This window comes from Cenococcum geophilum, assembly GCF_001692895.1.
Source record: "Cenococcum geophilum 1.58 unplaced genomic scaffold K441scaffold_4, whole genome shotgun sequence".
Lineage (NCBI taxonomy): Eukaryota > Fungi > Ascomycota > Dothideomycetes > Gloniales > Gloniaceae > Cenococcum > Cenococcum geophilum.
Genome location: NW_027137562.1, coordinates 2438890 through 2510978, shown reverse-complemented (window position 1 = coordinate 2510978; position 72089 = coordinate 2438890). Strand labels below are relative to the sequence as shown.

The 72089-nt window shown below is 36.3% G+C and overlaps 5 protein-coding genes across 5 annotated transcripts; 3 read left to right on the top strand and 2 right to left on the bottom strand.

The window, feature by feature from the left end:
• Positions 1–51548: 51548 nt before the first annotated feature.
• Positions 51549–53128, top strand: K441DRAFT_627555 (uncharacterized protein). Its single transcript, XM_067646171.1, has 2 exons — positions 51549–51867; positions 51940–53128. Exons 1-2 carry the CDS (start codon positions 51800–51802, stop codon positions 52784–52786), a joined length of 915 nt encoding a protein of 304 aa, XP_067508826.1. The 5' UTR covers positions 51549–51799; the 3' UTR covers positions 52787–53128.
• A 68-nt stretch (positions 53129–53196) lies between these two features.
• Positions 53197–55593, bottom strand: K441DRAFT_538500 (uncharacterized protein; the record flags this gene model as incomplete). Its single annotated transcript, XM_067642527.1, has 2 exons — positions 53197–55193; positions 55296–55593. Coding segments are annotated over 2 exons (2295 nt in total), but the record flags the coding sequence as incomplete, so codon positions are not given.
• A 1132-nt stretch (positions 55594–56725) lies between these two features.
• On the top strand, positions 56726–59628 carry K441DRAFT_673645 (uncharacterized protein; the record flags this gene model as incomplete). Its single annotated transcript, XM_067650667.1, has 2 exons — positions 56726–56928; positions 57030–59628. 2 exons carry the CDS (start codon positions 56726–56728, stop codon positions 59626–59628), a joined length of 2802 nt encoding a protein of 933 aa, XP_067508824.1.
• A 793-nt stretch (positions 59629–60421) lies between these two features.
• Positions 60422–64172, top strand: K441DRAFT_729724 (uncharacterized protein; the record flags this gene model as incomplete). Its single annotated transcript, XM_067654201.1, has 8 exons — positions 60422–60508; positions 60557–60896; positions 60949–62510; positions 62563–62584; positions 62623–63184; positions 63232–63353; positions 63409–63693; positions 63739–64172. The coding sequence occupies 8 exons, from the start codon at positions 60422–60424 to the stop codon at positions 63762–63764; spliced, it is 3006 nt and encodes a 1001-aa protein (XP_067508823.1). The 3' UTR covers positions 63765–64172.
• Positions 64042–65071, bottom strand: K441DRAFT_212232 (uncharacterized protein). Its single transcript, XM_067640544.1, has one exon. It carries the CDS (start codon positions 64603–64605, stop codon positions 64354–64356), a length of 252 nt encoding a protein of 83 aa, XP_067508822.1. The 5' UTR covers positions 64606–65071; the 3' UTR covers positions 64042–64353.
• Between the last annotated feature and the right edge of the window lie 7018 nt (positions 65072–72089).

Genomic DNA, 72089 nt, shown 5'->3' with positions numbered 1-72089 from the left:
CTTATTGCGTGTTATATTTTCGTGTTAGGTAGCGGTATAGGGTTTTGCTAATTCTATTATTAAATGGACTAATTAGGATTTTCTATCCCTAGAATAGAAAATCGCTATTAGCTTAGTTAAGGCAGTAAGCAAAACTAATATCTTTACAGTAGGTCTTAGTAAGGCGGATCTAACCAATTAGGCAACTTTAACTAGTGGTTAAAGTTTTTTAATATCTTGTGTATTATATAATCGTATCATAAACGTTATAATATATTTTAAGTTTTTTTTAATTTTAAGCTTCCTATTATTGTGTTTCGTGTATTTATATTAGGTAGCAGTTATTTACCTTTATATTATGTTTATTTAGCTAGAGTAGGCCGCAAAGGATGGTCTTTATGGAATTCTTTTACTAGGGAGGGCGTATCGGTCTTAATCTAGTTATAGGTTTCCTAAGTTTATATTTTATATCCTTCCCACTTAATAAGATGTTTAAATTGTTTAAATTGTATTTTTTATTATATATTATTAATCGAGTTAATAAAGTAAGAACTATTACCGTTATTAACAATTATAGGAGGTAGTGGTGGTACTTCCCAAGTTATAGGTTTACCTTTTAAGGGTTATAGTAAGTTTACATAAAACGTCGGATGTATTTTTATTTTAGTTAGTAGTTTAAGCTTATAAGCGTATAGGCTTAATTTCTTTTTAATTTAATATAGGCCCGTAAACTTCTAGTCTAGTTTCTTTAAGGGTTATTAAGTCTTTAGGTTTTATATATTTAAGTAAACTATATTACCTTCCTTAAAGTCCTACGCCGGAGCTCGTCCTTTATTTATATGCTATTCCTATACCGTTTAAGCGTACGCTAATTTACTTTATAATAGTTCCGTTAACTACTTTATTTAATTAGCGAAGTTATACGTGTTAATTAGTTAAATCCTCTTAATTATAGGTCCTATTATATTAATTTTGGGTTATAATTCGAATCTAAGTTAAGGGTCTTATTTGTAGGTTGTATAGAACGGTATTATGCCTATTAATTCGTTTCTTGTATTATTTATAGTAAACTTAGCTAAAGGTAGCCACTTTTCCCAGTTGTCTTATAAGTAGGAGTAGTATATTTATAGGTATTGTTTTATAATCGCGTTTATAATTTTAGTCTAACCGTCTATTTCTAGATAAAATGTAGTTAAGAGTTATATTTATATACTTAATCGTTTATATAAGGCTTGCTAGAAGTCTAAAATAAACTAGCTTTTATAGTTAGATATTATTAAATTAGGAAGTCCGTATAGCTTAAAGACGTGCTTAATAAAATATTCGGCTACTAATATTATATTAATTAAGTCTATAGGAATTATATGTCGTATTTTTATAAGACGGTTAACTACTACTATAATATTTATAAACCTATTACTGTTAGGTAGATTAACTACAAAGTTAATTAAAATATCTTGCTATCTTTGCATTAAAATTAGTAACGGTTAAAGTACTCCTTACTTCTTTATATAAAAGGTCTTCCTATATATATATATTCTGTATACTTAAACGTATCTTCGTATATAGTTATATATTATAGGCTAGTAATATACTTATTAGATAATCTTATAGGTCTTTATATGGCTAGAATGCCCTACTATAGGGGAATTGTATATAAATTTGAGTATCTTAAATCGTAAGGGTTTGGAATTTGGGACTACTATCTTCTATTAATAGTATAACCAATTACTACGGATTTCGCATTTAGCGAGTGTAATATCCTTATATTACCGTTTCCCTATTTAAATCGCTTTTATTATATTTACTATCTAGAAGTCATTCTTATATTTATGCTCTATTAATTTATTAATTTCTATATTTGTTAGGTGACGAAGTCACCTCGCCTATATATATTGTTCCGTACAGCAGTGCCTAGCATTAAGCCAGTCACTCACTTACCTTTTAGGGTTTATACCGTGGCTAAGTAGTGCGGAGCTTATTACCTTATATAGTGACTGGCTTAATACCCGGGGCCTTGTAGGTACGAACCTCATTTAAACCCTAGGCTGACTCGGGGACAGCCTTACCGGTCGTCAGCTAAGTAGTAACCAGTTGCATCCTACGATTAAAGCGCAAGGCTTACCTCTTTAGGCGCCGCGCTGTAGCTGCTAGAGGTCCAGTATATTAAGCGCGATAACCCCTAGGCATGATAACGTATTAGTGACCGTAGCCTGGCCTAATCCTGCGCCCCTAAGCCTACGGGACGGGACGTTACGCCTAAGGATAGTCGCCATTGGAAGGGATCATTGTCAGGTAACGAAGTCACCTCGCCTATATATATTGTTCCGCACAGCAGTGCCTGGCATCAAGCCAGTCACTCGCTTACCTTTTGGGGTTTATGCCGTGGCTAAGTGGTGCGGAGCTTATCACCTCACATTTCTATATTCTACTTATTAATTTCTAATTTATTCCTATTAAGCTCCGCATTTAAAAACATAGGGCGTAGTTTCTTAAAGCGTTTAGGAGGTAGTAGAATTTATAATTAATTTATAATCCGTTCGTTAGAGGTGTTTATAGGTAAATTCTATAATTATTATATTAATAAGTTAGGCTTCTAATTAAGTTTACCAGGTTAGTACATAATCTTAAAGTTAAATTATAAAAGGTATTCGGCCTAATAAATTTGGCGCTATATTAATTGCTTTATAGTTATAAAGTACTATAGGTTTTTATAGTCCGTTAATACGCGTATTAGGAACAACAATCCTTTAAGTTTTAAACGCCATTGTTTAAAGCATCTAATAATTATAAATAGTTCCTTATTATATATCTTATAGTTTAATTTAGTAGGGGTAAGTTTCCGGGAGAGAAAGGCTACTAGGCGTAGCTCGCTGTTTTTATTATATTGCGATAACACTCCTCCTAGCGCATAATTAGACGAGTCTATTTTAATAATATATTTAAGGTTTAGATTAAAGTAGGTAAGAATTAGAGTAGTTATAAAATAATATTTTAGGTCATTAAAAGCTTATTTGCATTTAATAGTCTGTTTAAATCTTATATTTTTTCTTATTAAGTTTACTAATAGCTAAATAATTTTTAAGAAGTGATTAATAAATTAATAGTAGAAATTTACGAATCCTAAAAATCCTTAGATATTTTATATACTACTAGGACTTTCCTAGTTTACAATTGCAGCGATTTTCTTAAGGTCTATTTTAATTCCATTATGGAATATAATTAGGCCTAAGTATATAACTTTAGACGTATAGAACTTGTATTTCTTAATATTATATTATAAGCCTATATCTTATAGGTATTTAAGAACTATTTAGATATACTTCTAATGCTTAAAAAGTAAAAATAAATAGATTAAGATATTATTAATATACGCGGTAATAAATATATTAAGGAATTTGCGAAGCGTATTATTAATATATTACTAAAATGTACTAGGACCGTTCTTTATACTAAACGGCATTACTAAATATTTAAAAAGTCCCTATTATATACAGAAAGCCGTATACTTTTTATCTCCTTCATAAACACGGATTTAATTAAAGGCAGCGACTATATTAAGCTTTGTAAAGTATTATACTTTTACTAAATAGTTAAGCGTTTCTTAAAGTAGAGGAATTAGATATTAGTTTTAAATTATAATTGCATTTAGGGCTTAATAATTAATATAGAACCCTAAGCCTCCTTTAGGTTTCTTAACGAATAATATAGGTAAGGTAAATAGTAATTAACTAGGGCAAATAAATCCTTTCTCTAGGTGCTCTTTAAGGTATTATTATATTATAAGCAGCTCTTCTTATAATATACTGTATAGTATGCCGAATTTTAGCGTTATACTAGGTTTAAGTTCTATCTTAAAATTATACTTATTTTAATGTGGGGGTAGTTAATCTGCGAATTATTTCTTAAACGTATTAATTAGATTATAATATTTTTTAAGTATAAGAGGTCGGGGGTTAATATATTGCTTTAGTTCTAACGCCTTCTTAATATCTTCTAGTATTATAGTAAAGATCTTATAGTTTCGTTTTCTTACTAATAAATAAAAGGGTGCGGCTTGTACTATATAAATTTTAAGGGGTTTTAATATATTATCTTCGCATTCTTTACCGCAATTGGTAGTTATAACTTTATTATATTGGTTTAAGGTTTATAGTAAGGGTAATTTATATTATATTAAATTTAAATAGTTATATGCATGTTTATAGGGCAAGTAGTATTTTAAGTAATAACTTTAGTAGTAGGTTATATGGAATTTTAGTGTTTCTTTAACCTAGCTAATTAAAGGGTTATATTATTTTAGCTATCTATATCTAAGTATTACCTTATAATACTTTAAGGGTATTATAAATAGGGAAACGTATTTAAGGTATTTACCTATCTATATCTTTATAAGAGCGTAGTGCGTTAATTTGCTATATATTAAAGGCTTACTATTAAAGCCTTATAGGCCTTAGGGCTTATTAAGTTTTTTTAAAATTTAAGCATTAAGTTTTCGCGTAGTTTATATTAATAAAGCCTATGCTAGTAGCTCCGCTGTCTATAAAGATTTATATTTCCTTCTATTTTTTAAGTATTTAAATTTCGCTAAGTATATTAAGGGAGTTATATTATATATTAGCGCTAAAAGAGCCTAAATACTTATGCTCTTCTACTTTTTATCCTAAGGCGCGACTTAGCCCTAGAATAATTTATTTTCTAAGTTAACTAAAGGTAAGATACGTTATAGCAACTAAGTATAATTTATAGAATAAGTACAACTTAAGGACTAAAAAGAGCTACGGTGGACCTTTTTAAAAGGGTAAGTTTAATAATCCCTTTAAATATATCCCTTTTTTCTATATCTAAAACATTCTCTATTTACAGCTTATATTCTTTATTTGTTAGTTTTTAAGGGTGTATAGGATTAGGTGGTATTAAGATCTATAGGGTTATATATAGGGCTTTTGGGTCTTAGAGACGGATTACGCTTTAGGGTATATACTAGTTTTATAGAGTTTTAAATATAAGGTGTAGTTGGCTTTAGGGAACGAGTCTATTTGTTATATTAAAGGTCTTTATTAATTTGTTAATATATTATAGTAAATTTAGGTAAGTCCTTTAGTAGTTCTCTGCTTACTAACTATACTCTAATTTTATCCAAAATAGCTTAGCGGAGAGTAGTAACTCTAGCGGCTTTATTCTAATCTAGTTTACTAATAAGGCCTAAAAATTCCAAAAAGAAGCTAGTAAAGTCTCGGTTCCGTTATTATAGGTTTTTAAGTTTAGTAATAGCTATATGTTCGCGGCTAGCGTTATTATACATTTATTCTAGTAGAGAGATAAATTTTTTAAAATTAATAAAGGTGCCGTTATAAAAGAATGGATCTATAGTTTATATAGCGTCTTTACTTAAACGAGATATTTTATAGCTAATCTTACTAGTTTTGGTGGAGTATTAGTTATAGTTTATTAAAAGTTTAAAATGGAGCTTAGTTATAAAGGGATATAGGTTATTTTAATTTCTATTAAATATTAGAGGGTTAGGGAGCTTTTTAGGTTTTATAATAGGTACTAGGTTTATTACAGGTATGGGTTAAGCTACCGTTACTAGTTTAGGGTTTATATTTAATAGGTTGGGTTTATATATAGTTGTTTTAATTTTATTTATAGGTGTTACTATTAGGGTCTCTAACGCGAGTACTTTGGCGTTATAGAGTTCTTTATATATTACTTTAATTAATTACTAATGCTAAGCTTTTAGTATAGTTTATTACTAGGCCAAGGCATCTATAAAGGACTATTATATTATAGTTATTTATTCCCTAACTAGGGCTATAATAGTTAACGTGGCGGATTTAAGTTTATTTGCCATTTTAAGGGTATTAGTATTAACGTAACGTAATATAAGGGCGCGGAGAGACTTTAGGGAAGATTTAAAGGAATAATATAAATTCTATCTAAATCTAAGGGTATATAGCTCTCGCTAAGAACAAGATGTTATATAAAGAAGAGAAAGGAATAATAAGAGAATTATATAATTAAATAGTTAGGGGCTTAGTGGTCGATGCGTATATATATACGCATGCGGTCTTTAACGGACTTTGGTAATTTAATTAATTTGGCAGATTTTAGTCAAAGCGTCGGAATTCATCTATCGAGTATTTTACTAAGATATTCCTACTGTAACTGGGCTAGTCCCGTTACAATACTTTATAATTAATAAGGCTATTAGCCTATCCTTATAGTTATAACAGGTAGTTAATCTAGATATTTTAGTTATAATAATCTAGATATATAGGGGTCTAGTATAAATTATTAATGTATATAACCTTAGGGTTAAAGGTGTCCCATAAATAGAGAATATTATATTAATAATAAGCTTGCTTAAAACTAAAGGCATAGAGTTTATCCTATTAGGAGATATAAACCTCTATTACCCGCGGTAGGGGGGTATCTATATCGCTACTAAATAATAGGTAAAGTGCCTACTAAAAGCTATAGACACCTAGGGCCTTAAGCTAGCTACCCTCCCTAAAGTAATTATATAGTAATAAGGATCCGCTAAAAGTATAATTAACCTTATATTTATGGATAAAGGCCTATACTAAAGACTTAAAAGGTATAACCCTAAAGAAGAATAGGCACTTACTTTAGACTATATCCCTATCCAGATATAGCTAAATTTAGATATTAAGGCGTAACTAAATAGCAAAAGATATATAATAAGGATGCTTAAGGCAAATAGTTTCCTTAATATAGTTAAATAATAACTCTAAGACCTAAAGGAAATCTACCTAATACTAAACAAGCGGGGCTTATTAGCTACCCCTAAGGAAATTAACTAAAGACTAAAAAGGATTTAAGCAGCGATTAAAAATGGGCTAGAAGAGCACTGCCCAGTCTTAAGACTAGGCCCCTATATATAATACGCATAGTCCGTATAATACGCGGTTCTTATAGCTAGCTAATAATAAGTAAGAAGGAAATATATAAGTAGCTATAACCTTAAAAATAAGAGATAATATAAAGATATAAGAAACTAGTTAAAGAATACCCTAAAAAAAGAAGCAAGAAATAACTAGAGACGGTTTATAAATAAGTATACTTTTAACCTAAGCCTCCCCTATAATAAGGGCCTATAGGCTATAACAAAATAGGTAAAGAAAAAGGTAGGGTAATTAGTAGAAGACTTATACCTACCACCCCTATAAAGAGTAGGGGAATTATAGGCCACTAATAATAATAATAATAAGGTAAAGATCCTTATAGAAAGGTTTTCCCCCTAACTAGCTCTAGTAGACCTTAGTAATATTACGGGGGAAATACCAGTAACTTGCCTGCGGGTTAATAGCGATATAATAATAGAGGAAATAGCTAAAACTATTAGCTACCTTTTAAATAATATAATATTAGGACTAGATAGGATTCTAAATAAGGCCTTAAAGACCTATAAACTACTTATAGCACCCTAGCTTACAGATATAGCTAGAGTATACTTTACTATAGGCTACTACCTATAACTTGGAAGATCTATAATAACGGTTATCCTATAAAAAGAAGGTAAAGTAAATTACTTAATCCTAGGAAGCTACCGCCCTATTGCCCTAAAAAACACCATTAGTAAGATCTTAGAAAAGGTAATAGTGGACTATATAGTAGACACGGCTAAAGAACACGCCTTACTACTACAGAGCTAAATAGGGGTAAGAAAAAACCGCTTAACACTATTAGCACTTACGCTACTCGCTACTACTATTAAATCTGCATAGGTAATGCGAAGGGACTTTATAGTATTAATACTTAGCCTAGATATTAGTGGCGCCTATAATAATATACCCTATAAGCGTCTCCTATATATCTTTAAGGCAAAAGGCTTCCTAAAATGGATTATATAATTTATTTAACGGTTTATAAGTTAAAAAGAAATATTATTAGTCTTTAGCGGATACTAGAGCCCCCCTATTACAGTTATAACAGGAATACTATAAGGATTACCCCTCTCGCCTATACTCTTCCTTTTCTTTATAAGTAATCTACTTAACTCCTTTAAGAAAGGGGTAACCTAGGGAATAGGCTTTGTTAATAATATAAACCTAATTATATACGGGCTAACAGCCGTAAAAAATTGCAGAATACTAGAGAAAGTTTATAACACCTATATAGAATAGGCAAGATAATATAGGGTCTAATTTTTACTAGAGAAATACTAACTAATTTATTTTATAAGAAAACGTAACTAATTTATAGATCTTTAGTATATAATTTATATCTAAGGCTTTAGGGGTTAACTAGTTTAGGGCCTAAGGGTATTAGGATTATAGGTAAATAGCAAGCTTTAGTAAAGCGTATATACGGCGTAAGTAGCCTATAAGGGCTAAGTATAGTATATTATATTATCTAGGATTGTTAATTCTATATAGGGTCTATACTTTTAAAGGTTACGTATAACGGAACCTTATAGTAGGTATTATAATAGGCTCGTTAATAGGCTAGATATATAGGTAATGTAAATTAAAGTTAATAACGTAATAATAACTGGTGGAGTGGTTGCCTAATAGATTAACTCCAATTATATTTTAAGAATTACTATAAGGAAGGAACTATCTAGATAGGGATTAAGGGTCCTTAAATACACAACTATACTCCTATAAAATTCTTCTTGTATATAATATACGTGTATTTTATCTACTCTATTACGGATTATATAGATCCTATAGATCCTATAGATTACGTTACGTGACCTTAGTTATTATTCCTCGTTATATAGCTCTATTGGCTCTATCCTAAACTATACTTATATTAACCAACTAGCTTTTTTTTTAACTCTTCTCTAAGTAGTTATAATATAGTACTTAAAGCGTCCGTAACACTATCTCCCTCCTCTTTATCTTCGTCCTTAAAGATTCCTAATATCTCTAAGTTATTTACTAGAGGTATAATATCCGTCTAATTAATTTAGTTAATATTGTTACTTATTATACCTAAAGCAATTTCTTCTTCTTTAACTACCCGTCGTATTCGCACTGTTACTACAATATTATCTCTTAGTAAGATTATACCATCTCTATATTCTCGTTATTTAAAAGAGGGGTTAGTTTGTATTACGTTAGCAAACCTATCTTTATAATAACCGCCCTCTTACTTAAAGTATACTAAAGTAAATATTTATTTATCCTATAACATTTGCTTTACCTTTAATGCTAAATATACGTAATCTATTAATCTTAATAGTTGTCTAGTTCCCTAATTAATTTGTCTTAGAGTCTCGTATTTAATCTACTACTACGCGGCTAGATAATGAACTGTTTTAAGCCCTTACTAAGTTAAAACGTTCTTAGGATGCGGAATAGAAGGCCTTAAATGCTCGCATCGCGGCGTCTACTCGTTTGCTCTGTCTTAAAAATGTTTATAAGAAGGTCCGTTTTAAGGAGTAGAAACTTATAGAATAGGGTTTATAGGAACTTAGTAATAAAAGAACGGATTCTCTTCTAATAGAGAAGGAAATAGATCTAAGTAGCTTAGCAACTGCTCTTCTTAGGTCCCCCTTAGGTGACTTATTTTTTTTAGCAATCCTTCTTTATTAATACTACCTAACTTAATTTCTTCCGATACTCCTATACCTTTCCTATAGCATTTTTTAGATTCTTTAATAGCTCCTAGGTAGTCTTATTATAGCCTATCTACTTTACCTTGTACTATATTTTATTGTTAATGTCCTTATAACTAATAACCTTTAAAACTTACTATTTATCTTCTTTTTATCCTTTATACGTGTCTGTCTTGTAAACTAGTGGCTTAATATTCCTATATACTAGCTCTAGTATTGTAATATACTATATAGGGTAGATCTTTATCTTAGCTAGTAAGTTTAACTTAAACGTAACTAGTAAAATTCTTTATATAATTTCAAAAGGTCCTAGTCTAATATAGTTTAACTTCTTACTTAGTTATTAACTCTTAAAATTTTTATATAGTAGCCACACTTTATCTCCCCCCTTAAGATCTGGTCCCTTAGATCTCTTAGTATTATAGTACTTTTTTATTCTCTCTTATACCTTCTTTACTAATTCTATAAGGTCTATATAAAGATTTATTAATATTTTTATTCTTTCTTTAGCTGTGCTACTTGTTTTTTTTTGCTTACTATAGTAACAATAATATTCTTAGCTTATATCTATAATTTGCCTTAAATAGTAATATGCCTATCCCTTTTTATAGTATTGTATTATATATAAACTATATAACTAGTAATAATAATACCTAATTATTCTATATGTAATTAATATAGTGCCTTAAATACTGCTCTAATATTTAATTTAATCTTTCTGTTTAACCGTCTGTCTGCGGATAATATACGGTAAAAGTTACTACTCTAACTCCTTATTCCGCCAAGAATACCTTCTAAAATGCTACTATAAATCTTAGATCCCTATCTAATATAATCTTACTTAATGCTCTATATCTTATAAATACTTCCTTAATATAGATTCTAGCGATGTCTTTTGCTAATATTTCTTCTATATATGCTATAAAGTATCCCTACTTTATAAGCTTATCTACTATCACTAAGATCGCGTTATAATCTTATCCGGTAATAGGATCTCTTAATTTTAATAACTTAATAATAAAGTCCTATAATATAACCTCCTATAGTTTCTCTAGTATTTTAATAGGTTATAGCCCTCTATATAGCTTATGCCTCGTTAGTTTATTTCTCTAGCAATCTAAATATTCTTTTATAACTTTTCGCGCTAAGCCCTAAATTTTATTAATAATATACTCCTCCTAGAGTCTTAATACTAAGCCTATAGCTCTATTATATCCCTAAGTCATTCCTTTATAGAAATCTTCTACAAATTATTCTACTATGCTTCTTAGGATATACTTTACTTCTTAATTTTCGTACATATCCGTCTATAAATCTTTTAGCTATACTTTTAGAATTCTTTACGTCTAAAAGCTTTTTAATGACTTATAAATCCTTTCTAGTTTATTATCTTCCTAAGTTACTACACTCTTTAGGTAATTATACCTAATTAATCCGTTTATGTCTTTTCGCAGTAAAGTCCCTAATAGCTTTTTATTGTTTTATAGTTTAGCCTTTCTACTTAAAGCGTCTGCTTGCGTATTATCTATACCTTTAGTATATTAAATCTTAAAATAGTATTTCGCAAGTATCTCTGCCCATCTAACCTATCTTTAGTTAAGTTCCTTTTTATTATTAAAAATCCTATTAGGTTCTTATAATCCGTCTTAACTACAAATAGTTTTTCTATACCTTATAAGAATGCTCTCTATTTCTTTAATACTATAACTATATCTAATAACTCCTTATTATAGATGTCATAGTTTAACTCCGGTAGTATTGTCTTCTAACTATAGTATACTACTAGGTGCTATCTATCTTAATATTTTTATATAAAGCACGCCCCTAGTATATAGTCTAATACGTCTATCTCTATAACCATTTCTAATCCTAGTTAATAGATCTTAAGAACTAGCTCCTAGGTAAATAATTCTTTAACTTTCTTAAATAATTCTTACTGTTCCTCTCCCCATACCTATAGTTCTTCTTTCTTTATTAATCGCATAAATAGTTTAATGTCCTTTAACCATTATACTATAAACCTTTTATAGTAATTATAAAACCCTAGGAACAATCTTAACTATATAACATTCTTTAATTCTTACTAATTTACTATAGCCTCAATCTTCTTTAGATCTATACTAAGTTAGCCTAGTTTAATAATAAATTTAATAAAATTAGTCTTCCTAGTAAAGAACTCGTATTTCTTAATTACTACTAGCATCTATTCTTCTTATAGTCTCTTTAAGACCTATTTAACGTGTTCTCTATGCTCTTCCTTAGTTATTAAGTAGATAATAATATCGTTAAGATATACTATAATAAATTCATCTAAGTGTTCTCCTAATATATTGTTAATACGCTTCTAGAATATTACTAGTGCGTTTATAAGCCCGAATTGCATAACTAATAGTTTATATAGTCCTTCCTTTAACCTACAGGCTGCCTTCTATTCGTCGCCTTCCTTAATCCTAATCTAATAGTACGCCTATCTTAGATCTATCTTTATAAAGATTTATACATTACCTATCCTATCTTAGATTTTGCTAATTAAGGGTAAAGGATACCTATCCTTTCTAATAATGCTATTTAACTGTCTATAGTTAATGCATAGTCTTAATTTACCGTTTTTCTTTAGTATAAATAGTACTGGATAACCCGCTAATAACTACGATAGTCTAATATATCCCTTTTATAAGTTTTCCTAGATAAACTCTTTAAGTGCTCTACCTTCTTCTTCGGTAAGCTTATAGATTAAAAAGAATCTTAAACTTATTTCTAGTTCTAATTCTATCTTATAGTCCTATACTATATACTCTAACAGCTTTTTACTTTCCGGTAATTATAGTTTCTTACTATATTTATGGTATCTCTTTAGTATATAGCTTAGTCCTTTTTCTGTTTCTTTATAGGTTGCTCCTACTTAGTACCATACTAACTTAGCTTATTATTATATCTTACAGTGTTAAGTACCTCTAATATCGACTTAACCTATAATTTAATTAATCCTTAAATTATATTCCTATAACCAAGACATTTCTAGTACTGCCTTATTATTCCCTAATAGTAATATATTAAAAGACATCTTAATTTATCTCCCTTTAATAGTTAACTAAATAGGTCCTATTTTAAGATTAATAATGCCTCCTCTGTAGGCTATTAAATCTCCTAAAATTGTAACTAATAGGTAAGGGTGCTCCTTTTTCCTATATAGTAATCCCATTCTTTTAACTGCTGCTAGCGAGATATAGTTCCTTATTACTCTACTATCTATTAATACCTCAAACTATTAATCTTACCACTTAATTTATAAATTTAGGTATTGTCTTTAAATTCCTTTAAGGGTCTAAGGCTCTACTACTAGCTCCCTCTAGTCTTATAGGCCTCTACTTTTCCCGACTATTAGTTACTTAATCCTATCACACTTAGCTCGCTCTTTAGCTAATACTTAATTCGCTTTTTATCTTTAATATACTATAGATATATATTCTCTAGGCATTCCCACTACTATTATCTATCTAGGTATTCTTCCATAAGGAATCTTCCTAGTTAAAGTATTAAGTCCCCTTAGGCTTATACTTCTACTAAGTGCTAACTATATATATACTTAACGTTTCTATATTTCGCCTCGTCTAATAACTAATATATCCTCTTTAGGTACTTTCGGTTCTTATCTTTTAGTACTCTATATATATTATACGCATTATCTATATATGCGATCTATACCAACGTATAATATACTAGGTGTCTTAGGTTAACTCTTAGCTCGTCTTTATCCTTAAGTTTAAACCTTTCTCGTATTAATCTAAGCGTTGCGACTTCATTTACAGGTATTATAATTTGCCTCTCACTTCTCTAGTCCTCTAATTACTTCTCTAGATCCTTTAACGTTATAATTAAGGCTCCTTTAATATAACTTATAGCCTTTTCTATAATCAGGTGGTTTTAGACAACTTTTTTATCCAATTATATATAGAAATCTTCCTACTCGTCATTATGTCTTTGTCTATACCACTTTTAGTATAACCCCTTAAGTGTATACGGCTTATCTGTAAGGAAGTATCTTCTTATTACTACGTTATAATAGCCCTTTATGTGTCATTCTTTAAACCTAGTTAGAATCCCTAGATCCTCTTCTTATTCTAGTTTAATAAGCTACTTAGCTCTTAGTGTGCCTATCCTAGGCCTATTAGTAATTCTTTATACTAGTGCTCTGTCCCTTATACGTCCTAATATACTAAATCTCTTATCTAGTTTCTAATCTTGCTATAAGGTAATTCTTACTCTAAATTCCTCTATAGTTTCTTTTCTTTTGCGTTTTATAAGTAGATCCTTAAAGTCTTCCTACTTCTTAATCTTGGTATTAACTCTTTAATCCTTAGGTTAAACACTATATTTCCCTAATAAGTCCCCTAGGTCTATATATCTATCTCCTAGTCTAACTACTATTTATACTATAAATTCTCTAATCTATAAAGAAGCTCCTTGCCTCTTACTTATAGGTATCCTTATTCGTTCTTTAAATTCTTAGTCCCTTAGATTCTTTAATCCCAAACTCGCTTCTATTTTAAGCTTTGCTCCTACCTTAATCTAACTAGGCTTAGGTGTTCTCATCTTATCTTAAAAGTCTTAAATCTCACTCATCTTATCTTAAGAGTCTTATGCCTATAGGAAACTCTATCCCAAGCTTATTTATATATTTTTAAACTAAGCTACTACTCTACTCTATCGGTTTCTATCCGTTATAGGTCCTTAAGCTTACCTTATCTTATCTTAAGAATCTTAAGCCTTTAGCCTTTTACCTTTATTAAGTGCCAAAGTAGTTTACTATCCTACTTCTCTTACGTCTTATAAAGCGATAGATATCGTGTCTAGTAGGGTCTTAATCCCTACTAATATTCCCTGTTTTGTAGTAGAATTATCCTCTACCTCTTATATAACATCTCTAAGGTCTATATACTCCTAGTAACCCGCCCTTATCGCCTTATCGTTATAAAATATTTCGCCTACGTTAAAGTTATCGTCCTTAATATCCAATCTACGAACTAGTTTATTAGTTCCTTTGCATTCTACTAAATATAGCTCCTACGGCTAATAGCTTGCGCCGTACTTAGCGTCCTTATAAATTTAGTATATGTTATTATAACAAAACGCAAAACTTCTAATTAAACACTCTTTTATTTCTCGTAGTATACTATTATCCCTCTATATATATATGTCTTCTACTATTAGTCTGGTTCCCTTTATTATATAGTATCTTTAACTATTTTTATAATCCCTTATAAAGTAACCTTATTTCCTATAATTTATATAAGCTCTATCTTTAAACCATTAACTTTGTTATAGAGTTTGCCTAAACATCTTCTACTCCTTAGTCCTATAATTACTAGATCCTTAACCTCTAGATTTTTATAGTTTCTTACTCTATCTCTTATAGGCTTCTTTAGTACCACTTAGGTCCATTAGCTCTACGCTATACTATAGTTTCTAACTTAGCTTTAGTTATTGCGTATTCTACGCCTTATATAACTATAGAACTCTATCCTAGCCTCTCTTAGCCTATTCCCTTTAGTAGATCCAATTATTAATCTTAATCACTTAATCTATTAGTTCTTATAGGGTGTCCATATCTTCTATTAAGATAATTATATCCTAGACTTTAGCCTTAAGTCCTTACTTATACTATACTATAAGCGCCTTATTATTCTACTCTACTTATATTGCTAATATCTGGAACTATATTATATACTTAATTGCTAAGGTTTATTGCGTAATATCTTAAAGTTTTTTTTGCTATAGTTACTACCTCTAGGTCTCCAAATATTTATATAAGTTACTCCGTAAACCCTTCCTAACTTATAAATATAAACCGTACTTCTTAATTAGTGGTTGTTATTCTATTTACTTATATTTCTATAAGGTAAAGCTTAAACTACTTAAGTGCTCTTCCCGATAGGAATAGTCCTGCATATACTATTCAATCTATAGGTATTAACAGCTTAGCTCCTTCTTATATAACCTTAAAGTGCATTTATATAAAGAATCCTTTAAGTTTTAATCTCTCTCCTAAGTACCTTTTAATTAATAGTAACTTAATCTTTACTACTCCTATCCTGTTAATTCTATTTTCTAATATTGCATTATTTTCTATTAGCTAGTTAACTATCTCTTATAGTTATCTAACCATTATAGGTTGCTATAAGTTAGTGTCTACTATACTAGTATCGTTACCTAACCTTAAAGTAGTTGCCGCCATTAATAGCGTCGTAGCTAGTGCTTTTAGTGGCATATTATTTAACTTTCTATATTTAATACCGTAACTAGGTAGTAATTATATAACAGAACCTTATAGCAGGTATTATAATAGGCTTATTAATAGGCTAGGTATATAGGTAATACAAATTAAAGTTAATAACGTAATAATAATTAGTAGAGTAGTTGCCTAATAGATTAACTCTAATTATATTCTAAGAATTACTACAAGAAAGGAACTATCTAGGTAGGGACTAAGGGTCCTTAAATATATAACCGTACTCCTATAAAATCCTTCTTATATATAATATACGTATGCTCTATTTACTCTATTATAGATTATATAGATCCTACAGATTATATAGATTATATTACGTAACCTTAGTTACTATTCCTCATTACATAGCTCTATCGGCTCCATTTTAGACCGTGCTTATATTAACCAACTAGCTTCTTCCAACTCTTCTCTAAGTAGTCGTAATGTCGTACTTAAAGCGTCCGTAACATTACGCCTACTATATATAGCAGTTATCCGGCCAACTATAATATATAAGTCTAGTATTTAGGCCATTAGAGAATCTAAGAAAGGCCCCCTAAGTTACTCCTTAAACTACTCTAAAAGGTCTAAATAGCCTACCTTTAAAGTATAATAGGCGGATATAAGCAAACGGCTACAGCACTGCTTAAGAAGGAAGCTAATACTCCCCCCCTTAACTATATATTAAAGCCGCTGTAATATAAAGGCCGTAAAATAAACGCAACTCTAATATTATAAAGTATATTAAAAATACGCCTAAATAAACTATAGAGGGGCCTTTAGGCGCCCTATAGGAGAACAAACTAATAACCCTAAAGTAGGGAAGATATATTAGAGAAACAGGTAAAGAAAGTAGAAGAAGAATAGTGCTGCTTTAGGGCCCAGGCCTATATAGAGGAGGAAGGGAGACATATAAGAGGCTAGTAAAGATAATAGTAAGAGAAAAAAAGAAGCTAAAGTAAAGTATAAAAGAACGCTAGGAAACTATCTACTGTAATATAATATTAGTTAGACTAACGCTAAAGAGGTATATAGGAGTTAAAGGTATAGAGGCTAACTAAGGTAAGAGGAACCTAAGCTGTAGTATAGTTAACGCTATAGGGGGTAAATACTTTAGGGCTCCGAGAAGGCCTAATAAAGGCAGAAAATATAATAGGAATAATAGGACTAAAAGACTAGCTTTACTAGGTGGGTGTCCTAGTAGGTAGCCTAAGATGCGAATATAGCTGGCTAAAATAGACACCAAAATATATAATACTATTATGCCCCTTATACACTAACTAAGAAGTAATGCTCTTAGTAGCTAGTATAGAGAACTATAATATACTACTCTTAATATAAAAAGGCCTTAAGGTAGTTACCTAGTGGCTTATTAGCTAAAATGTACTAAACCAGTTCCGGGTTATAAAGGAAATAGTAATAAAGGGCGGGGGGCGAGTAACGGGCGCCCCTTAATAACTCTATAGTAATAGAGTAAAGTTTATAATACTAGCGCGTCCGTAGGCTTATTACGGCAGCAGTAGTTCCTAAAAAGGTTAAAAAGGTAGTAAAAGCACTATAGGTGACTTATAGGCGCCTTGTAGGCGCTTTATAGGCGAGTCCTAAAAGGCGGGGAGATAGATTACGGGGTTTTCTTAAATAGAGTTTTCTCCCTATATGTATATAAGGAGTAGTCCGCGTAGGCCCAATAGGGATCCAAATCGGACGTTAAGTAATGAATTATTAAGATATATAATATATATATTCTAGTTTAATTTAAAGTTTACCTAAACCCCTAGGACCTTAATAGTAGCTTCTAGTTTTACTTTATAGCCTTAGATATTTACTATTAAGGCTAAGTTACTATTTATTCTTCTTTTTCTTATAAAATTAATAAGTTAATATTTATCTAGTATAAATTTAGCGCTATATTTTTTTTAAATATAATATATCTATTATATACTTAGTTTAGCCTAGTATAATTTCTACTATTATATTTCCCTATATAATTAGGTTTATATTATTTATAAATTCTAAGGCTAATATATTTTAGTTATAGTTAAATATAAAGAATAGCTTAAATATAAAGAATAGGATTAAAATTAGTAATAGAGGTATTCCCTATAGGATATCTATAGGTATTAATATTAATTCGCTTTTATAGCCCTTAATTACTATTTTAAAAGTACGCCCTATTAGAAAGGCTTAGATAAATTTAATTATTTAGTTTAATAGGCCCTTATTTCTTAAATTTTATAAAAGCCTCTTATATAATATATTATTAAAGGCTTTACTTAGGTCTAGGTTTAGTATAAATATAATATATTTTAGGTAAGTTTACTATAAACTTAAATACTAAAGGTAATTAGAAAAAGGGCTAAAAGGGTTAATAATTTCTTTCTTATACCTATTTACGTTTACTATAATAGCTTATATACCTCTACTACCTCTTATATATATTTTATAACTATTTTTTTAAAAAGCTTTTTTTAAGGTATTTTTTAAAGTAATTAGTTAATAGCTTTCTAAAAGGGAGTAGCCTTTTCCTTTACTTTTAGTAAGACAACTATAGTTATTACTCTAAAGTAGTTAGGCAGTTTATCTACTTAAAGGTAGATAGTTATAATATTAATAAGTAATATTACTATTACTTCTAATATAGCTTTAATTACCTTATTTAGAATCCTATTTAGCCTTAACGCTTTATTAATAGGGAGCTTTTATATAATATTCTTTATTTCTTTTACTAACTTATTTCTAGAAATAGGGGGTAGGTTTAGCTATTAATACCCTATAAGTCTACTTAGCCTTTACTTAAGGAAAACTTCATTAGGATTTTTTTTGGGGCTCGTTATTGCGGTTTACGGCAAATTGCCGCAAACTGTATGGTTGCGGCAGATGGATATAGTTAATAGCAATTTGCGTAAAACGCACGTTTTATAATAAAATCGCAGCACCTAATAGTAAATTGCGGTAAAATGCTACCCCTATAAATAAATTGCAGTAAAACGCTACCCTATAAATAAATAGCGCGCAAACTATACAAATTGTAAAAACTATACAAATTATAAAAACTATACAAATTGTAACTATATAAATTATAATTATATTATATAATAACCAAATTATTATATATTCCCATAGATTTCTATAATATACAATTTATATTATAACTATATAAAATATAGAGCTATCTACTTTAGGTGTTAAGGGGGAAGCCTCTTATAGAGGCTCTAAATTATCTACCTATTTACCTGCCTGCCTGCCTGCCTACTTACCTGCCTACCTACCTGTCTACCTGCCTGCCTACTTACCTACCTACCTGTTTGTCTGTCTGTCCGTCTATCTATACCTACCCGTCTATGCCTACCTATCTGTGCCTACCTGTCTGTGCCTACCTGTTTATGTTACCTTGATTTAATTAATCGATCGAATCGTTTATCGTGTTCGCTGGCTGGTTGTTTAAATGGTTGTCGTGTAGCTCTGGCGACGGTCGTGTGGCGATAACGACGGTCGTCTGGCACTGACGGTCGTCTAGCTTTGGCGACGGTTATCTGGCTCCGGCGACGGTTGTCTAGCTCTAACGACGGTTGTCTAGCTCTGACGACGGTCGTCTAGCTCNGGCGACGGTCATCTAGCTCCGGCGACGGCCGTCTAGCTCTAACGACGGTCGTCTAGCTCTGGCGACGGTTATCTAGCTCCGGCGACGGTCGTCTACAGTGATGTGCACGACCAGCTTCCACCCCCCCCCGTTTAGCGAGTTGCAGATTCGGTACGGGTATCCAATTTCGCCTGATTGCCACCGACTGTACATAGTAATTGTAGCGAACGGCTGTGGCTACGCGCAAGGACCTTTTTGGTTGCCCTGGAGAATCGCTTTGGTTGACCTGGAGATTCGCGGTTGGCCAGGAATTGAAGACGTACGCTTCCTCTTCTCCCCCTTAACTATGCCTCCGTTATGGCTGCCAAAACGCGAATACAACGCTGTCTCTTCAATTGCCGATGAAATTTAGCAATACCGTACGGGTGGAAACCTTACGATATTTGACAAAGATCACGACACTGCGGAGGAAGGCCGGTCGCAAGTCTGCCAGAAGTAAAGTTCTTGCAGCCAAGCATACGGCAATCAGGCGAAATTGGATACCCGAACCGAATCTGCAACTCGCTAAACGGGGGGGGTGAAGCTGGTCGTGCACATCACTGTAGCTCTAACGACGGTTGTCTGGCTCTGACGGTCATCTGGCTCCGGCGACGGTCGTAGCTCTAACGACGGTCGTCTGGCTCTAACAACGGTCGTCTAGCTCTGGCGACGGTTATCTGGCTCCGGCGACAGTCGTCTGGCTCTAACGACGGTCGTCTAGCTCTAACAGTCGTCTAGCTCTGGCGACGGTCGTCTAGCTCCGGCAACGGTCGTCTGCTAGCTGTCATTCTAGTATCTTCCTAGGTAGGGAGGATATTGTCAGATAATCTATATTCTATGTGGCGTAGGACGTGCACAAGTCACGTGCACGGGGCACGTGCATTGTAAATATCTTCATCTAAGCCCAAGGGCCCTAGGTTAAGACACCATCAAGATCATCAATCAATCAACCCATTTCATCAATGAATAGCTCTATATGAACTATCTGACAGTTATGAGCCCGGTCCGCCGACACAAGAAGCTATTCAGCTATTACTTAATCATTTGAAGAAATTCTACCTCATCGTTAGACTCTGACACCTCATCGTCACAAGACGACCCTGATCGAAATCTTACCTCAATTGTCACAGGACGAGATTCCACGAGATTCCATGAGACTCCACCTCAATCGTCAAAGGACGATCCTGACGACAAGGACGATCCTGACGACGAATTCCATCTCAATTCCCATCTGCCTATCAGTCAAATGACTCCACCGACGTCAAGTTCGTCTACCACAATCATCCTCAATAAGCCAGAAGACTGGGAGCAATGGATCTAGCAACTATAAGCCCTCATGGACAAACGAATTTGGGCCCATGTTGACCCAGATAAGGAAGCACCTTAACGAGGTCTACTATAAGAACCACACTATCCAGAAGTCACAGATTTCAATGAGAATGCAACCTTATATGCACAGCTCTTGACGAATCAACAAAGGGCGTACAAGAACAGTAGACGATACTATAACCAGGACATAAAGTATTTCCTAAAACAAGAAGAGCACCTTTAAAAGATTCGCACCTAAATTACAACCACAGTATCAATTCAGAAGAAGCTACTGCTTAATCCTTCTCTCACAGTCAAGGAATAGATATCTCGGTTAAAGGAGAATACAGAACCTACCTCGTCGTTTATCAGGAAAAAGGTACAACACCAGTACACGGAAGCTCTTAAGGGGTTTAAACACTTATCAAAATTAAATTAGTGGTTAGATTAATGGGAATATGTAATAGTACTAGGAGAGAAGTACAAGATCCCTTAAATGTCTAATGGAATCTAGATACAAAAATTAGCAGAAGTCGTTTTAACCCTTTAGCGACGCCTACTATATAAAGTATACTACCGAGTTAAATAACCCTTAGAAGTTAAGATCTTCCAAATACCGCAGAGTAGTAAAGGAGCTGTAAGAAGGACTTAGAATACCCTTAAAGAAAGCTAATGCTACTATAAGAGGGAGTACTTTTAATATAGACTTCGTAGAGTAAGCTATAATAGATTACTCTGATACTACTAAAGGTCTAGGGAAAGGAACCTTAGTATGTACTAGACGCTTAAAGAGAGCCAGGTCACTAGTAGACGAGGAGACGTCCCGTAAGAAGCTACTACCTATATACTTAGCGTGTGAGAAACAAGGACATTTCCTATAGGACTATTAGTATTTATTTAAAGATAAGAGACCTAAAGGAGTCACAATTGGAGATGCTCGCATTAAAAGGGTGCTAAAGAAGGTAGAAAAGAATAAGGATCTCGCTAACTAAGTTATAAAGATTAGACTTAAAGAATAGGAAGATAAGGCTTAATAACAATAGGACGAGAGTTAGGAAGTTAAGATTAAGGGAGAAGCTAATGCGGTATTCCTAGAATTGTATTATATAGGTTAAATCTATCTACTAAAGCTATTGACTATTCTTAACTTAGGAACCACTCTCTATATCTTTAATAACCTCTCTCGTTTTTATAACTTTAGAAAAGCTTTAAGACTTAAATACGTTATCGCCGGCAGCTTAGAAGTGCCTATACTAGGCTATAGTAACGTCACTATCTAAGTTACAAAACTAGACAAGAGTAAGGGAATCCTATGTCTTAAGGATGTTGCCTTTTATATAGACTTTAATATAAATCTAATGTCGTTCCGTCTACTTTAAAAATAAGGGTACTACTAGGATAATAAAGGAGAAAACAATCTTCTAGTTTACAAGGATAACTTAGTCCTATATTAAATGGAAGAACATTATAGATAATAGACTATTAAATACGTCCGATAAGGAAGTCTATTAGCGTTTAATATAAGCCGACTGCTACGCTAAAGAAAGTGTAGAGTATTGTCAAGAGACGCTTGTCTAGATTTAAAAGGAGATATATATCTATAGTATCTGCGTCTAGGTTATCTAGAACCTATAAGCCTTTATTATTTAGGTCTTAACGCCTTAGGAGTTAAGCTTTAAGGCCTAAAGACGACGGAATATTAATATTGCAGTCTTGCTAAAATTAAGCGTTAGGTCTTACAAAGGTTCCTAAAATAGAAAATTAATAAACCCTATTTTAACCTCTATATTAACTAGACTAACCTTAAGAAAGCGCATACTAGATTTATACAAGTTATGCTTATCCACAACACTTTCTTAGAAAGATCCTTCCCGTATTTTATGATAACATATAGCGAGGAGAAGGAGACACTATAAGTACTTAAAGATTTTATCTAGTAGATTCGTCTAAGGTATAACCTTAAGGTTAATACTATTAGATTAGATAACGAGCTAGGGAGAAAAAGAACCCTTAAATAGCTATAAACTTAAGGGATTATATTTAAGCCTTCGGCGCTATATACCTAAGCTTAGAATAATACCGCTAAACGCTTAGGGGGTGCAATTATTAAGAGAGTATAAGTAATAAGAATTACTGTTAATCTACTACACGATCTCTAGAACGAGATAGTTAACTATATAGTCTACCTTTAAGATTAAACGCTACGGGAAAGCAACGGTTGGATATCGCTATATAAGAGGTTCTATACCTTTCTAGCTAATAAAAGATTAAAAAAGCCGCAACTAGCGCACCTAAAAGCCTATGGCTGTAGGGTATACGCGATAATATTAGACGCCTAGCTAAAGAAGAAAAGACTAAGTAAGCTAGATCCGCGAGCCCATATCAGCTATTTTATTGGCTATAACTCTACTAATATCTATAGGATCTGGATCCTATATAAGGGTATCGTTATCTCTACTAGGGACGTTATCTTTAATAAAAAGATATTCTTTGACGGCAAGCGAACGGATATCTTAAAGGACCTATACGCTGAATTAGATACGCTAATTAAGGAGATTTAACTCCCTAATAACCAGACTAAGAATAAGGTCCTTCTAGAAGATAATAAAAAAGTATTTAAACCGTTAATTTAAGAGGAAGACGACAACGTTAATAAGCTAGTTTAAACCTTTAATAAGTTAGTAGACCTTAAGCTTGTAAGAGCTCTTAAAGATATATATTAAACGCCACCTCTAATAGAAGAAGACGAAGAATCTCCATATACCTTTCACGTTAAGTATCCTACGAAGTTAGATATATAAGGTACTAATTAAGACGTCGCTCATTAAGTAGGAGATACGTTTAATACTTAGGGGGTATCTAACGACTTAGTTAAAGACTTGTTTAAGAAAGCCAGCAATAATAGGTTTAAAGACTTTATTACCAAAAGGATTACGTTAGCCTATTACGGCGCCTTTTTAGCAGGAAGGAAGTTTAACCTTAATAGTTAACTTAATAATAGTAGGCTAAAATCAGGTAGAATACGCGATATTAGATTATATAGGAAGAACCTACCTTTGTTACCCTAGTTAATCTAGGACCTTAATGCGTATCCTCTTTAAGATTAGTTCTAAGAGGCTTAACGAGCCTATCTCTAATCTTATTATTAAATGAGGTTGTTTTAAGAAATAGATAAGAAGTACGTAAAGGGATAGCAGGTCCTTAGCTTAATATAGGTATTCGTCTATAAGACGGACAAGCACAGATTTCTCCAGAAATGTAAGGCACGCTTAGTAGTTTATGGAAATTAATAGGCCCTAGGAGACCTACCTATAAGAGCCACTATATTAGCTAGTACGACCTTCTAAACCCTTATGGCAATTACTATAAAATTTAACTTAGAGACAATATAGATAGATATAATTAATGCGTTTATCTATTGCGATCTTAATAAGGTTGTCTATATAAAGCTACCGCCAGGGTTTAATAAAGGAAAGATAGATAAAGTATTGCGCTTAAGAAAAGCCCTATACAGACTATAACGATTACTACTATTATAGCAGAAGAATTTTATAAGCTTATTAAACGAATTAGGTTTTAAAGAAGTACCCTAAGAGTCGTGTGTTATACTAAAAGGTGAAATAGTTATCTTCTTCTATATTGATGATATTGTCTTCTACTACTAAAAGATAGATAAGAAGAAAGCTTAAGAAGCAATTAAGGAGCTAAGCAAGGAATACTAGATAAGTACCCTTAGCGAGCTAAAACGGTTCCTAGGAATCTATATACTATATAATTATAGCTAGAGGCTCCTATAGCTATCCTAGGAAGCCTATATTAAGAAGATAGCTAACTAGTATAAGATAGATCTTAAAGGGTGTCTTTTAAATACTCCTATTGTAACGGAACCTTATAGCAAGAACTACGGTAGGCTCATTATTAGGCTAGGTGTGTAGGAAATGCAAGTACAAAAGTCAACAACGTAATAACAACTGGTGGAGTGGTTGCCTAATAGATTAACTCTAATTGTATTCTAAGAATTACTATAAGGAAGGAACTATCTAGGTAGGGACTAAGGGTCCTTAAATACACAACCGTACTCCTATAAAATCCTTCTTATATGTAATATACGTCTTATATATAAGGTACGTAAGTTCCTTTTATTCCTCTTATTTAATATATAGCACATTATATAACCTTAGTTACTATTCCTCATCACATAGTTCTATCGGCTCTATCCTAGACCGTACCTAAATTAACCAACTAACTTCTTCCGTCTCTTCTCTAAGTAGTTATAACATCGTACTTAAAGCGTCCGTAACACCATCTCCCTCCTCTTTATCTTCGTCCTTAAAGATTTAAAATATCTCTAAGTTGTTTATTAGAGGTATAATATCCATCTAATTAATTTAGTTAATATTATTGCTTATTATACCTAAAGTAATTTCTTCTTTATACGCCCAACGTCGTGCTCGCACTATTGCTGCAATATTATTTTTTAGTAAGATCATGCCGTTTCCGTATTCTTGTTGTTTAAAAGAGGGGTTAGTTTATATTGCGTTAGCAAACCTATCTTCGCAACAACCGTTCTCTTACTTAGAGTGTACTAAAGTAAATGTTTATTCGTCCTATAACGTTCGCTCTACTTCTAATGCTAAATATACGTGACCTATTACTCTTAATAGTTGTCTAGTTCCCTAATTAATTTGTCTTAGGGTTTTATATTTAATCTACTACTATACGGCTAGATAGTAAACTATTATAAGCCCTTACTAAGTTAGAACGTTCCCGTAACGCGGAACAAAAGGCCCTAAATACTCAAATTACAGCGTCTACTTATTTACTTTATCTTAAGAAGGTTTATAAGAAGGTTTATTTTAAAGAGTAGAAACTTATAGAATAAGGTTTATAGGAACTAGGTAATAAAAAAACGGATTCTTTTCTAATAGAGAAGGAAACAGATCCAAGTAGTTCGGCAACTACTCTTCTTAGGTCCCCCTTAGGTAACTCATTCTTTAGTGATCCTTCTTTATTAATACTACCTAACCTAATCTCTTTTGATACTCCTGTACCTTTCTTATAGCGTTCTTTAAATTCTCTAGTAGCTCCTAGGTAGTCTTAGTATAGCCTATTCACTTAACCTTGTACTATGTTTCGTCGTTAATATCCTTATAATTAACAATCTTCGAAACTTACCATTCGTCTTCTTCTTATTCTCTATACATGTCTGCTTTATAGACCGGTGGCTTAACATTCCTATATACTAGCTCTAGCATTGCGATGTGCTATATAGGGTAAATCTTTATTTTGGCTAGTAGATTTAACTTAAATATAACTAGTGAAATCCTCTACGTAATTTTAAAAGGTCCTAGTTTAACATAGTCCAACTTCTTACTTAGTCGTCAACTCTTAAAATTTTTGTGTAGTAACTATACTTTATCTCCCTCCTTAAGATCTAGTCCCTTAGATCTCTTAGCATTATAGTACTTTTTTATTCTCTTTTACACTTTCTTTACTAATTCTATAAGGTCTATATAAAGATTCATTAACATCTTTATTCTTTCTTTGGCTATACTACTCATTTTCTTTACTTACCGTAGTAATAACAATGTTCTTAGCTTATATCCGTAATTTGCCTTAAATAGTAATATGCCTATTCCTTCTTAAGGTATTATATTATATACGAACTATATAACTGGTAATAGTAATACCTAATTATTCTGTGCATAATTAATATAATGCCTTAGATACTGCTCTAGCGTCTAATTTAATCTTTCCGTTTAACTATCTGTCTATAAATAATATGCGGTAGAAGTTACTACTTAAACTCCTTGTTCCGCTAAAAATACTTCCTAAAATACTGCTACAAATCTTAGATCTCTATCCGATATAATCTTACTTAGTACTCCATATCTTACAAATACTTCTTTAACGTAGATTCTAGCGACATCTTCTGCTGAGATTTCTTCTATATATACTATAAAGTATCCCCACTTTATAAGCTTATCTACTATTACTAAGATCACATCATGATCTTATCCGGTGATAGGGTCTTTTAATTTTGGTAACTTAATAATAAAGTCCTATAATATAACCTCCCATGGTCTCTTTAGTATTTTAACAGGTTGTAGCCCTTTATATGGCTTATACCTCGTCGGTTTATTTCTTTAGCAATCTAGATATTCCTTTATAACCCTTTTAGCTATCCTCCAGATTCTATTAATGATATACTCCTCCTAAAGTCTTAATACTAAGCCCGTAGCTCTATTGTGTCCTTAGGTTAGTCCCTTATAGAAGTCCTTTATAAACTACTCTGCTATACTTCTTGGGATATACTTTACTTCTCGATTTTCGTATATATCCGTCTATAGATCTTCTAGCTATGCTTCTAGAATTCTTTATACCCAAAAGCTTTCTAGTATCTTGTAGACTTTCTCTAGTTTATTATCTTCTTGAGTTGCTGTGATTTTTAGATAATTATACCTAATTAATTCGTCTATATCTTTTTGTAATAAAGCCCCTAATGGCTTTTCCTTATTTTATAGTTTAGCTTTACGACTTAGAGCATCTACCCTCGTATTGTCTATACCCTTAGTATGCTGAATTTTGAAATGGTATTCTGTAAGCATCTCTGCCCATCTAACCTATCTTTAGTTAAGTTCCTTTATTGTTAGGAATCCTGTTAGGTTCTTATAATCCGTTTTAACTATAAATAGTTTCTCTATACCTTATAAGAATGCTCTCTATTCCTTTAATACTGTAACTATACCTAATAACTCCTTATTGTAGATGTTATAGTTTAACTCCGGTAGTGTTATCTTCCAACTATAGTATGCCACTAGGTGCCATCTATCTTAATACCTTTATATAAAGTATGCCCCTAGTATATAGTCTAATATATCTATTTCTACAACCGTCTCTAGTCCTGGTTAATAGATCTTAAGAACTGGCTCCTAGGTAAACAACTCTTTAACTTTCTTAAAGAGTTCTCTTTACTCTTCTCCCTATACCTATAGTTCTTCTTTCTTTATTAACCGCGTAAATGGCTTAATATCCTTTAACCACTGCGCTATAAACCTTCTACAGTAATTATAAAACCCTAGGAACAATCTTAACTATATAACGTTCTCTAGTTCCTACCAATTCACTATAGCCTCAATCTTCTTTAGATCTATGCTAAGTTGGCCTAGTTTAATAATAAATTTAACGAAATTAGTCTTCCTAGTAAAAAACTCGCATTTCTTAATTACTACTAGCATCTGTTCTTCTTATAGTCTCTTTAAGACCCATTTAACATATTCCCCATATTCTTCCTTAGTTATTAAGTAGATAATAATATTATTAAAATATGCTATAACAAATTTATCTAAGTATTTTCCTAACATATTATTAATACGCTTTTAAAACGTTACTAGTACGTTTATAAGCCCGAATTGCATAACCAATAGTTTATATAGTCCTTCCTTTAACCTAAAGGCTGCCTTCCATTCGTCGCCTTCCTTAATCCTAATCTAATGGTACGCCTATCTTAAATCTATCTTTATAAAGATTTGCGCATTGCCTATCCTATCTTAGATTTCGCTAATTAAGGGTAAAGGATACCTATCCTTTCTGGTAATACTGTTTAACTATCTATAGTTAATACACAGCCTTAGTTTGCTATTTTTCTTTAGTACGAATAGTACTGGATAACCTGCTAATAACTACAATAGTCTAATATATCCCTTTTATAGATTTTCCTAGACAAACTCTTTTAACGCTCTACCCTCTTCTTTAGTAAGCTTATAAATTGGAAAGAACTTTAGACTTATTCCTAGTTCTAACTCTATCTTATAGTCCCACGCTATATACTCTAACAGCTTTTTACTTTCTAGTAACCATAGTTTCTTGCCGTACTTATAGTATCTCTTTAGTATATAACCTAGTCCTTTTTCTATTTCTTTATAGGTCGCTCCTACTTAGTACTATACTAACTTGGCTTGTTGTTATATCTTATAGTATTAAGTATCTCTAATATCGACCTAACCTATAATCCAATCAATCCTCGGATTATATTCCTATAACTAAGGCATACCTAATACTGCCTCATCCCGTCCCAATGGTAGGATATCAAAAAACATCTTAATTTATCTTTCTTTAATAGTTATCTAAATAGGTCCTGTTTTAAGATTAATGATCCCTCCTCTATAGGTTATTAGATCTCCTAAAATTATAACTAATAGGTAAGGTTGCTCCTTTTGTCTATAAGGTAGTCCTATTCTCTTAACTACTATTAGTAAGATGTAGTTTCGCGTTACTTTACTATCTATTAGCGCTTTAAACTACTGATCTTACCAATTAACTTATAAATTTAGGTATCGTCCTTAAATTCCTTTAAGGGTCTAAGGCTCTACTACTAGCTCCCTTTAGTCCCGTGGGCCTCTACTTTTCCTAACTATTAGCCGCTTAATCCTAGTGCACTTGGCTCACTCTTTAGCTAATACCTAGTTTACTTTTTATCTTTAATATGCCATAGACACGTATTTTCTAGGTATTCCCACCACTATTATTTATCTAAGCATTCTTCCGTAAGGAATTTTCCTAGTTAAAGTACTAAACTTCCTTCCTCTTAGACCTCTACTAGATGCCATCTATATATATATTTAGCATTCCTGTACTATTACTTATCCGTTATTTAGTATATCCTTATAGGGTATTTCCAATTCTTTTCCTTTGAATTCTTATACATTTCGCATATGTTATCTATACACGCAATCCATAATAACGTATAGTGTGCTAGGTGCTTTAGGTTAACTCTTAGCTCGTCTTCGTCCTTAAGTTTAAACCTTTATTATACTAATCTAAACGTTACAACTTTATTCATAGGTACTAAGATGCGTCTCTTACTTCTCTAGTCCTCTAAACGTTCCTCTAAATCCTTTAATATTATAATTAAGGCTCCTTTAATATGCGCTATGGCCTTCTCTATAATCAGGTAGTCCTAGATAACTTTTTTATCAAACTATATATAGAAATCTTCCCACTTATTATTGCGTCGTTGCCTATACTACTTTTAGTACAGCTGCTAGAGTGTATACGGTCTGTCCGTAAGGAAGTATCTTCTTATTACTACATCGTAACAGCCCTTTATGTGTCGTTCCTTAAACCTAGTTAAAATCCCTAAATCCTCTTCATCTTCTAGTTCGGTAAGCCACTTAGCTCTTAATATACCTACTTTCAGCCTATTAGTAATTCTTCGTACTAGTGCTCTGTCCTTTATATATCCTAATATGCTAGATCTTTTGTCTAGTTTCTATTCTTACTATATGATAATTCTTTACCTAAACTCTTCTATGGTTTCTTTTGGTTTGCGCCTTGCGCTCTAATCCTTAAAGTTGTCTTACTTCTTAATTCTGGTATTAACTTTTTAATCTTCAGTCTAAACACTTCGTTTAACTAGTAAATCTTCTAGGTTTATATATTCGTCTCCTAGTCTAATTACTGTTTATACTGTAGATTCTCTAATCTGTAAAGAAGCTCCTTGCCTCTTATCTGTGGGTGTCCTAATTTGTACTCCAAATTCTTAACCCCTTAGGTTCTTTAATCCCAAGCTCGCTTCTAACTTAAGCTTAGCTTCAGCCTTAGTCCAACTAGGCTTACTTAGTGTCCTCGTCTCGTCTTAAGAGTCTTAGATCTCACTTATCTCATCTTAAGAATCTTATACCTGTGGGAACTTCTGTCCCAAGCTTATTTATATATTTCTAAACTAAGCTACTACTCTGCTCCATCGGTTTCTATCCATTATAGGTTCTTAAGCTTGCCTTATCTCGTCTTAAGAATCTTAGTCATCTCTTATCTCGCTATAAGAATCTTAAGCCTTTGGCCTTTTGCCTTTATTAAGTGCCAAAATAGTTCACTATCCTACTTCTCTTGCGTCTTATAAAGCAATAGATATTATATCTAGTGGGGTTTCAATCCCTACTAATGTTCCCTATTCTGTAGTAGAATTATCCTTTGCCTCTAGTATAACATCTCTAAGGTCTACTTGCTCCTAGTAAGCGGCCCTTATTACCTTATTATCACGGAATGTTTTGCCTAGGTTAAATTTATCGTCCTTAATATCCGATCTGCGAACTAGTTTATTAGTTCCTTTATATCCTATAGGTGCTAGCTCTTATAGCTAATAGCTTGCGCTATACTTAGCGTCCTTATAAATTTGGTATACGTTATTATAACAAAACGCAAAACTTTTAATTAAACACTCTTTTGTTCTTTACAGCATATTATTATCCCTTTATATATATATATCATCTGCTAGTCTTATGCCTTTTACTATATAGTAACTCTACCTACTTCTATAGTCTCTAACGTAATAACCCTATTTTTTGTAATTTATGTAAGCTCCTTTTTTAAACCATTTCTCTTGCTATAGAGTCCGCCTAAATATCTTCTACTATTAAGATCCCTAATTCGGCCTCTGCTCCTTAGACCTTTAATTACTTAATCCTTGTCCTCTGGGTTTCTATAGTTTGCTCCATTTCTTATAGGCTTCTTTAATACTACTTAGGTCTATTAGCTCTGCGCCGTACTATAGTTTCTAACTTAGCTTTTATTATTGCGTACTCTGCGCCTTATATAACTATAGAACTCTATCCTAGCCTCTCTTAGCCTATTCCCTTTAGTAGATCTAATTATTAATCTTAATTACCTAATCTATTAGTTCCCTTAGGGTATCCGCATCTTCTATTAGGATAATTACGTCCTAGACTTTAGCCTTAAGTCCCTATTTATACTATGCCATAAGCGCCCTATTATTCCACTTTACTTATATTACTAGTGTCTAGAACTATATTATATACTTAATTACTAAAGTTTGTTACATGAGGTTCTGGAGTTTTCTTTCCGCTATAGTTATTTCTTCTAGGTCTCTAAATATCTGCGTTAGTTATTCTATAAATTCTTCCTAACTTAAGAACATAAATCGCACGTCTTAGTTAGTGGTCGTTATTCCGTTTGCCTGTATCTCCGTAAGGTAAGGTTTAAACCACTTAAGTACTTTTCCTAATAAGAATAGTCCTGTATAGGCTATCCGATCCACAGGTGTAGGTAACTTTACTCCCTCCTATAAGACCTTAAAGTACATCTGCGTAAGAAATCCTTTAAGCTTTAACCTCTCTCCTATAAATCTCTTAATTAATAGTAGCTTAATCTTTACTGCTCCTATCCCATTAAGTTTTTCTTCTAATACTATATTGTTAGCTATTAGCTAGTTAACTATTTTCTGTAGCTGTCTAACCGTTATAGGTTGCTATAAGTTAGTATCTGCCATACTAGTATTACCTCCTGTCCTTAAAGTAGTTGCTGCCGTTAATGGCGTTATAGTGGCTGCTTTTAGTGGTATATTGTTTAACTTCTTATATTAATACTATAACTAGGTAGTAATTGTATAACGGAACCTTATAGCAAGAACTATGGTGGGCTCGTTATTGGGCTAGGTGTGTAGGAAATGTAAGTATAAAAGTTAATAACGTAATAATAACTGGTGGAGTGGTTGCCTAACAGATTAACTCTAATTATATTCTGAGAATTACTATAAGGAAGGAACTATCTAGGTAGGGACTAAGGGTCCTTAAATACATAACCGTACTCCTATAAAATCCTTCTTATACGTAATGTACATCTTATACATAAGGTACGTAAGTTCCTCTCGTTTCTCTTGTTTAATACGTAGCACATTATATAACCTTAGTTACCATTCCTCGTCATATAGTTCTATCGGCTCCATCCTAAACCGTACCTAAATCAACCAACTAGCTTCTTCCGTCTCTTCTCTAAGTAGTTGTAACATTATACTTAAAGCGTCCGTAACACCTATGGTAGAATCGGAACTCCTTCCTACTAATTACTATATAATCTGTCTAACGCGTCCATCCCCTAATACAGACTTATTAGTCCGTCCTATATCCCTACTAGCTTCTATAATGCTATAATAGAGAAAACTAGGTTTAGTACTCTATATAGCTACTATAACGCGTCCGGATATTGCCTTTACAGTATTACGGTTAGTAAGGTTTAATTAGGACCTAAGCTAAGAGCACTATTAAGCGGTAGACAGAGTTATTTAGTACCTATATAGCACGAGGAGCAGAGTAATCTACTATAGAGGAGATAAGGAAGGAATGAACGGTAAAGGGAGAGATAAAGGAATATGTGACAAAGGACGAGACGATAGAAAAGACAGTAGAAGTGAAGCGCAATCATTTATCTGTGCCAGCGATGCATTATTCACAGACGACTCCGTCGATAAAAAGAGCTTGTAAGGATATATTATAAAGCTATTCGGGGGACTAATTGCCTAGAGAGTAAATAAGCAGGACATAGTGACGACGTTAAGCACAGAAGCTAAGTTGTTAGCCCTATTACAGATAGCAAAGGAAGCTATCTTTATTAGTAGGCTGTTTAAAGTAATGACGCTACACCTAAATAAGCCCTTAATTATTAACTGCGATAATACCTAGATACTCTAACTAATTAAAGAAGATACGGTAAAGCTAATTACGAAGCTCTAATACGTCGATATTTATTAACACTGGCTACGTCAGGAATACGCAAGGAGACGAGTACTATTTTAATAGATAGCAATAAAGGAGATGATCGCCGATGGACTTATAAAGGCCCTGCCCAAGTAAAGGTTTTAAAGCTTCGTTAATATAATCGGAATGGTAGATATTAAGGAGTAGCTAAATGAGGAGAAGCAACTGGAGGACCTAAGGGAGAAGATTAGGGCGAGACGGAAGGATTTAGATGAGATTATAGTTTAATTAACTTATTAACGGACATGAGAAGGTGGTTAGCTTTGACCTTAAAGAGCTTAAAGCTAAGGGGGTGTATTAGATAATCTATATTCTATATAGTATAGGATATGTATAAGTTACGTGCACGGGGCACGTGTATTGTAAATATCTTTATCTAAGCCCAAGGGCCCTAGGTTAAGACACTATCAAGATTATTAATTAATTAACCCATTTTATTAATAAATAGCTCTATATAAACTATTTAATAGATATAAGGAAAGGTAAAAAATAAGGTAGCTACCTAGGTGTATATAGGGGGTATACTTAGCAGAGGTATATATAGAGGCTATTGGGAATATAGTGGGGACTTAATAGTAGTGTTGCACGTATATATAAAGGCTTTATGTAGAGCTTTATATAGAGCCTCTATATATAGAGCTTCGTGCAGAGCCTTATATAAAGCTTTGTATAAAGCTTTATATAAAGCCTTATACAGAGCCTTTATATATAGAGCTTTATATAGAGCCTTGTATAGAGCCTTATATAGAGCCTTTATATATAGAGCTTTATATAGAGCCTTGTATAGAGCCTTATATAAAGCTTTATATAGAGCTTTATATAGAGCCTTATGTAAGCCTTTATATAGAGCCTTATATAGAGCCTTATATAAAGCTTCGTATAAAGCTTTATATAGAGCTTTATATAGAGCTTTATATAGAGCTTTATATAAAGCTTTATATAAAGCCTTTATATATAGAGCTTTACGTAAAGCCTTATATAGAGCCTTTATACGTAGAGCTTTATATAAAGCTTTATATAGAGCTTTATATAGAGCTTTATATAAAGCTTTGTATATAAATTTGTGTAGAACTTTATATAGAGCCTTATGCAAAGCCTCGTATAGAGCTTCGCGTAGAGCTTCGTATAGAGCTTTATATAGAGCCTTGTGCAGAGCCTCTATATTAGGAAATTTTTTTAAGTATATTATTATAAGCGAAAATCGGGGTCTGCAAAACCTGCGGAAGTCATAATTTTAGTAATTTGCAGTAATTTGCAGCAATTTGCTATAAATATATAGATAGGGTAGGCGCGTGTATAGGTAGCCTATATATTTGTAGTAAATTGCTATAAATTGCCGCAAATTGCTAAAATTGTAACTTACGCAGGTTTTGTAGACCCTGATTTTCGTTTATAATAACGCGCCTAAAAAAATCCTAACGTTCTTTATTAATATTTCTATTTTTTTCTTATTATTATTTATATACTTATTTAATTTTATTTAGTAAAGTATAAATAAATAAAAGTCCTCTAGCATCTCCTTAATAGCTTATTTACTCTACTTAATATATATTAAAGTCTCTAGTTATATAGTTTAGTAAGGTTTAAGGTAACTTTTTTTAAAAACTAGTATTAGCTATTTTTACCCTCTTTCTATATTATCTTTTTAAGCCTATTATACTATACTATTGCCTTACCCTCTTTATATCTATAAGTAGCTAAGCTACCTTTAATAGCTATTTTTAATAAGTGTATTTTCTAGGCTAGGCCTTTAGGTAGTATTTTTTTAAGTAGTTACCTATAATCCTTTAAATATTTTTTAGTGTTACCTAAAATATAACTATAAGCCTATTAGTAACTTCTTAAAAGTACTTTTTTTAGTTAAATTTTTTATTAGCGTATTATTAGCGGGTTTATTATACTAGTATAGCAATATTAAGCGTTATCCGTATAGATATATAGTCTATAGCTATTACTAATATATTTTTTTAGCCTATATAATACTCCTTAGTTTATAAGTATTTTTTATATAAATATAAAGTTAATTATACTCTCTTAGGTTCTCCTTTTTTCTAAATAGGTTTATTAATTAAGGTAGTTAAAATAAGGCTTTATATTTTTAGCTTATTAAATAAATAAGTTACCTATACTTTAACTATATTATATTATCCTCCCTATAATATATAGTATATATTAAAGTCCCTTAGGACTATTACTTTACCTTCTACTATATTAATAGCCTATTAAAGTAGTTCCTATATAATATTTTAGGGTCTCTTATATTATAGACATTAATTCTACTAATTTAGCCTTTATTAGTAGCTATTTATAGTTTAGCTATATTAGGGCTAATAGCATAGTAGCTCTATACTTATATATTAATACCTTAGCTTACTAAAAAGTATATATAGGTAGTTAGGTCTAATTTATATAGAAGGTAATATCCTTTAGTTTATATATTTATTTATTATATAATTTCTATAGGGTTATTATCTAGTATTTTTTTTAGATTTAGGCTATTAAATAGAGGATATATTACTCTATAGTTTAAGTATCCGTAGTTATATTATACTATTATTAGCCCTTTTATAGTATTAATTAGTCTAATAATTTATAGATATTTTTAATTTAATGCTATTATAACTAACTACTAGTACCCTATATATTACCCTATTTTAGCTATATATTAGTCTTTTCTTCTTATTTTATTACTTTACCTTTTATATATATATATATATACTGTCAGGAATAAGGTAAGTTGCTGTCGCATAAAGCATATTGCCGTCACGTGTCGACATGGCCCTAGCGTGGTAAGGAACCTTAAGTTCCTCACCCCTTTCCTTATTCCTATTAAAAAAGAATTAACTAACATTACTATAACCCTACTCGAGTAGTCGTTATTAGTGAGTCACTCTGTGTTTCCAACACTAATTAGTAGTTGAATACACAGTCAACTATAGAGTAGCTAGGTTTTTGAACAGAAGAGATAATCTTATATAGGGGTGCTATATGCACTTATATGGAATGGATCCCGGCGATACTATGCTACCTTAGATTTGCGGAAAACTAGTAATAGAAGTATTACTAAGTACTAGGAGATACCAAGTTGCGTTTATTATGCAGAATAACCACGTTTACAAAGATTTGGTTAAGTACTTTAGGTTAAAAGTGTTACTAAACCTATAGTCCCAAAATTAACGTCCGAAATGTATTAAACAACTATATATATAAAGATTTGGTTAAGTACTTTAGGTCAGAAGTGTTACTAAACCTATAGTCCTAAAGTCAACGTCTAAAACGCGTTAATAACATCTTAATTGCCTACCTTTTGACAGCAAACCTACGAGATTCTATAAAGCTAAAAACCCTACCTACCTTTAACGTATGATACCCCGTTAATTCTATACCTACTATAGCGTTAACCTACCTAAAGAAGTACGAGAAAAGCATTAACCTGGAGACGTGGGATATAGATATTGACCCTATAAACGCCGAGGAACAGGACCTAAACGGATTCTTAGTATACCGCATGGTACACTATATAAATAGCGAATATAACGATACCGAGCTATAGTGTTATATAAAGGAGGACTTTGTTAGATGGATAAAGGAAATATGGGCTCTTGTGAAGAAGGATATTGTATAAAACTTCCGTAACTTCCTTTGGGAGAATAGAGTATTTGTCCCTATGGATGGGGGTGCTATTAGAGATAATATCTAGGAGTAAGTCATTAACGTAAAAGAAGAGCACGAATGGACTCTATAAGAGGTTAAGCACCAACTACATACTAAAAGGAAGCTTAACTTATAATAGAATCTAAATAATACGCCAATAGAGACGCGCTCTAATTTTATTGCTCTAGGTATAAGTTCTTACGTTCCGTATCTATTGCTTTTACCTCTATCTCTAGCTCCCTAGGATCCACTAATTTAACTAGTAACGTTAACTACTACCCCTTAAGAGTAAGCGTAAGATCCCCTTGCTTCGCGATTTAATAACCTTTAAACTCTACTATAGGAAGATTAGGTACTACGCCGTGTTTTACTAAGCTTTATATCTCTACTATAGCCTACAAAGCAATCCCTACCTTAATCTCTAATATAATTTTAATGTGGTCTAATACTACTTAGAGGCACCTTAAAAATGCTTATAGAGCTTATAAAGCTCTATACGGACTAGGAGAAGAAGTTTAGCGGGAAACTGTATAACATCCTTAATTTAAAGCTGCGTATCTTCTACGACTGTTACTAGAAGGTTAGACTAGAACCTAACTAATATTATAACGCCTATTCTGTTATACTTAAGGGCCGCGCCAGTACCTTCTATTATAATTGTTTAGTAGGAAAAGGATATAATTTTAACTAAATAATATATGAGATAAGATGCTACTTTAAAACAGAAGAGAATAAGCAGCAATATATGTTGGAGTAGAGAGAGACTACCTTCCTAAGAATTATTGCTACGAACCCAGGTGTCTCTTGGCTTAATTATCTTTAAAAGCTTTTTAATTAACTTTAGATAATTTAGCATAGTTTATCTAAATTATATTAAGAGGACCTTAGCCTACGCGATTAAGTTATTAGCGCATATTAAGGTATTAAAGAATATAATCTTGCTCTCTTTAACCCTGCAAGTACTTATAAAGGAGTATATACTTAATTAAGATCCTCTATTAGCACTGCTCTACGCTCTTAAAAAGTACAGTAATTTAACGCCTAACTCTAACCTACCTTAATTAACCTGGCCGACTAATATAATTATAACTGGACTGATTAAATATATAGTGGACGTGGTAGGGGATACGGTAAAGGGTATAATTAACGTTAACTATAAGGTAATTATGGAGGTCCTTATAGAGGTTCACTTCGGAGCGATTATTAGAAGAAGTACTATATTTGTAAGAAGCTAAATTGCTAGTTAACTAGACACCCTCTTAATAGACGAAAGGAGGTATATAATAGGTTTCGCTAGAGTGCACAAAATATTGGAAACTAAGAGGTTACTATAGCCTACTTCTAAAACTTCCTGGTTTAATATAAAGGCGAAGAAGATCTTAAGGGTAAGGTTAATGAGGCCGAACAGCTCCTTATGGATATGGAAATTAAGAACTACTCTCCTAACTAATACTTTACTAAGTATGGTAAGGTAAATAGTATACAAACCATCGCTATCCTTAATAACTAATCTACGCTCCATTCTATTATAAAGTTAGATATCTTTAATAAGCTAAAGGAAAGTTCCGCGTTCTCCTTTAATAATAGATACTTGGCGAACGTCTTCTATGGCATTATACTAGATACTAGAGCCGCAGGAGTATCTATAGCAGGAGAGCCTTAAGTTCGAGCTCTTTAGCAGCTTAATAGCTCTGTTTAGATTAACTAATTAACAGCAGGCCAATATATAATTTGCTTTAGTAAGGGTACTACAATCTTTTTTAGCACAATTAAGGTCCAAACCCTATTAGGATATATTACTTTCCACATTATCCCCGCGAATACCCTATTCCTATTCTATATCTAAGATATAGATAAATTAGGTGTTAAGCTTAATAACCTTAAGAATATACTTATCTAGGGAGATAATCGGGTGCCTGTTATACGTAAGTGGGGTTACCCTTAGTTGCTCCTTTAACAGCTAGAAAGGAGCGTTGCTTAGAGCTACCTAACTAAGTCAGAGTTACGTTAACTATACCGTTGTTTTGGCTACCTATTTGTTTACCAATTGCTTAGGGTCCTTTAGCGAGTAGGTTATAAAGTTAAGATTAAGGTAATTAAACATCTTATAAAGTACTACTACTACTACTAAATAAACTAGAAGTCCCCTAGCTAATTTAAGTTTACTCTTAAAGACGACTATAACTTTAACTTCTGTATTATTATGGATGTTATATATTTTAGCGGCAAGCTAGTACTCTAAGTTATTAACTTCTTAACCTCCTTCTAAGCCGCACGCTTTTTAAAAGATATGTTAGCTAGGAACGCATAGGATACTCTTTAATTATGCTAGATTAATGTCTACCTAGGACCCCCTAATTAAATCGTTTANNANNNAGGAAAGAACTTCTTATCTATAGAGTTTTGACAATAGGCAAAGGCAATAATAATTAAGGTTAAGGAAGTCCCCGTTAAGGCATATAATAGTATTAGAAAAGTAGAATGATATTATACGCCATTATGCCGCGCATATAAGATTATTTTTTTAGAACTAAAGGGTGCTAGCAAAGAGCTTATCCTATAGATGGCTGTTAAGGCTGTTAATAATACTGCTGGCCTAGATGGGCTTATACCTACGTTGCTAGTCTTTAGCGCCTACCCTTAAATAACTAATAATTCTCCACTATCTCCCTCTATTGCGCAATAAGCTAAGGCTATTCGCAAGGCAATAAAGGAGGTGTGATGTCTCTACGCCACGCACTAGGTTAACGACGCATTAGGAATAAGAAATGGCCTAAATACCTTAACTACGCTTAATCTACCACTCCAATCGGAGGTACGTGTATGGCGTAAAAAGGGAGGATAGTTAGGCCCATATAAACTTATTATAATTAATGGTTAAACTTATACTCTTTAGATGCCCTATAGATCCACTTAATTCCGCTTAACCGTTGTTAAGCCCTACTATAGGGATAATAGCTCTAAGCCTTTATAGGATACCCTAGAGGATACCTTAAAGGAGAACCACAATTAACGTACTCTAGAAGGCGAAGGCGATTCTAATATAATTGTAGTAGACATACCGCAACTATAACGCGGTAGAGGTCGCCTAAAGGGATTATAAAATTGCTAACATCTTATCAATTTTAAAGAGCAATTTGTTACCACTATTAAGAATAGAGATAAACTATTAATGGCCTTTATAATAGCTAAAGAGAAGGCTAACTTTAAACTCGCAAAATAGCTCCGAAAGGAAGGCTGTATTATAACTTTAGGAGCTCCTTTCTAAGCATCTAATAAGCAGGAGATCAACGGTCTTATTATAAGAGGAGTCTTTAAATTTAAGAAATATAACCCTACTAAGTTTAATAGAGTCCGCATATTTAAGTTAAGAATGGTTAATAAAATTAAAGGCAAAGCTACCAATACCCCATTTAAGAAGTTAAGGCTAGTTATTTAAGGTTATAATAATAATAGTAAGGAAGTAATCCTTATATAATCCCCTACAATTTAACGAGCTAGTTAACGAGTTATTATTACGCTAGCTCCCTCCTTAATAAAAAATAGGATGGCGGTTTACCTATAAGATATTACTTAGGCCTACACCCAATCAGAGACGCGCCTTTAGCGCTTAATACTAGCATACCTTCTAGAGTAAATTCGCCACCAATATCCCAAGGATACGATCATGGTTATACTTAAGCCATTATATAGAATTGCAGAGGCAGGAACTTATTAGTGGGCTACCTACAGCAAGTACTATAAGGAGAAGCTTTTAATAACTACTTCTACATTTAATCCCTACTTCCTTATTATAACTACGGGAACTCTATTCGGAATCGTCGGCATATAAACGGACGATATAATCATTTTAGGAGACAACCAATTCTTAGCTCTTAAAGAAGATGAGCTAGTAAAGGCAAATCTTATAGTAAAGCTAAAGGAAAGACTTAACTTAGTAATACTATTACTCTTTAATGGATGTATCCTCTCCCTAAATAAGGGCTCCATTGCTCTATGCTAGAAGGGTTAAGGCAAGAAGATTAATGTTATTAACGTTAATTCTCTAAAGTAAGAATACGTAGAGTAACGCGCTTGCGGAGCTTATATAGCTTCTATCTATTAACCCAAGGCTTCCTTTAATCTCTCTATTGCCGCTTAATACCAGGAACTAACTAAGGATAATATTCTTACCCTAAATAAGCGTCTTTCCTAGTAAATGAACCATCTCGACAGAGGACTACTCTATATACCTATTAACCTTCCTACCGCCAAGCTCTTTGTATTTATTAATAGATCGTTTATAAATAATAAAGATTTTAGCTCCTAGCTAGGATATAAAATTATTATCGCGAACAAATCTACTGGAGAGAATAACTTTATAATCTACGGCAACCTTATCTATTAGAGCTTAACTAAGAGTAAGCGCGTTACTTAAAGCATTCTAGCGTTAGAGATATATAGAATAGTTAGTAGAGTTAATATAGCAATTGCAATTAGAACTACCCTTAAGATAATTACAAACCGGCTTAAACTTCCCGCTATCCCTATAATTGTATACACCAACTTATATTCCCTCTATAAGTGTTTAGTTAAGCTTAGTACTATAAAGGAGAAGCGTCTTATAATTAATATTATGGTACTTTAGCAGTCCTATAAGCGTTAAAAACTCTTTAAGATCTAATGGATTAATAGCTAAGATAACCTAGTAGATGTAATAACAAAGGCAAACCCAAATAAGGCACTAGAGACGTTTATTAATATAAATACTCTACGTATATAAGTTAAAGATTAGGTTAAGAGGGAAATTTAGAGAAGTTAAGATCTTATAGAACTTTAACCGCCGGTTAAAGTTGTCTAATTAGTTAGATCCTTGCCAAGAGCGCCGCGCCTAATTAATTTAGATAGTAGTGTGGACTTCTACTAACTAATTAGGATTTTCCATGCCCGGTATAGAAAATCGCCATTAGCTTACTTACTACTAGCGTCTTAGCGGCCTACCTGTCTTTACGTTATCCACCAAATTCTGCTAACTGCCGCATTGTTATATATCGTCTGGTTTTATTGCATATTGTCTGGTATTATTATATACTATCTGTTTGTATATATATATATAGCAACTATAAAAAGAAGAGTTGCTAGTGTCGGGAATGAGGCAAGTTGCCGTCGCATGAAGCATATTGCCGTCACGTGTCGACGTGGCCCTAGCGTGGTGAGGAACCTTAAGTTCCTTACCCCTTTCCTTATTCCTATCAAAAAAAGAATCAACCAATATCACTGTAACCCTACTCGAGTAGTCGTTATTAGTGAGTCACCCTATGTTTCTAACATATACTTTAGAGCTATATTTATAATTAAGCTACTTATTTAATTCTTATATACTATAAAGCTTATAGCTATTAAAATTAGAATTTTCTATTAAAATAGATCTCTAATAGCGTTAGTACTACCTTATAGGCTTTTTATACTCCGCTTTACTACTAGCTAAATAAAGGCTACCTCTATTAAAGTAGGTACCTTAGGTTTCTTTTACTATATAATTATATAGCTATTATTATTTACCTTATATATTTCCTTCTCCTTATATATATTTCCCTATAGCGTAACTATAACCTAGTATAATTAGGTAAGTCTTATTTTAATAAATTTTAAATATACTTAAAATATTTTATATATTATCTTTTTTATACTCTATATTCTTTATCTAATATATATTAGCGTACTATCTATACCTTTTCTATCTCTAGTATACGCTTTAAGTATATCCCTACTATTAGTATTTAAAGTATTATTAGACTTAAACTCTATAGTAGTATAGCTAGGCTTTATACTAAAGGCTATTTATAATTACTTCTTTATAGGCTACTACCGCCTATATCTCTTAGGTTAGTAAGCTAATTATTAAAATACTACGTGTTTTAACTATTTAAAACCTTAATAATTTCTTTATATATATTATATGTTCTTTATAAAGCTATATATCTCTAATTATAGTAATTTTTAAGGCTAGTTTCTTAGTACCCTTTATAATATTTTAAATAAGTTATATATTTATAATATCTTACCTACTTTCTACTTATATATTAAAGGGTACTTTAATTACTTTAATTAGGTAGTCCTAGTAGAGGATTTTATATTTAAGGATATCTTATTAAATAATAATTTAGCCCTTTACTTACTAATTAGGAAGTATAACCTCTATATTAATATTATATAGGACCCTTACTACTACTACCTTTAGTATATATACTTTAATTAATATAAAAATCTATTCTAGCTCCGCTTTTACTATCTTTAGTATTTAGATCCTAACTATAGTTTAAACTAGTACTATACTAGGTATATGCTAGGGGGCCACTAGTTAGGCGCTTACGGCAATATTAGCCTATAATAGCTTTATTATATATACTATTAGTATTTTCTATAATTTTATAACATCTTTAATATATCTAAATTTGCTATTTATTATATTTTAGTTCTTATTATACTTTATCTAAAGCACTTAGGTAATTTAGCTTACTTATTATACTATATATACTACTTCTATATATAATTATCTATCTTCTTTTTTCCTTAAATTTTTTAAATATCTTTTAGGCGGTTTACTAATTTCTACTATTTTTAGTTATTATTCTTTAGTTATTATAGTGTCGCATTTTTCTATATAATATCTACCCTTTAAGCCTACTATAATTCTCCTATATCGCGTAAGGTTTCTAATTATATTATATATATTAGTTTTAGGGTAGAATATACTATAGACTTAATTAGGAGTAGTTATTTCTTTATTAAATAATTAGTAGATATATTCTGCTATTATAACGGCTTTTAAAAAGTATTTTTTAAAAGGACGTTATATTATAAATATCTATATAATTGCCTATACAAATACCTATATAATTAATTAATTAAACACCTTTATAAATAACTCTATATAGGCTTTATAATTATTTATATAGGTATTTATATAGGCAATTATATAGATATTTATAATTAATTGCTAGTATAAATATGTATATGTATATACCTATATATCTATATAAGGCTCTATATAACGCTCTTATAAAGCTTTACATAACGCTCTTACGAAGCTCTATATAACGCTCTTATAAAGCTCTATACGACGCTCTTATAAAGCTCTATATAACGCTCTTACGAAGCTCTATATAACGCTCTTACGAAGCTCTATATAACGCTCTTACGAAGCTCTACATAACGCTCTTACGAAGCTCTACACAACGCTCTTATAAAGCTCTATACGACGCTCTTATAAAGCTCTATATAACGCTTTACATAAAGCTCTAAAAGCTCTATACGAAGCTTTATAAAGGCTTTATATAAAGCTTTATATAAAGCTTTACATAAAGCTATAGAGCCTCTACTAAAGCTCTATATAATACTCTATTAAAGCTCTATATAAGGCTTTACTTAAAGATTACCCCCTTTTGCGTAGCAAATCTATACCTACTAGCAGTCCTTAATTATTATTTAAAGCTAGCTTTTTAGTGTAGGTACTCTAGTTATAGTAAGAAAAGGGCGGTAGTAGTTATAGGAGGGATACGGCTGATATAACTTAAGGTTATCAGGCGCGATAATGAGATAATAAATTAGAATTAGGTAAATCGGGCAATATAGTCTTCTTCGCCAGGTTTAATTTGGTAATTTTAGCTATTAGGAATACTTAGGGAGCTATAGAAGTTAAGACAATTTGGCTTAAAGTAGGTGTATATAGGCCTAAATACCCCGCGCGGGACTAACAAAAATCCGAACCGTGTACCAGACCTTCTAACGAAGGTCTTGCCAAAAGCGGCTAGCGGCTTGGCAAGTAAGCCTTGGCAAGAAGGTCTGAACGAGACAAGTTTCAGCCAGGCAGGTATCACGAATGACATAAGCTAGCTGGTAGATAGAGACACAGAATTGAACGATTGATCTGTCTTATTCAAGGTGGCTCTAAGAGCCCTAATATACATAAGAGAATTGACCCCCTACAGGGGTCCCTAGAGAGTGATGATACACGTTGAAACTGAACTGACACCGATGTCGAACAGCACCCGTCGCACCTCTGTAGTAAGGCTACCTCCGTGGCCAACAACAAGTAACCCATCTGGGTGCCTAACCAGGTGTTCCCCATGTTCAAAGGAGATGGACCGGAATCTTACAATACAAATCTGAAGGAAAGAATCGTGAACTTTCGTGAACTTACATGTAGGCTACCAAATACACGGTCCGGGTCGTCCAACCTACCATCTTGACTGTTATTCCGCTCTTTGTAGACTTCTGCACAATAGACCTTGACCAGCTTCTTCTGTTAGCGAAATATCTATTGGAAGCCAGCCTACGCAGTCTTCGGCCGAAATATCTTCCGTGATGCCTCGTGGATGAGTTTGATATAATGGAGATGAAACAGCCTCACTGGGGACCGCAACCGCCACCTCATTCCGGGCTTAAAGCTATCCTGTATTCAGAATCTGCTGCGCTGAATCTGGCAGGACATCAAGCATAATCGGGACGTGGTAACTGGCATCAATCCGTCTAGTCAAATAAAATGCTGATAATGACTCGTTCAACCCAGCACGCAATTCGTCTTCAATATCAGAAAATTGTCGGCCTTTCATCTACAAGCGCCAGGAGATGTCATTTGTATCGAGAAGACTCGAAGAAAGCTAATCTAATGGGCTCTTTATACCCAGCAAGGTATACCTAATCACACTCACGCCAGTTCACATATCCGATGGGCGTCAAAATGTGCCTGCAGGTAATAATTTCTCGGTGAGATCGGGTTCCCAAATGTTATTTTCACCCGATATTATATCACGTGACTCGGTTGTCATCAACCTTTTATCTCAACCTCCTACTCAGATAGTTCAATCAACCACTTCTTACACTTAATATTCTGCAATCACGCTTGCCTTAACCTGCGCGTTCAATAGGTTATAAGCCCGGTCTACTTAACGCAATTTACGCCTTTTTATTATTAGTTTTTCAAGTTAAACACGCCCTCTAGCGTCCTTGTACCTTAAGACTTGAATTAGCATAAAAAACGCGTTTAAACCTTAACTCCTTTTAATGTACATTGCTTGCTCCTTAGCTTTTATAAGCTTAAGCCTCGTTCTTATGAGCTACCAGCCTTATAAGCAACTTACCTCATAAGCTACCTCACAAGCTGTCTGCCTTACAAGCTGCCTGCCTTACGAGCTATCCGCTTTACAAGTCTTTAAGCTATAGGGTATCCAATACACCCTAAAAAAGGCCTATCGATTGCAATAACTTAAAGGACACTTATTAGTGGTTAACCAACACCAAATTATAATGGCGCTGGGGCGCGTTACCTACTAAACTCTACCATATTCTGCGGACCCTAACTCATGCCAACTAATTAGGATTTTCCATCCCCGGGATAGAAAATTGCTATTGGCTTGCTTACTACTAGCGCCTTAGCAACCCCTTTATATTCGCGTTAACTTCCAACAGCCTTCTTCCTAGTAGTTAATTAGATAACGACTATATTAAGACGGATAAGCTATAACTATTAGAAAGTCTTTATCCTTAAAGAGGATTATTACCACTTTATCCTTATCTCTTAACCCATATACTAATTATCTCTTTTACTATATTAGAAACTCCTACCAACAAGAAACGTCTTGGCATTATCCTTAAAGGCCAAAATAACTACCTCTTATGGTCTACTAAAAAACGCTATAAGCTTTGTTTAAGAGCGCTCTAAAAGTATATTACCGGCGAAGCAACTACTCTAGCTAATAACGCCTCTTTAAAAGATAAAGAAAAGTATACTCTTAGGGAATCTTAAGCCTTTTAGTTAATATACAAATCGGTTAGCCTTAAACTCTAATTATATATTAAAAACCAAACGGCAAAGCATACCTGGGAAATACTTAAGGGACTATATATAAAAGTTGGCTAGGTCTCTTACCACCTTAGACTTAAGGCGCTTATTAACACGCATTTAGGCAACTCCCTTAAAGAATATTGCATTAAATATAAAGCTACTGCTAAACAGACAAAGTAACTTTTTAAGGAAATACCTTACTTAAATCTAACTTATACTAGGCCTATACAAAATAGGGTAACGGACACTTAGATAACTGGTATCTTTCTTTATAACTTAGGTAATTACTATTAGAACTTCCGCGACAGTAAAATTACGCCTAGTCGTAAAGAGGACACGCCTTCTGCTCTTAACAATCTTATTATAGAACTCCTTAGCCTTAAACTCTACAAGGAAGCTTATTAACTAGTTAATAATAAGCCGTCCGTAATATTACTGGGCGCTTAGCTACTCCTAAATCGATCTTACACGGCACCTGCCGCTACACCTAATAAAAAATGGTGCGATTTTTACAAGTTACCTAATTACTGGACTCGCAACTATAGGGCTATAAAGACATCTACTAGCAAACCTAAGAGTAAGAAAAGGCGCCTTGCCTAAAATGAAACTCCTCTACCTAACCAAAGCGACGATTAACTAATTAACTTCTTAAGTAACCACAAAAGGATCCTCGTGCTTTATAATACAGTAGATTCTTAACTAAATAGATAGTATTTTGACACCGGAGCAACATACTATACTTATAAGGATCGCAAGCTTTTTAAAAACTTTTGAGGATATAGGATTAAAGTCAACTCCGCCACCGGCATTACCTACGCTACTAGGTACGGCGACGTCGACGTTATTACATCTCTACTATAGGGCAATAACGTACTTAGACTCTGTAACGTGCTCTATATTCTAGACCTCTTTATTAACCTTATATCTAGCTCTACCTGCCAAAGAGATAGGATAACTATTAATACCGTAGACTACTTTCTATGTACTAGGGACAAAATAAAACTGGCGCACTTCTTTATATAGAGAGGACTTTACCGCCTTAATAAACCAAACGATCTATATACTACTCTCTTACTAATAGGCTTAGATCACAACTCTTGGCGGTGGTATGAGAGACTTAGCCACCTAAACTTTATAGATATAAGATATTTAGGACTTCCTACTAATCCATTTAACTATAAAACCTATACCGTCTTAAAAAGGCATAAATTATTTGATCACGGCCCTTAATAGCGTGCTATAGCTGTAGGCGAACTAGTTTATATTAATATTATCTATCTTACGCTAGTTAGTATTAAAGGCTTTAAGTACGCTATTACTTTTACTAACGACTATACTAGATAGATAGAGGTCCGTTTCCTTAGGTTAAAAGAGGCTTATAGCGTTTAAGACGTTATTAAAAACTATATTGCCTAGTCAGAAAAGCAACTTAGCCCTTTTAAAAGGGTTTGATCTAATAACGGCGAATTAGATAACTGGCTTATAAAGAACTGGTTTACCTCTTGCGGCATTAAGCTTAAATTCTCTTACGCCAACTCACCTAAATAGAATGGAGTTGTGGAGTGTAACTAGCGAACGCTTACTATAAAAGCTCGCTGCCTACGTATCTATGGTTATCTACTATAAAACCTCTGGCCTAAACTCATTCGAATAGCAGCCTATCTGCGTAACTAAAGTCCCTTAGCTCCGCTTTTACATCTTACACTATATAAGAAGCGCTACAGTTTAAAGCCTAGCCTTAACCACCTATGTACTATCGGCTTTATAGTTTACTGCTATAAGAAACCTATATAGTCTGACAAGCTAGGACTAAGAGCTAAGAAGTTCACTCTTATTAGTTTTAAAGGGAACTCCATCTACTAAGTATGGGACTCTTAGTCTTAGTAGGTATATAGAGTTAAGGATATTACTATCTTTAAGACTATTAAAGCTTAAGATATTCCGTTCTAAGGGGAGAACGAGTAGTAGGGGGAGTACGATACTAATCCGCAGGGGGAGAATTATTAGTTTGCGTCTTATCCTTATCCTATATTAATATCACCACTTCCTTAAGAACTATACGAAGAATCTACGTCACGGGATCTAGAACCTATAACTTGGAATCTAATTTCGGAACCACCTCTACGACAATCCGGCCGTGAAACTTACGCTAGTTAAGCTCTTTAAGAATCTATTAAAAGCGAAGCTCTCCTTAATAAAATCCTTTTAAACTACGTTGCTATTAACTTACTCAGCTCTACCGAGCACGATCACTTTAAAATCTATAAGGGTCATGCTTAGCAACCTAACCGAATTCTCCTTAATGCGTCGTCTATACACGATCCCCTTAAGCTAGCGACCTTAAGAAAAGCTCTTAGCGGCCCACACGTGAAATAGTGGCTAGAAGCTATGTAGGATAAACTTAAATCTCTCCTATAAAATAAAACCTGGCGCTCCATCCAACGCTTATTAGTAAACTCTTTATATAAAGTCCTTAAAGGCAAATAGGTATTTAAGATCAAGCGTAGGCTAAAAGGGGAAATACTTAGGTATAAAGCACGCTAGGTTGTTAAAGGCTATAAACAGCAGTATGGTATTAATTACGATTAAACCTTCGCCGCAGTAGTTAAGCTAATGGCCTTCCGCACGCTATTCGCCCTAGCTACTTATTATAATCTTAAAATTAATTAAATGGACGTTAAAACGGCATTTCTTAATGGTCAAATTATTAAGGACGTATATGTTAAACACCCTTACGGCTTTAGCAAATCCGAAGAGGTTTGCTGCCTCCTTAAAGGTCTCTACGGTCTTAAATAGTCACCTCGTATATAGTATAAAGTTATTTATAACTTCCTTATAAGCCTTGGCTTCTAGAAGCTTTAAGCCGACTATAGCGTTTTTATAACCAAGAACTCCCCTTTTACCTCTGCGAACGGCCTCATCGTATTAGTTTATGTAGACGATATCAAGATCATTGGCAGCAGAGCCGCCGTCAACTCTCTTAAACAGCAACTCTATAGCAAATTTGAGATAACAGATCTTGGCCCTATTAGCTACTACCTTAGTATAACCGTTACTTGTAATCGTAAGCTAAAGACTATTATAATCCAATAACGCAGCTACCTTAAGCGCGTGCTCCAGACCTTCTACTACTAAAATAACAAGCATAATAAACCCTTATTAAATCCGGTAAAGACTCCTATAGATAAAAAAGATTAATATCTTAAACCATTTAACGGCCAGGCCTTAAAGGACGACATTAAGACCTATTAATCGCAGGTTAGTTCCCTTATATACGCAATAATTGAGACCCGACTAGATCTTGCTTTCGCAGTTTTACAAGTTAGCCAGTTTAGCTATAATCCGAGACCTTAGCATTTTACTACAATTAAACGGATATTCTAATATATTGTAGGAACTCTAGACTACGGAATAAACTACGGTGGTAACTACTAAGATTTAACGCTCGTCGGCTACTTAGATGCAAGCTATGGCGATAATATTATAAATCGACGCTTATCCTCCGGATATATCTTTATGCTTAGCGGTGGACTAATTACCTAGAGCTCTAAGCGCCAGACGACTGTCGCCCTATTAACTACCGAATCTAAGTATATAGGCCTAACACAAGCAGCAAAGGAAGCCTTATGGCTAAAGTTACTGCTTACTGAGTTGCAATAGATTAACCAACCTTATGTAGACGTTAAGGTACGGAAAGATAACTTAGTAGTGGACTTAGTCCTTAACGCCACCAAATTTATTACGATTTACGGTGACAATAAGTCTTTAATAGCATTGGCTTAGAACCCTAAATTTTACTAGCGTACCAAGCACATTAATATCCAACACCACTTTATACGCGATGAAGTCACTACTAAACGTATTAAACTTACTTTTGTTAACACCAGGGACATGGTAGCTGACGCCCTTACTAAGCCCCTTGGTCTAATTAAGTTTAACCGATTTCTTACCTTAATAGGCCTTCGTTCTGCCAAAGGACAACGCAGAGGAAGCACTTTAGGGTGACGTTAGAATAAGAATGTGGCAGACGGAGCAGCTTAAGCATCTAGCCTTTGCGCCTTACCTACTGTAATTGGCCTCAGGGCTCTGCAACGGACAAGGAGAATTAGGTTAGGTAAGGGGTAATTCTAAAACTTATATTTACAGCTTCCAATTTCAATAAGTTCTACGTTTAAGATAGGCCGATGAATAGCTTAGCTTATACCAGCCTCACGAACTATCTCACAAGCTGCCTCATAAGATGTCTGACTCACGAGCTACATTATAAGCTTCCAGCCTCACTAATCGCCTTACCCACTGCGACTAGCTTCTACGCTTCGTAACGGACGAGGGGACTATGTTATAATTATACTAGGTATATAGGGAGTTTTAATGGGCAATATGGTAGATGCAATACCGTTTAAGGGGGAGTGTTATTTTCACCCGATATTATATCACGTGACTCGGTTGTTGTTAACCTTTTATCTTAACCTCCTACTCAGATAGTTCAATCAACCACTTCTTACACTTGATATTCTGCAATCACGCTTGCCTTGACCTGCGCGTTCAACACCAAAGTATTTAGCCGTACTTGCAGTCTTGAGAATACCCAATAGCGACTACGAAAGCACAGCTAGCAAGGACTGCTGCACGGTGCCAATACTCTTAGTTGCGTTCCGCAACAATGAAATGCTCTTTATTGGGCAAAGCATGGCCAGGTGTGGCTTAGCCCACTTAAAAGCTCCGAAAAGAACGCTAAGGCGTGCCCTGCGTCACAGACACAACGTCCTCCTTCCTTCAGTCATCACAACAACTCCTAACAACCAATAAAGAAATTCAATTTGAATCACCGTATTCGTCGCTGCATACGGTGCGCTTTCTTTCCTGCGTTTCCTTGTGAAGCTTCCGCCCCTAAACGTTTGTGCTCACTGGAAGATATTACCCCACGCGACGTCACTCTCGCATAGCTCCAATTTAAAGCGTTCAAGACGACCCTCAACAATAATACCATCTAACATATCTCATCATGTCGACCCCCACCTTGATCAATCTTCCTCCTCCTCCATCAGACCCAGTCACTCCTTCTGACATGCCGTGAGTCTCTGGACGCCTGAAAACACCTTTGAGGAGCGATCACATGGATACTAATAGAAGCGTTTACTTTAGGGGCACGCCCAATTCCACTACTACCTCCATGTCAGAACTCTCCACTGTAGCCATTAAAGACGGCCATCGTGGCCACTTCACGCATCATCACCATCCCCAGGACGCTGAACGCGCTGATCGCATCTCTCGCCTTGCCGGTCTAGAGCGCGTCGCAACGGCCCGCCAACCAAACCTTGGAAACTTGACGCCAGGCGCCGCTGGGTCGAGTGGCCCACCCCCGGGCTACTTTGATGCGAACAATAACCCTCAAATCTTCCGCGAGCGCAGCACTGTGGGTAGCGCTAGCGCAACGGGCAGTGTTGGAGGTCGCACCACTTGGGCTAGTGGAAGCGACATTTATGACCCAGACAAGATGAGCGAGGACCAAGACAATGAGACATCAAGCATGGGCGGCTTTAGCGATGAGGCAGCTAGTTTAGTAGGATTCGGCGAAGGAGCGAGAACCCCCGCTCGACAGCAAAGCAGCATTGGCAGCCCTGTCATTAGTAAAACTAGTGCAGTGCCGCAGTATCTACGTGACCAAGCTCAAGTGAGTCCGATGGCTGGTGCTGGCGGTGCCGCGGCTACTCAGACTATCCCAAGCACCGAAGCGCAAAAGTACGATGCCCGCATGATTGACGGTATGACCTACGATCCCAACGTTGTAGATACAGCAAATCGCACCCCACCACCCACCGTCCCGGAAGGCATTGTTCCTGGACGTAGCCCCACAGGCGCTGAGACTGCGCAAAGAATCATGAGTGATAGGATTGGCGACTCCAATAGTACGGGCCAGGAACCATTAGGACTGGATGAGAGAGACGGCGGCAAGGGATTGGGAAAGTTTTACTTTGAAGGAAAGCAATAGTCTGTTTCCTCACTAGTGGTTTCTTGGGCGTTTGACAAGGCTTGTTCACAAAGATCGACAACAAAGAGCTTGTATGATTTCTTTCCTTAGTGGTTAGGATGCTCTTACGAATGTTATATATCATGAGGTAAAGAGATACGGATTACGAATGACCAAAAAGATATATTTTTACACCTAAACCCTTCCGTGAAGGGCGGGATTTTAGCCTCGTTAAAATTTTAACTTAGGTGTTTGATTTTAGGATGAGCTATCATTCCACCCCAAATTTTCGGTAGTCTATTAGATTTGATACTTCTTCTCGCAAAGCATCAGAATACGTAGCTGGAATCAAAGCAGGTGGTTAATGAGATAATTTGGCTTAGTGTGCATCGCATTCTATTTACATGTTACTACTGTACAGTGCGATGTAACTAGCTGCTCCGCATGCAATACAACTCGACTTCGTCCATTGTCGGCCAACCACGCCACTCAGGCACATTTTCAATTCGCTCCTTTACAAGCAGAACGAGCTCTACAGGCGCGCCGCTCTGTTCCTCTGAGGAAGACTCCCAGATTCGTTCAAGAAAAACTCGTAGTGCGACTAGCGTGCGGCGCAATGCGGCTGGGCCCCCTTTTTGCTCCTCAGCTCGTTCTGTAAGCTCAGAATGGAACTCTGCCATCCATGACGAAAGCGAGTATAAGCCCTCATAATCGCGCAAGAGGCCTAGAGCGCGGACGTAGGAGTGCAAAACAGTTGGCTTTGGAGTGGTGAACAAACGGGGAGCCGATAGCCAATCATGAGACGCTTCTGAAGCATTCGAATTACCAACCAGGTTATGAAACAATTTCCGAATGTACAGCGGGCTGCTAGAAAGCAGATCGCGTGCATCGGTACCACCGTCAGCTTTGTTCAAGCAAGAAAAGGTCGCACGCTGCAGGGCTATGCATAGAAGCTGGAATTGTTCGGCATCCGGCTCGAGATCAATCTCCTCCATGCTCATAATCAAATTACGCATCATTTGGTAGGCGTAGAGATGGGTGGTAATTGGCAATGGCTTTGGAGAGAATCTAGGCAACCCTGAGCGTGGTACGATAGCTTGCATCAGTGTTGTCCAAGCCGGCCTGTATCGAAGTTTACACTGAACTAAAAGGGAATAAGCATAGTTCAGGGGGAAGTGATGACCCATTTTCAGCTTGTATCTGCCCTGGGAAAAATGTGGGAACCGCATGATTGTCGTTGGCGATGTTTGAGGGACAAAGTCGCACCGGAAGAGAAACTTCAGAAAGGATACAAATAAGTAATCGGGGACATTCCGAATATCTTCAAATCCTACAGCCGATGCGCTGAGAAGACGCCTGATTCCGCCGCCATGGGCATCGCCAGCAGAGTTTAAAATTTGGATTCCGAGAGTAACAGTTGGAGAACTCTTGACGAGGAAGGCTAAGCATCTTCCAGACGGCCTAACACCATTTCGCGTCATCCTTTGTACTAATTCTTGAAATGTCGGCACCGGTTCAGACACATATGTGGTCTCCTGTGGCGAGACAGGCTCGGAGAAAACTTCTTTACCGTCACCTGGTAGGACTTCTTCGCTTTCTGAATCTGGCACTTGTAAATCATGTACTAGTTTCTCATACATGGCCAAGTAGACATTTTGATGTGCAAGGGCGCCAGAATTTTCGTACGCAAGAAAGCATGCCCAGGCCTCCCGCTGTGTCCGCGTTGCCCTCACCCTTGCAGCCCATTGTTGTACTTGGAGTTGACGTAGAACACGTTGTGATCCCATTCCCACAAGAGGCAACATCGGGACATTGGCCAAATCAGTTCTAGTTTGAATGGTAGGGCTTCCATCAGTGTCCCATCCACTATAAATTTTAGCGATTTTCTCCCACGGACCATGCTCGTAGCCTGCCTGATGCATCTGGCTCATAATACGCGAAGCCCTTGAGAAACCGAACTCAACCCCTTTCTCCTCGTCCATTGCGGTTCTATTCTCTTTCCAAGGAGGCCATGATCTTGCTTTCAAGCGTGCCCACTCTTGCTCTTGCGCTGTCTTTTTGCGAGCAAGTTGAACCCGCGCGACGGCTCGATACCCTTCTTGAGTGATGATAAGCGGAGGAACGTTACTAGCCATACTTCTGAGGACATCAAACTGCGCCTTTTCTTGAAATGGAATAGACAATTTTGGACATAAACTGGTAGGCCTCGACAAAAGTGCTAGAAAACGGTTACAGAGAAAATTTTTGCGAGAAGCCTGCGCCTCATTTATAAATTCTCCAACCCTATCCCTCGAGGCTCTCCGCAGCTGAGTGGTGAAAATCTCTGCAATGGCTGGGATTGCTTCAGGCCAGGCTCTACGAGCATGACGGAGCAGCCGAATGACAATAATGATAAATGGATCTAAATCTAGTCGCTTCTGCTTGTTATCTGTTCTATTATCATGCGATCGCCAGTTTTGCAACCGCTCCACCGAAGGAGCTAGTTGTGGTGAGGAAGCTTTAGATCTGTTCGAGGGTTTGCCCAGCACACGTTGTCGCACGTGTGTCAAAAGGATTCGGAGTGCTACAACCTTCAAATGCTTCCGACGGAGAAAGAACAGAAGTACAAAAAGTGGAGGTGTGTCATTTTGGAATATAAAGATTTCCGCTGCTGCCTCTGAGTTTTGCAGAGTAAGGGTTGACGCCCATTTGCCAACATCTCTAGTATGGTATCCTTTCGTCCTAAGCAGACCAATTTCTCTTTCGGAGAACGTATAAGACAAGCTGCCCGATGAGGCTCTCGTGCTGTTTTGGTCGAGAATAAAGCGAGCCAAGATAGATTGAAGCGAAATAACAGTGTTTCTACGATCAGACACGTTTGATTTGACCTGCTCCAGTTTTCGATACGCCTGGATCTGCTCGGAGTCTAGAGTTCGGGGGTTGACGTACGACAAATTCAGTTTTCGAAGTTCGGATCTAGGCGCGCTATAATAGTCGGGTCGAACTTCAGACACTGCCCTGAGGAGGACTTCTGATGGGCTTGGCTTCCTCGCCTTTTCCTTCGCTCTGAAATCATAAAGTATTCGATTATTATGGCTGTTGTTCGAAGTCGTACCAGCAGCAATTCCGGTAAGGCGAGATGGCGCAGTTGAATTTGCCACATGTCTGTTGCCCAAATTCGGAAAGAGCGTTTGTGTAGGCCATATTCTGTTGCTAGGACGAAGAGAAGGTATTAAATGCTGCGTGACTGTGAGAAAGCCATATCATTTGAGAAACGCGTGAATTCCCCAAACTCACCACCCAAGTAACTTGGCCACGAAGAGATTTAGACGACCAGGGTAAGAGATGATGACTCGTTCTACCTGGCGCTACCAGGAGAGAGGACAATGGCATTCATTGAAGATGCGAGGGAGGTAACTGCGGTGGACGTAATATTCGCCGCGGTTATTTGGGAAATCTGAATAGAAGGCAGATAATACGCTTAGTCACAGATTATGTGATGCTTTATGGAAAGAAATCAACCCACACGCAACAGCAGTATATCGCCATCTGAAAACCTACTCTTCAAGAGATATTCTATCTTCACGGACAAGGTGGCTGCTTTGCCAGAGCATCGTGATTGCTGCGCATTCGCCCGCATACCTTGCGTTGGGGACAGCCCAGCTCCCTCCGTGCTTCCGCGTTCCTCTGCGTTTGTCTCGCGAACCCGACCACCCCCCCCCCAAAACCACTTTCGACAATCTAGCTCCGTCCGTCAATACATCGACGCCGATTACTCTCACTTCATTCACGTCGTGGAACCTCGACTGCGCGACTCGACCTCCTCTCTGCCTAGGAGCTCACTCAGCCAGCTTTTGCGCCGAGAAGCGGACGTGACCCAGTGAAGGGTTAAGGATTTGGAGACCGAGACTTGTCGCCCAGAGCGCGTTGCACATCTGTTGCATCGCCAGAAAACGACAACAATAAGAGTCCCTCATCAACATGGCAACAGCCAACGGGACCTTGACCCCACCATCACTCAACTCCTCCACATCATCCACGTCCATCACAAAGCGGAAGCGGTCCCACAGCAGCACCGAGCTCCAGGCCAACGGCGCAACCTCTGAGCCAGCAGACGAGCCTGCAAAGAGTCCGGACAAAGATTTACAACATCTACTGGAAGACATATTAGCAGTTTTGAGGAGGTTTGTGATGTCTTCACCAATCCTTAGCCCTACAATCACCCCCAGTCAACCGATCACCAATCTGAACATTAATACAGATACTAATATTAACTACTCCGTAGCCATGATACCCAACCTTCCATCCTTAACCTTCCTATTAACACTTTAACGAACCGATCTCCTGCTGGAGAACCATCGGCTAAGCGCACTAAACTAGCCCAACACGAAGAACCAACGACTATCGCTAGCCGAATACAAGACGGATCATACTCTTCCTTAGAAGCCTTAGTAGAGGACGTTGATACCGCAAGTACAGATATTCTCTCTTCTATCAAATCCAATGAGAACCTAGCCAATGGCTCCACGAATCGGTATTCTCAATCTTCCCTCGAAGACACCCAACTCGTTACGGGAGCTCTCGCTCTCCAGAAAGCCTTGAAAAACATAGTTACTCGAGAGACGCAGCGAATTTCACGGTCCTCAAATCATGTCACTGAACAAATAGAGGACGGTATTGATGACGTTAAGCCAACGAATGGAGCAACCGGAGCGAAGCAGGACCATACTATGGCGGACGAGATCCAAGACAGCCGGACTGTTCTAACGCTATATGGGAGTGCTCAGGGTCCCAAGCAACTCTTCTCAAGTTTGCAACAACCGTTCCGAGTGCCGTCATCTAACGACTCCGGTACACCTACAGAACTGGATGCCTCCATTAAAATCACGCTTCCTCTTCGTGAATCCAGTTTGCCCAACATTATTTCAACAACGAAGATTGTCCCAATATACGAAGAAGACGCAATGAATGGAAAAGACACGGGTCCAACATTTGGCGAATTGTTCGCCCCTCCAGCAAACATGCCGCACCTAAGCCCACCAAAGCCGGCAAAGCAATTAACAACACGAGGAACTACCATAAGTTTCGTGCCTCAGGATCTGATTCCGAAGGCTAGCCGTAAAGGCACATATATGTATCCTACACAAAACTTATCTACTGGTCAATGGCTGGGATATAGTGGCGTAGACTTACCTAAAGAGCCATCATCACCGACCGCCAAGCAGAAGAATAGACAGCGCGCACTAAGTACGGGTGAGGCCCATCCAGCACCCTCCGAGGCGGCTCTCGCAGCTCTGCAGCAAGCCAAAGAGGATGCTTTGTTCAGGAGTGCGTACTCAAGCTTTGCCCCAAGTCGTGATGATGCAACTGCGATAGTCCCAGAGCAAACCAAAAATCGTGTCTGGTGGCAGAAAGTGGGAGAAAAGCGTTTTGAAGAAGCGTTTGCTATAGATCCTGCCCTTTTAGACAGCGAGAAAGCAACTACTGTGAATGGTGCAAGCACTCTGGATGAAGAGGAAGGTTTCAAAGAAGCTGTTGAGAACTTTACTCCCCCTGAGAACGGTTTCACCACCAAATCTTCTACAAATTCTGGACTCGATAAAGACACCAATGAAATTCTGAAGGAGATTTCTGACATGCTAGAAACCCTTGCCTCACACCAGCGAATCCGAAACTCATCCTTGGCTACGAATTCCCGCACTCCGGTGATCCAGAATGCGTCGCTTGTCTCCTTAGTGGGGAGCCCGTCTAGCCCGTCCACAGCCGAGATTGACACCTACAACATTTTGAAATCTCAACTATCTCTAATGATATCCAGCCTTCCTCCGTTTGCTATTGCTAAGTTGAATGGTGAGCAGCTTGCAGAGTTGAATATCAGTCGTAACCTCTTAATCGAAACTAAAGACTATCGTGGGGTCTTGGAAGAAGATCAGGTGTCACGATTAGCCAAGGCTGCAGCATTGAGTGCAGCCGTTGGATCTACTCCTGGTGTGCGAATGGGATCCGGTCCGGTTGGAACGCACTCACATTTTCCCCCTTCTAGCAACCAATACCCTCGCGCAACCCCTGCATCTCACGCACCAGTCTCCAGGTCTACGCAAGGTCCTCAGTCTTATTACCCCCAGCAGCAAGCGCCACATCGTTCCCCATCAGTTCATTACCAACGCTCATCGACTAGTTCAACGCAGCCATACCAAACTCCGGGAAATTACGGCAATAGCACCCCAAGGACTAGCTATCCTGCGACGCAAGCATTTGGTCAGCAAACATCAAGATCTTCATACAGTCAGAACAATTCAGGACAATTCTACCACCAGCGGTCTGGACAGCCGGGCAATTATGGTATAGGTGGTTCTCAATACTACCAATCCACACCCCAGACTCAATCCCAAAACCGATACCAACAGCCCCAGGCCAATTACCAACAACGACCGCAGAATGTTGCGCCAATGTATAACAATTATGGCTCTTCCCAAAGCCCCCACATGCGCACTGTATCCCCTCTCAAAGCTGGTCAACAACCTAATCAGCCAACCCAGACTCCATATGCCGCCTCGCGCTCTTCATACGGTACACCTACCGCCAATACCCAGGCCCGAGGCGGTAGTTATTTTAATCAACCTGTCTCGCAAAGCGCTGCACAATACGGAACCCCTCAACCAGCCACACCTTCTGCTCTAGGACCGAGTGGTTTTCATACTTCCATGACAACGGAACAGCAGCAGCTGATGATGGACCGACAACGTGCACAGCTTGCTATGCAACCTCAAGCTCGTATGGCTGCCCAAGGCAATGCAAACCGGCGGGACTCGGGGACACCACAGCCACCAAATGGTCAGTATGGCGGACAGCAGCAGGTTAATGGCACCCCGATGGTAGCGTAGCCGACAGATCCCCCCCCCCAGCCAAACTGTTAGACAGAATGTCGACGGCTCCCATTGATGCACAGTAATGTATACATCCACACATTTACTGCCCCGCGATAACTAGTCCCGCCTCCACCGCGATCCGAGTTTAGTAACACAACCAAATTGGTATTCCCCGTTGCAGTATGGTTGAATTTATCTTCCTGGTTAACTACAGCTACTGAGTGTCGATGGTAGAAGTCCACAGTACGGAGTACTTTTCCTTAAGAGAAGAGTGTGCCTTTGCTTAATCTTGTTTTCATGTTTCTGGTCTAGGTATTCGAGACCCACACAAGGACAGGGTGGATAGATGGTGTCTCTGGACGGAATGAACTTGTTTCTTGGCTTATCCCAAGGGTGTATGCGTATGTGGCACTTGAGGTGGAGATTTGGGGTGTTACTTCATTTCTTTAACCAAGTCATTCGGGTGAGTGCGAAGGGGATTTTGCATCCTTCTACCGTCGATGTGGATCAAAAAAGACTGTGCTTTTCTCATTCATAACACACTGCCATGCTCAAACCGAAAAGTTTGTGAGCATGAAGGGGGAGTTAAAGTAGGCCATTTGTATCAACAATGCATCGATTAATTTTAGCTTCTGCTAGTCAAAAATGTTTGTATAAAACCTAAGGCACCAAAACATCGTTCTATAATATACGCTAAGCAGGATGATGAGTACTCTCGCTGGGTGCCGCCCTCTGACGTCTACTCCCAGAGCTCCCGCCAGGTGGCTAACAGTTCTCAAACATCAAAGAATGCCCGACTCTCAACAACATGGCACATCTTTTGCGTGGCAAGCAGGCAGGCGTTCAGAACGACTTGTCCGCTGGTTTAGGTCCTGACCTCTTCGTCATTGACGACGTAAGGCAATCTGGACCCCCGGCTTTGGCCTCTCTAACACTTCGACAGATTAGCCGCTTTGGCATCAACTCTCAAATTTCGCAGATAGCCTACGATCCTGTGCAGTCTCTTCTAGCTGTAGCAACCAATGATACTCAGTTTGGAAACGGGCAAATATATGTCTTCGGCCAGAAGCGCATCGATGTAATCCTGCCTCTGCCTAGAAGAGCCTCAGTAAAAGTATTGCAGTTTTGCGCCGACAAGATCCTTTGCCTAGATTCAAAGAATGATCTTTCAGTGTTTTCTCTAGAGACGAAAAATCTCTTAGCCTCTTACTCTCCACCAGCAAAGATCACTGCGCTGCATAGCGACCCTACATTAGATTATGTGCTCTTGGGAACTCAGAATGGTCTGCTTATCCACAACCCAAAATCGCAAAAATTGCTAACAAGGTCTTGCAGGCGAGATCCTAGCCTACGACCTCGATCGTGAAAACCTAGCGCCTTTTAAGATACCCAACTTCTGGAAAAAGCAAAATCCCCGAGCACCGGTGTCGCCCATCGTTGCCCTTTCCTTCCACCCGAGAGATATCGGTACATTACTGATAGGATATAATGATGGCGCTATTATATATTCTTTCAAGCAGAACAAACCGGTCAAATTTTTCCAATATCAGCTGCCAAGAGGGGCTCCAGGCGGAGACTCCGATCCTTCGGCGATCAACATAGCGAGAACTCCGGCACTGACACAAGCCGTTTGGCATCCCACCGGAACCTTTATCTTAACTGGACATGAAGATGGTAGTCTTGTTTTTTGGGATCCAAAAGACGGCCGAGTGGTTATGGCCAGAACACTGCAGGATACCAACGTAGACAAACCTGGCGTTGGCAGCACCAGCCTTGGCTCAACTCCAAGCACGTTTGCTTTCAAAGCGCCACTTTTTAAGATTGCATGGTGTGCTAACCAAGATCCTGATGACACTGGCATTATAATTGCGGGTGGAGCTCCTACGACATTACCAACAAAGGGGCTCACCTTTTTTGAACTTGGACGAACTCCGGTATATGCGACATCATCCTGGCAAGTACTAACCAATCATTTCGAGTCTCCAAAGCGCCAGAGAATACTACCAACACCGCCCAATGCCGAAGTTGTTGATTTTTGCCTTATACCCCGTTCATCACCACACTTTGCAGGTGCCCACGATCCCATAGCTGTCCTAGCTTTGCTATCATCTGGAGAAGTCATTACACTAAGCTTCCCAAGCGGATTGCCAATTTCCCCAACAAATCAACTACACCTCTCCATGACATTCGTACATCCTTTTGTCTCCTACGCATTCCTAGCTCCCATAGAACGAGACAGATGGCTAGGAATGACTGAGAGACGAGCTCAAGGCCCACTGATCTTAAAAGGTGGTGCTGAAGCTAAGCATCCGCTTAAAAGATTTGAATCCCGTAACATTGTCCAAACAGCCCACGCAGATGGAACGGTGCGACTTTGGGATGCTGGCCACGGTGATGAGATCGAGAATGACGCCCTCCTTCAAATTGACCTTACGCGAGCTGTGGGTCGGCAAGACGACGTAGAAATTGTCCAAATATCTCTTGCGGGTGCAACAGGAGAACTGGCTGTTGGGCTCAAGAGTGGAGAGGTAGTCGTATTCCGCTGGGGTCACAATAAGAATGCAGGAAAAGAGCCGCCACCACCTGGTCCAAATACCCTAAATGCCCTTACCAATATCACGGAGAGAAGGGATCCTGCTCTCACGGAGGGTCTTCTACCTTTCACCTTATTGGACGACCAGAATGGTCCGGTTTCAGCCTTGAAGCTTTCCGACGTGGGCTTCGTAGCGGTTGGATTTGAAGGAGGAAGCTTGGCAGTGATTGACTTGCGTGGCCCTGCCATTATCTACAATGCTGCCATTCGGGATTTTATCAAACAGGAAAGTCGAGGTAGTTTCCGGAGAAATAGTAGTCAAAGTACCGTGAAACCCGAGTGGCCAACAGCAATTGAGTTCAGCGTACGTATTCCATGACCAAGAATATTCAAGTATCTGTATTAATGCGATACAGGTAATGACGCTCGACGGCGATGGTGAGTCGAATCTTGTCGCCTTGGGTTAGTCTGACCAGTTGCAGATTACTCGAGCATTCTATTACATGTTGGGACTAACCTGGGGCACTTGGCTACATTCAAACTCCTTCCTGATTCATCTGGCCGGTATACAGTGAAGTTTGCTGGCTCTTTGTCTCAAGGCGATTGTATCATTCGCATTGCCCCGCTCAGCGCTGACACTGGCCGTCCAGCTTATGCTTCCCAAGCAGCTGTCGCAAATCTTCGTAACAGTATCAAGGTTAATGGTGTTCTCTTAGCTGTTTCCCAATCAGGAGCGAGGTTATTCAAGCCAGCCTCCCATAAGGGCGCACAAAAGACTTGGGACGAGTTTTTATGCGATTCTGCCGCAGTTGTCCGGTACCAGGAGCTTGGCTATGCCTTGCTTGGATTATATGGTGATGGTTGCGCGAGAGCATACTCCATCCCTGCATTGAAGGAGATAGGATCTGTTAAAGTGGACAGTTTTCTAGATATCCGAAGGTTTTCTGAGGCGATAATCACGAGCTCTGGTGATATATTGGGATGGAAGGGCCCTTCGGAGATGGCTTTAATCAATATATTTGGCACAGGCCAGAATTTGTTACGTATTGCCTTCACTATCGTCTTACACCGCTGACTTTCCATAGAAACCGATCAAAGGATGCCTTGCTTAACCCAGAACTCATCATTCCACCAAGGCCCACGATATCAAATTTACAGTGGATCTCTGGCACTCAGTATATCACACCATCGGACATGGACATCCTCAGTATGTCTCGTATGGTGATATCCATTACTATCATCAGGCTGACCGCTTCAATTAGTTGGTGGACCCGATCGGCCACCTTCCAAGCGAATGATTATGCAAGCACGTGCGGATGAGCAACAGCGCAGGGCAGAAATCCGAACTGCCGGAGTAGCATCCGGATCGTCAGCAGCGGGTCAAGATGAAGGTTACTGGGCTTACATGCAGAGGCAACTCAACGAACGCACTGAGAAACTTGGAATCATGGGAGATTCGATGGATAAGTTGGAGAGTAATAGCGCTGGGTGGGCGGATGAGGTAGGCAAATTTGTTCAAAAGCAGAAGAGGGATTTAGTAATGGGCGGTAAGTTCAACCTCAACGGAAAATACTTAGGCTAATCTGTTACAGCTGTGAAGTCAAAGTTTGGATTTTAGAGCACTGCAGGATACTTGGTTGTCTGGGAACGGAAAAGCGTTCGAACTCAATCAAAAAAGGCCATGAGAAACACCCCAAGTGTTTTCTAAGATTCCTTTGGGCCTCACCATCTGATTTATTGAAAATGAATCTCGGGCGTAGCCACAGCCTATCTTGATATACATACTCCAGGTGAGATGGAACTTTTAAAAGACACAATTTTTTAGTCAGAAGTTCTTTGATCATATTTGGAGCCCTGGTCGACGTATCCCTTAACCTGCCAAAATTGGTCCCTCTTATCCATAAGAATTAGGCGAATCGGAGAGGTTGGGTAAATGCAAAACACCCAATCAACAATAATAGCAAATCTTTATCGACGGGCGCTGACGGGTTAAGTGATAACCCGCCGCACTTCTCAAAAACTCATCAAATTCTTCCGACTCTTCTTGGGTACCTAGATACTCAAGCTCCAGCACTGCTTCTTCGTAGTTCCACCTAGAGTGCCAGTAGTCTCCATCTTGTAACGATAAATGACATACCCGGATTAGAGTTGACACTATCCTTCCCATTCTCTCGTTGCCCGCCCTATGCTGCGTTGCGTAGGCGGTCCTACTGATATTCACGCTCCTGAGACCAAGATACAGGATTCTGGAACTGATCAAACGCTTCGAGGGCGGCCCACATCGCGTTGCGGACGCTATAGCCGTCGCGGGCGTGCTTCATAGCGCTGAAGAGAGTGAAGCGGAGAGGGAGTGCAGCGAAGAATTTATTGGCGAGCATAGGTAGCATGTACGCGAGGGGTGAGTCGAGAGGTCGATTGCAGCGCTCAAGCCAATCTAAGTGGGTATGATGTGGGCTCATGGGTATGTTTTGGGGTCGTCGGCAGTTCGATTAGAACTAGCCTAATAAAACATCAGCAAATGCAGGATTCCCAGAGGGTCGGACAGAGTATTTACCCTTCTAGGAACGTCGCAGCTGATATAGATCGTGTCGACCGTGACGGGTACTGTCAGACATAAGCTTCAGATTTGTCTCGACCTGGTTTCAATCTAGTTTCACCGTTCTCTAGGGACCCCTGTGGGGGGGTACTACCTTATGTATAAATAGTCTCTTTTCTTCATAGATCAATCTACACACGAGTTCTTCTTTTCTTATAATCGGTGCACGGACTACCGATTGACAGATCGTGCCATGGCAACTGTTAAGAAATACTAACAATGATTGGGTTTGTGCTCATAGGACAGTTAGGCTATTGTGCATCAATGGTCAACAAAGGAAGTGCTGTTAATAGCTATGACTGTGGTGACTTAAGCGAGAAGTAACAAAGTAGGATGAGTTAGAAGATAATTGGCATAACATGACACGGGGTTTTGCTCGTCCCTGGGTTTTGCTCGTGCTAGTAGACCGCCTCCCTTTTTAGGCTAGAGGGCTTCCTAAAGTAGAATATTGCCACCTCCGAACTTAACTTTTACCAACTTTTACCCCCCTTTTACTTCTATTAGTAGCTCTCTCTCCTAGCCTTATATAACTCGTCCTTTTACCTATAACTTTAAGCACTCCGACGGCTTAATATTTATTGGCCTAAGCCTCTATATATATATATATATATATCCGTTGTATTATACTACGTATAATACTACGTATGCAACCTCTAGGCTATATTACGGCACTGGCAGAACTACGCACCGGCAAGTTGCCACAGATTGCTGCATGTTGCGGTCACGTGGCGCGAAGATCGTATATAGCTTCAAGCGGCGCTCCCCTTCTTCTCCTTTCCTTTCTTTAGCTTTAGATTCTCGTTTATAGATAATTTAATTATACAGGCTTGCGCGACCCTTTTGCCGTACTTATGTCTTAATTAACTAAGTCACTAACATTATCTAAAGCTCACTCTACTCTTTCTTCCTAAGAAGGAACTTAAATATATCTATAAGAACACAGAATAGGATCCTAAGGATATTACTAGAACTATAAGGATAGGACCTAAAAGAAAAGAATAGAACCTTAAGGAAAGGACCTATAAGATACACACAGACTAGAACCCCTAAAGAAATTACTTAGAATTACCTAATACCCCTACCACTATACCATAAACTATAGCAGCGGGTAAAGCAGCTGTAGGACCCTTAAATACTTTAGATAAAGAAATAATTAACGTTTTAACCCCCTAGGCGGAGCTTGCGGCTGCTAATACCGAAATTAAACAATTACGAGAGCTGCTTAAAGCTAGAGATACCCCTATATCTAATAATAAGTTATTATTAGATAACTAAAGACTTACTATAGTCCTTTAGGCCCTATCCTAGCGCCTTAGTAGATCTACTAAGGCCTATATAGCACTAAAGCGGTTAGTAAAGGTCACGGACCCCCTACTACTTATAGACGGAACCGACCCTATATTTAATAATTAGAAGCTTTAATTACGGGATAAGCTTAAAGTTAATGCAGACTATTTCCCTAACGCCCAAGCCAGAATAGCCTATGTTTTCGGCCGTACTGGCGGAGACACCTAGATATATTTACGCCTGCGATATACTAAAGACTTAGCAGACCCCTTTATCTCTAAAGAAGAAATAATTAAATACTTGTCTTCTATTTATAAAGACCCTTTTAAAGTATAAAACGCCTACCTTAGCTATAAAAGCCTAAATATAAAAATAACGGAGACCTTTTCGGCCTTTTAAACCCGCTTTCTACACCTAGCTAGACAGGCCTAGATCCCTTAGGAAGACCTACTACTAGACCTCTTTAATAAGCTTACCCTGGACCTACAGCAGGCTATATTACTAGCTTATACTATAGTATAGACGTTAAAGAAACTTATAGACTATTGCCTAGCTATTAACTAAGGCCTCCGTTAAATTAAGGCACGCGCTAACTAGCTAAAAACTAGAAACCTTGCAAACTAGGCCATAAGTACTACAAGTACGGCCCGTAGTGCCCTAGCATAATTAGTAACTCCTATAGCTAACCCAATAGCTAGCCGCGCAGCTACCCCTATTACGGGCCTAGTGTACACCCGGCCTATATATAGCGACCCCCATATATAGGCCCTTAGCGATTAAGAAGCTTACTTCTTATACGGTTAAATAGGCCACCCTATAAGGAACTACCTAATAAAGATAAAAATAAATAAGGTCCTATTAATTTAGGAGGATAGTACGGAGCCGGAAAAAGAGGAACCCTAGAGGAAAACTCCTCTTTAGGGTTAAAAGGGATTGATATATTATATATCGATCTAGGTCAGCTAGTTAGTAGAAGAAGCTGCACTATCCCTTATACTTTATTTCGCAATAGATATTAAGTTTTAACCTCTGCTTTAGCTAACTTAGGAGTAAATACCTTTACCTTAATTAATATAAAGTGCGTTACAAAACTAGCTAACTTCTTAAATGCACCCCTTAAAGAACTACCTAAACTAATCCTTACCCGTAGTTATAACGAATAGATAGGGCTACCTATTATAACTATCTTACGGATCTACCTCCGCGTTAACGGACGAAGGTAGTATAATATCCCCTTTCTTATTATGGACTTAGGAAGCTATAATATAATCTTAAGAAGAAAATAGCTAGCCTATTTAGGCTTACAGCTTAAAGTATAGAGTAGATGGCTTATCTAGCCCAAAACTCTACCCCTAACCCCTTCCTTTATAAAAGAAATTAGCATTATAATAGAAAACCTTATACAGCCCTAGATTAATACCATTTACTAGGCCGATGCTATACGCAGAGACTAGGCCTTTAAGAAGGATATATAGCTTAACCCATAACAGATCTATATACTACGCCGCCCTTAGACTACCTATATTACGCCACCCGCACCAGAGACCTAAAAAGTTAGTAATAACCTAGCTAAGTTCCCTACGGAGAACCCTATAAAGCTATAAAGGAAAGTTAGGGATATTAGACGCTATACTAAACTAATAAATAGGAAGGATAACTTATGGAAAATAGAACGTAAGCTAAGGAAGACTATAAACCCTATACCGTAAACCACGGCCTAACGGACGCTAAAGAAACCTATAGACCTCCCACTAGTTAATATCTGCTATATTAGCGCTATAGGATTCTACCAGAACCTAGTTTAGCCTAATACCGTTACCTTTATAACTAGCCTATACAAAATTAACCGAATAATTAAGGAAAAGGAAAGTAAGCTTAGTAGATAGAAAAGCGGGCTTATAGATAAAGAACTAGTGGAGTAAAAACTACCTAATTAATACCGGAAATTTAAGGACGTATTCTTTAAGGCAGTGTCTAATATACTTCTACCTTACTAACCGTATAACTATAAGATTGAGATTAAGCAATATTACGGACGCTTTAAGTACGATATTACGACTACTTAGAGAAGAGACAAAAGAAGCTAGTTAGTTGATTTAAGCACGGTCTAGGATGGAGCCGATAGAACTATATAACGAGGAATGGTAACTAAGGTTATATAATATACTATATATTACGTATAAGGAGGATTTTATAGGAGTACGGTTGTGTATTTAAGGACCCTTAGTCCCTACCTAGATAGTTCCTTCCTTATAGTAATTCTCAGAATATAATTAGAGTTAATCTATTAGGCAACCACTCCACCAGTTATTATTACGTTATTAACCTCTATACCTATATTTCCTACACACCTAGCCTAATAATAGGACCCACCGTAGTTCTTGCTATAAGGTTCCGTTATACAATTACTACCTAGTTATAGTATTAGTATAGAGAGTCGAATAATATACCACTAAAAGTACTAGCTATAATGCCATTAATGGCGGCAACTACTTTAAGATTAGGTAACGATACTAGTATAGCAGACACTAACTTATAGCAACCTATAACGGTTAGACAACTATAAGAGATAGTTAACTAGTTAATAGAAAATAATGTAATATTAGAAAATAGGATTAACGGGATAGGCGCAGCAAAGGTTAAGTTACTATCAATTAAAAGATACTTAGGAGAGAGATTAAAGCTTAAAGGATTCCTTACGTAAATGCACTTTAAGGTAGCGCAGGAGGGAGCGAAGCTAGTAATACCTATAGATTAAATAGCCTATATAGGACTATTCTTAATAGGAAGAGCACTTAAATAGTTCGAGCCTTACTTTATAGAGATATAAGCGAATAGCATAACAACTACTAACTAAGAGGTACGGTTTATATTCTTAAGCTAGAACGGATTTGTAGAGCGACTTATATAAATGTTTAGAGACCTAAAGGCAGTAACTACGGCGGAAAGAAAACTCTAAAATATTACGTAATAAACCTTAATAATTAAGTATATAATGTAGTTTTAGACATTAGTAATATAAGTTAAGTGGAATAATAGGGCGCTTATGGCACAGTATAAACAGGGACTTAAGGCTAAAGTTTAGGACGCAATTATCCTAATAGAAGATGCGGACACCCTAAGGGAATTAATAGATTAGGCGATTAAGATTAATAATTAGATCTACCAAAGGAAATAGGCTAAGAGAGGTTAGGATAGAGTTCTATAGTTATATAAGGCGTAGAGTACGCAATAATAGAAGCTAAGTTAAAAACTATAGTATAGCGCAGAGCTAATGGACCTAAGTAGTACTAAAGAAGCCTATAAGAGATAAAGTAAGAAACTGTAAAAACCTAGAGGTTAAGGATCTAGTAATTATAGGACTAAAGAGCAGAGGCTAAACCAGGGATCTTAGTAGTAGAAGACGTTTAGGCGGACTCTATAGCAAAGTTAATGGTTTAAAGATGGAGCTTATATAAATTACGGAAAATAGTGTCATTTTGCGAGGGATTATAAAGATAGTTAGAGTTACTATACAATAAAGGGAACCTAACTAGTAGAAGATATATATGTATAAAGGGATAATAGTGTACTACGAGGAACAAAGGAATGTTTAATCCGAAGTTTCGCGTTTTGTTATAATAACGCATGCCAAATTTATAAAGACGCTAAGTACGGTATAAGCTACTAGCTATAGGAGCTAGTACCTATAGGATATAGAGGAACTAATGAACTAGTTTATAAATCGGATATTAAGGACGATAAATTTAACGTAGGCAAAACATTCCGTAATAATGAGGTAATAAGGGCCGCTTACTAGGAGCGAGTAGACCTTAAAGATATTATACTAGAGGTAGAGGATAATTCCACTACAAAATAGGGAACATTAGTAGGGATTAAGACCCCACTAGACACAATATCTATCGCTTTACGAGACATAAGAGAAGTAGGATAGTAAACCACTTTGGCACTTAATAAAGGCAAAAGGCCAAAGGCTTAAGATTCTTAAGACGAGATAAGGTAAGCTTAAGGACCTATAACGGACGAAAACCGATAGAGCAGAGCAGTAGCTTAGTTTAGTAATATATAAATAAGCTTAGGACGAAGTTTCCTAAGGGTATAAGACTCTCAAGACGAGATAAGTGAGATTTAAGACTCTTAAGACAAGATAAGAACACTAAGTAAGCCTAGTTAGACTAAGGCTAGAGCTAAGCTTAAGTTAGAAGTAAGCTTAGAATTAAAGAATTTAAGGGGCTAAGAATTTAGAGTATAAATTAGGACACCTATAGATAAGAGGTAAGGAGCTTCTTTATAGATTAGAGAATCTGTAGTATAAACAGTAATTAAACTAGGAGACAAATATATAGACCTAGAGGACTTATTAGTAAAATATAGTATTCAGACTAAAGACCGAAAAGTTAATACTAAGATTAAGAAGTAAGAGAACTTTAAGGATTTAAGTGCAAGACGTAAACCAAAAGAAACTATAAAAGAATTTAGGCAAAGAATTATCGTATAGCAAGAACAAAAACTAGATAAGAGATCTAGTATATTAGGACGTATAAAGGACAGAGTACTAGTATAAAGAATCACTAATAGGCCTAGGATAGGTATACTAAGAGCTAAGTGGCTTATTAAACTAGAAAACAAAGAGGATCTAGGGATTCCTACTAGGTTTAAGGAACAACATATAAAGAGCTGTTACGACGCAGTAATAAGAAGATACTTCCTTATGGATAAGCCGTATACACTCTAGCAGCTATATTAAAAGTGGTATAGGCAGAGGCATAACAATAAGTAGGAAGATTTCTATATATAGTTAGATAAGAAAGTTATCTAAAACCACCTAATTATAGAGAAGGCTATAACTTATATTAAAGGAGCCTTAATTATAATATTAAAGGATCTAAAGGAATAATTAGAGGACTAGAGAAGTAAGAGACGTATCTTAGTACCTGCGAATAAAGTCATAACATTTAAATTAGCATAATAGAGGTTTAAACTTAAGGATAAAGACGAGCTAAGAGTTAACCTAAAGCACCTAGTGTGACGGCTCGAACTATTGAACAAATGTCTCGACAGAGACTTGAACAAATGCTTGCAAGATGAAGCGAACGAATGCTGTATTACGAAGATATTAAGCTGAGGAGAAGAAGGAGAGGTATGTACAGGAGGGAGAGACGTGCTATGTACTTGTTGAGGCGCCAAGCCCTTAGACGAACCCCTGACTAGGTAATGAGCCCTAGTGCCGTCACACTAAAGCACCTAGCGCACTATACGTTATTATAGATTGTATATATAGACGATATATATAAGATATATAAGAATCCAAAGGAAAAGAATCGGAAATACTCTATAAGGATATATTAAATAACAGATAAGCAATAATACAGGAATGCTAAATATATATATAGATGGTATCTAGCAGAAGTCTAAGAGGAAGGGGATTTAATATTTTAACTAGGAAGATTCCTTATAGAAGAATACTTAGACGGATAATAGTAGTGGAAATGCCTAGAGAACACGTGTCTATAGTATATTAAAGACAAAAAGCGAACTAAGTATTGGCTAAAGAGTAAGCTAAGTATATAAGGATTAAGCAGCTAATAGTTAGGAAAAGTAGAGGCCTACGGGACTAAAGGGAGCTAGTAGTAGAGCCTTAGACCCTTAAAGGAATTTAAGAACAACACCTAAATTTATAAGTAAAGTGGTAAGATTAATAGTTTAAGGCATTAATAGATAGTTGTAAGGGATATTATTGCGGACACCTTAGGTTGCCCTCAGGACAACCCCCGGACGCCCCTTAGATGGTCGCCAGTCACGTGCCAAAGGCACGTGCCCGTAGTATATAGTCTCCACGATCCTAGAGGCCTTACCTCCTTAAGGATTCGTCTCTCTTACCAATCTATCTTATTCTAATCGTGTCCTTATAGCCCCCTGTCTATAAAATCCCCTTATATTTAAATCCTTCCTACTCTTTTTTAGAAGGGCAGTCGGCTTTAAGGACCAGATTATTTGTTTATATTATTTGTTTATAACCACCATCCTCCCTTAAAATCTCGTGACGACCTAAATAGAAAC

Excerpts from the sequence above, each read along its gene's own strand:
- K441DRAFT_627555 (XM_067646171.1), top strand. The coding sequence starts at position 51,800 with ATGTCGACCCCCACCTTGATCAATCTTCCTCCTCCTCCATCAGACCCA. Across the intron at positions 51,868-51,939 it reads GTCACTCCTTCTGACATGCC|GGGCACGCCCAATTCCACTA; the intron begins GTGAGTCTCTGG and ends CGTTTACTTTAG.
- K441DRAFT_212232 (XM_067640544.1), bottom strand. The coding sequence starts at position 64,605 with ATGAGCCCACATCATACCCACTTAGATTGGCTTGAGCGCTGCAATCGA.